A 66,179-nucleotide genomic window follows, 5' to 3' on the forward strand; every position below is an offset into this window, starting at 1 on the left:
TTCAACATAATTATGAAGAAAGTATAGATAAGTTTCTATGAAAATTTCTATCAAAGAAAAATAAGATTGAAGATGGTAAAAATCTTGAATTTTAATGTAAATTTTGTAAAATTTTATTTATTGATTTTTATACTAGAGTAAAAGTACATTTATTAAAGATTTCAGTAAAATGAATAAAATTTTATTCAAAAATTATATCATGAAAGCTTGAAGAATTTAAGAAACTTGATAGAAAAAGTACATTATTGGATGAAAGTAAAAGAGTCTAATTCAATTCTTCTTTCACCTTTATCTAATGCAAGTGAACCTGATTTAAGAAAAAGAAGTGCTACTGGACCTTTAGTGAATGATTTTAATATGAATGCAAGGGAGACTCTAAATTTATATATTGCTAGAATATTTTTTTTTATTTGCATTACTTTTCTATCTAACCATTGTGATGCTCAAAAGAAAGGACTCAAAGAGATGGTTATCAGCAGGAAATGGTTTTCATACAAAAAAGATAATATTGGCAAAATTTAGTTTGTTACAGAAAAAATTTTGAGTAAAAATTGGTGACAAAAAGTTAATTATATTCTTACTTTCACAAATTCTATTTATGATGTTCTAAGAAGTACAAACACGAATGCACTTATCTTCATTTGGTTCATGAGATGTGGGATTCAATAAAAAGAAAGTAAAAAATGCTATATGTCTCTATGAAAGAAAGAATGAAGAGTCATCATCCTTCTATAATGTTGTGCACTCAATATTAGTTTAAAGATAGATAAAAAGTAGCACATCCTTTCAATGTCCAACAAACACATTCATTAAACCCAAGGTAACCCTTTATATTTATAATTTATAATATCTTTTATTTATAAGTAAAGATAATTGAATTATCGCTAATTTTTTATTAACTATTAATTATATAGGTATTATAGCCACCAATGGTTGATAGAAGATCCTACACGAATTTTTTTTCATCAAGATATTAAAATCATTAATAAAATAATTAAATGCTTGAAGAGATATTTTCTAATGAAAAAGAGAGGAGAAAAATAAATATTGAATTTGCAAGCTTTTCTAATAGTAGAAGTATTTTTGATAATTATGACTCCTTAAATAATAAAGTCATAATTGATGTAAAATTATAGTGGCTAATTCATAGTGGTAAAGCAAAATTTTTTAACCAATTGCTCTTAGATTACTTAGGCAACTATCTTCATCTTCTTGTTGTGAAAGGAATTGAGTACTTATTCCTTTATTCATTTTCTTAAGCCTATGTTTGTCTGAAGGGAGATGGAAGGAAAGAAAAGGGAGAAAAGAAAATAGGAAGGATAATGATTATTTTTTATTGTTTGGTTGAGAAGGAAAATTAGAAAACAAAAAAAAGGGATGAAAAAATTAGTGGAACCCACCAATTTTTTTCTCTCCAATATTAAAAAAAAAGAAAGAAAAAAACTTATTTTCTTTCTATACTTTCAATATTACCCCTTCACTTTTTTTTAATATATTTTATAAACAAGAATAAAATTGTCTTTTTATAATATTTTTTTCCGTCTTATTTTTTTTCCATCCAAACACATCTAAGAAAATAAAAATGCACTCAATTTCTTTTCTTTCCTTTCTTTTCTTTCTATTTTCTTTCTCTCTATTTCTTTTCTTCCAACCAAAGATAACCTAAAAGAAACAAGTTGAAACTCAAACGTGTAGAAAATTTTGTAGTTGTTCACACTAATCTTCGTCTCCTTTTAAGAAAAACTCCACAATATAATGAAAGAGAAACTATGATATGGGATATTGCTGGAGATGAATTTTCACCAATTGATGAAGAAAATGGTGTTTTTAAAGTTGTCCACTTTTCTCTTGATAAACCGGAGTTGAAAAGAATAAATTTTTCTAATGATAAAGATATCAACCATATATGATAGAAAAATAATAGGATTTTAGATAATTTTTTTTTGTGTTTATATAATATACAAAATTCTTACTAACTCTACTAAGACATACTAATTTAAAATTTTATCTTTTAAATAACAATATATACATTTTAAAAAAAAATGCATAACATATGATTATTTTTGAAAATAATTATTAGTTTAATATTAATGAATATATACTATTTATATATGTGTGTTCCTGTATCAGACAAAATGTTAAAATTGGTGTGTCACGGAGTCGTATTGTGTCCGTGTTCGTATATATACTTCATAGGTTTGTATGGTTTTCAAAATTTATCGAATGCTTAAGATTTCAATTGTTATCCAAAAATTTTTTAAGTTTTTTCTCAACACATCTTCATAATGTCTTTGATTGATCTTCATATAGCCTTTGATTTATCATTGGAAACTCTTGTTATCGATTCTTATTAAAGCTTTAATCGTTGATCATGATCACATTTTTTTAAATAACAGAAATATATAAAATTTTTATGTCTTTGAAATAGAATAATTATAAAGACTATTTTTCTTGTTTGTAATCAAACCAATCATATTACATATCAAGTTTTTTGGTTAATTAAATCGAACAAAGTTGACCAATAATTTATTAGTAAAAAAATTTTGCTAACAAAATATATTAGTCTTGCTCACACTTTCACTTTTTATAATTCTTTGTCTTTTTTACCAAATTATTAAATTCTTCGCTTTCACATCTTCTCTCTTATCAATTTCACTCTCTAGCTCTTTTTAGATTCTTTTTCTTTTAATTTCTTGCTTTTTAACCCACAAACCCTAATATAAAATCTACAGACCCACTTTTATTATTACCTTCAATTTCATTATTTTTTCATCTTCTTTATTGTTATCACTCTCTTGATTTCTATTTTACTAGACATAAAAACTTTTTTTTATGAAGAGGTAGTTCAGTTATATTAGATTTCATGTTTTTTATTTTTATACATGTAATTAGTTTATGAATAAAGTATCTTTTTTGTCCCCAATGTTTGGGATAAGTCTTAAAATTGTCCCTAATATTTTAATCGTCCTATTTAAGTCTCTAACGTTTTAAAATTGGCTCAATGTTGTCCTGCACCGTTAGGGATCCGTTAAGAGAATTGACGGCGGAACAAAATTGAGACGATTTTGAAACGTTAGAGACTTAAATAGGACGAAAACGTTGGGGACAAAAACGATACATAAAAATAAATTTTAATTTAATTTTATTTTTCAATAATATCAATTTTTTACTATACATAATATTCAATTATTTTTTAATTACATCTAAGTAAATTACACTTAATCACGTTACTTTCATTTTAAATAAATTTATTTTTTTATAATTTTAAAGAATTTTGATACATTAGAGACAAAAGGTATAGTTTATATTTTATTGTATATATATTATTTTTTTCTTTTCCGCAAGTTTATATACTAGTCATTCTACAAACATTTCATGATAACTAAAAATCTTTAAGAGTAAATTATAAAAAAAATTTATTTATTTAGAATCAAAGTAATATGATTAAGTGTAATTTACTTAGATGTAATTAAAAAATAATTGAATACTATGTATATAGTAAAAAATTGATATTATTGAAGGATAAAATTAAAATTTATTTCTATTATTATTTTTGTCCCAACGTTTTCGTCCTATTTAAGTCCCTAACATTTCAAAATTGTTTCAATTTTGTCCCGCCATTAATTCCGTTAACGAATCCCTAACGACAGGACAACATTGAGGCAATTTTAAAACGTTAGGGACTTAAATAGGACGATTGAAACGTTATATATGAATAACTTTAGAACTTACCCCAAACGTTAGGGACAAAAACATATTTACTTTTAGTTTATTCTTAATTTTTTATTTGAATTTTTATTTTGATAGTAAATTCTACGTATTTAATATAGTCATTATAAAATCTTTCTTTTTTTTTTTTTTTTTGCATTGAAAAACATTACAATCTTTATCACATACTACTCACATCTTCGTATAAAAATTATAACGAAATTTAACAATACCAAAATAAATAAGACTAGAACGTGTAATTTTTTGCCAGACAAACACAAAAATTCCAACCAAAAAAATTATTAAATAAATATAACAAATAAACTACAACCATAGAAATTCAATTCAATATAAGTCCTAACTAAACTAAGCCCAAAATTATGACTCCAGTATCTTAAAATACATCCAAAGTTTCGGCACATATTGCTCATTTAACTCATAGCAAGAATATAAAACAAAATTTAAAACACAAAAATAAATAACAACAGAATACAAAAGTTTCAATTAGTCAAACACACAATTTTCAACAAAAGAAATTCTTAAATAGATATAACTTATAAGTCATATAACAAATACACAACAACAAATAGAAACTCATAACCTAACATAGAAAACAAGTTGTTTGTTTTAAAATTATACAAACTTAGAAATTAAAGAAACATCTAAAACTCAAATAAATAAGATTTGACTATGAGATTTGAAAAGAAATTTTAGTTACAAAACGAGTTGATCGGAATAGTAGATTTGAAAAAAGAGAACGTTGTGTAGTTCAGGTTTCTCGTTGTAAAAATAAGGGAGAAAAAAAAAATTAAAGGAGGAGTACAGTGTTAGTGAGTCAGCAGATTTTGTGATTTGTATTTATTAATTAACTATTATTAGTATTTTTAATGGTATGAGATTATGTTTAATGATATAAAATTATTTATTTTTTTTATTAATTAAATTCTAACTAAATTTTAATAAAAATACTAGCTCTTAGATTTTTTCAAATTAAGAAAATTGGTGAAATTATGGATTTCAAAAACTAGATGTGGAAGATACAGAGAAAGATAACCAAAGTGTGAGAGTGATTAATAGATACAAAACAACTTTCTGTTGTTTAAAAAAAGTGAAGGATATTGGTTGAATAAAACCAAAATATTAGAGACTTGATTACAAATTAAGTTTGGTCATCCAACATTTTATATAACTCAGTCAATTATTTTTATAATTTCCTTTAATTAATGTAAGACATCATGAAATAAGAGTATTTTGGGACAAGTTTTTAAAATAATATCATATATAAATAATTTAGAGTATTTTACATGATCAGTAAATATTATTATTTTTTATTAATATTTGATCAACAATAATTTGCATTTATATTTATGAATAACATTTTTAAAAGGATAAACATCATTTATCATTTTATCATTGGATTTCCTTTCAATTTGCGACAATTTCTAGCTGCTAGTATAGTAGATTTTAGAATGTGAACGAAGTGCAATTTTTTTTTTCTTAGTCATTAAGATATGATGAGTGCTCTTAAAAGGTGTTACCAAACCATACGTTGGACCATTACACAATTCACCTTTTTTTTTATTTAATTTCTATTTCCATGCCCCTAATAAGCCACAATGAAACACCATGCATAAAAGGAGGAAAAAAATAAAGAACATATAATGGCTAAAAAAGGCTTAGAAATCAGCATTATTAAAGATTAAAGATGTAATGTCACCTACCACTTAGAAATATACATAAGCAATGGTTATGTATGACAAAGAGTCCCTCCCCCAAAATAAGCAGAATTAAATTTTAGAATCAAAGAGGGTATGTTTGGAGTAGAAAGCAACTACAAAGCAATCTATTAGCCGCCAAATAATAAAAGTATATTTGAGTTTGAGAATGGGAACGTGGCTTTACATTAAAAGATAAGAGTAGTTTTATATATAGCTAATATTTAGTTAATAAAAATATTTTATATTAATTCTAAATTTTAAATTTTAAATATTAAATTTTAATAGTATAAAAATAAAATAATAATAGAAAATGTTGATTTTTATATATTTTTTAAATAAATAAAAGAAAGTATGGGTGAAAATGGCAATAGTTTGAGAGATTTTGCATAGTGTGCTAATGATTAACGCAGTGGAGAACGATAATGACATGAGGGCAACACATAAAACTATAAAAGGGACAGCTGTGAAGTGTGAACCTAGTTTAGGTGAGGAATGGCCAGCTATTATATCTATCCATACAAATACAATAATTACAATAATACACAACAAATTAAATAAAGCAAAGTGACAGCGTTTATTTGAACAGATAAAATAAGATATTGTTTGACAAATATTGACATGTTTAAATAAGAGAACATAGAAAAAACCTTAATGTTGATTTTTAGAGAAAGATATAAATAGGTCTGACTTTTTATTACGTAAATATTTAAGTCTTTAAAAATTAAAAAATATATTTATATTTTTTATTTTTTTAAAATTGGGAGATTTAGATTTTTTTATTCAATAGAATTTGTGAAATATAATAAAAATATCTGACATAAATTCTATTCTGATGTTTTTTATGGTTACTGATGTATCTTTAAGTTTAAGGAGAAGTGGAAGAAGAGGAAAACTAGAACAATCTGCTGCGAATTCGGACTTGTATGCATTACATGCAAGAGATGAGAAAGATGCAATGTCTCAAAGTGTTTTTGTGGAGTTTATGCAATCATGCTCATATCGAAGACTAACAAGAACCTTAACAGAGTTTATTTGGAGTGCCCATTCTATAAGGTAAATAAAGAAATTTGTTGAGTTTAAATTAGGATTCACTTGAAATACTATATGATTTTCGAACTATGGTATGTTGTGTAAGTAAGAGAACCGTATTGTAAGTTTTTTGTATAGCTTGATGAGTGCATTGCAAGACTTAGGAGCTCTGATATAAAGATTCTAGGAGAGAAGGATATTGAAAATGTTGAAAAGCATCACAGGACACATGAGGTGGAAAATAGAATCATTAGTTTGGAGATGAGGATTGTTGCTTTAGAGATGAAAAAATAAAATAAAATGGTGCATTCGTGTTATTGTAGTTGCTCTATGTGTTGCTGTTATAAAGTGTAGTAATTGAGCAATGTCTGAAATGAAAAAATATGGATGCAGAGTAATTTTTTTGCTAATATATGTGCTGTAATGATTAATGCCATTTAAGGTATTCATAGTTTCTGTAATTTGCAATGTCTGTGGAAAATGCAATGAAATTTCTAAAAATAATAGTTAATAAATTGTTCAAGAACTAAAATTATAGTTGTCAAATTAAACATCCAAGTCTAGAACAACGTCGTTTTAGGATTGTGGGACTTTTTTGTCCCTAAACCTTTCTACACATCCACGTAGGACACCGTAACGGCCTGAAAGAGTATTTTCGTCAGTTAGGAATTTTCACAAAATAATTCAGTTGCTAGTATAGTTCCAAACCAACTAACAACACTCAATCAAATTTTTAATATGGTTGTCACATGTACAAACCCCAATAAAAATAAACCGAGAGTATTTAAATCTCAGGTCATCTCATAAGGAATTGTAATAAAGTGATCAATTATTGGCTATGAAGGAACACGGGGGTTTGATTCGGTGGTTAACAATAAAATATAAAAGTAAGAAAGTAAATAAGCATGCAAGGAATTAAATGAAAATTAAATGGCAAAAGGAACTCTTGGCTAAGGCATGGAAGTTGAGATCATCATCCTTGTTTACAAACCATATATTGACAATTATGAGGGACCAACCTATAAAGTCTACTTCTATGCTTGAAGTAAGTCAAATAGGCTTGATCAACATCAACTTATAAGTCCCAACCTAACTACTAATTGACTTAGTAGTAGGCTAGCGTTAATGGGTATCGAATTGACCATTAAGGGATCTCTAATCACAAATTCAATGAGACCCAATGACTCAAGGTCACCCAGTTTCCTTAGCCTAAGCCAAGAGTGAAGAAAACTACACTATAACTAGTGAAAATATTTTATCATACACCTAGAGTGCAATAAAAGTAAATATCACAATGCAAGAATTAATAAAAACTATAACTAACATAAGCAAGGAATCAACAATAGCAATTAAGATAAACATAAAAAGACATGAAAACATGAAATTGCATTAAAAGGGAATTAAAATCTAACAAGGGTTCATCAACATAAAAGAGAGCAAAATAAAAAATTAACAAGAGAAGTAGATAAACCAAAATGCTAGAACAAATAAAAGTAAAGGAAAACTAAAATGAAACAAGAATTAAAACTTGGATCTAAGAAAATTTGACCTATACTACCTTAAATTCTAGAGAGAAGGGAGAGCTTCTCTCTCTAGAATTCTAACCTAAAATATGATAAAAACTAAACTATGACTACTTGGTTCATTCTCCCTTCAATCTCTGGTTCAATAGCATCAGAAATGGGTTAGATTGGGCCCAAAATGCTTCAGAAATCGCTGGTCACGTGTTGCTTTTAAATGAGTCACGTTGATCCTACGACACGCACGCATGGGCGATGTGTACGCGTCACCTAACTATAAAGCAACTATGGCATATTGCATATCATTTTGAAACCCCGGATGTTAGCTTTTCAATGCAACTAGATCCGCCTCATTCAGACCTCTATAGCTCAAGTTATGATCGATTTAGTACAAAGAGATCAGGATTGACAGCTTAGCAATTCCTTCATTTCTTCATGAGTTCTCCATTTTTACACGCTTTTTCTTCATTCCTTCAATCCAATATTTTTCTTCTAAACCTGAAATCACTTAACAAACATATCAAGGCATCGAATTGAATTGAAGTGAATTAAATTTATCAATTTTTTGGTCTAAAAAGCATGTTTTCACCCTTAAGCACAATTTAAGGAGAATTTACAAAACCATACTATTTTAGTGAATAAATGTGGAAAAAGTTGACAAAATCCTCTAAATTCAACACAAGATAAACCCTAAAAATGGGGTTTATCAACCTCCCCACACTTAAACAATAGCATGTCCTCATGCTAAACCAAGAAGGATAAGAAACTGTATGAACATTTATTCAAGGTAACTACCTATATTCAATCTATCTACATGCAATCTATCTAAGTGCATACAACTACTTAGTCAAAATAAATCAATTCCTAAGAATACATATACGAATACGAGGGCTAAGGCAATCATGATCAAATCAACTCCACAATTGAATTGAATTATTGAAAGGAATTTACAAACTTGCAAGAAAAGAAATAATAATAGGTGAAAACATAGAATTGAGCAATCGAACCTCACCGGATGTGTATCCGCTCTAGTCACTCAAGTATTTAGGGTTGATTCACTCAATTCTCCTCTAATCATACTTTCTAAGATTTGTTTTTTATCTAACAATCAACAATTATTCAATGCATGCATACATATATCATGAGGTCTTTTCATAGGTTGTAATAGGGCTAGGGTCAAGGTAAGGTTATATATGGCTAAGTGAGATTGAAATTTGAATCTTTGATTAATTTAAGCTCTCACCTAACCTACAACCTATACAATTCAAATACAAACCTAACTACCCATTCTTCACTTTTTCACACACTCATGCATTCTCTTTTTTATCACAACACATATGCATTGTTATTATTACTTTACTTTGGGGCATTTTTGTCCCCTTTTTATTACTTTCTTTTTCTTTTCTTTTCTTTTTCATTCATTTTCTTTATATGTATATTTTTTTCTTTTTCTTTTATTTTTTTTCAAACTAAAAGTATATACAAGAGCATCAATGCATATGGTTTAATATTTAATACATGAGTATGTACCCAATTCCCAAGATCTTTAATGAGAATACAAAACATACTTTTACCTCAACCAATGTCCCAAGTTTTTCCACACTTGAATGATACACACACTCACTAGCCTAAGATAATCAAAGATCCAAATTAAGGATATTTATTGTTTTTCGCTTTAAGGCTCGTAATGTGCTAAAATTAAGAACAAGAGGGGATTAAAATAAGCTCAAAATTGGCTAACAATGATTGATGAAAGGTAGACTATTTGGGTAAGTGAGCTAAATGAAATGATGGCCTCAATCATATAAATTCATGTATACATGGAATAATGGACATAAAGAATCAAACAAATCAAATATTACAATCATAAAAAGAGAATAATCACACACAAGAAGAAAAATAGTGGTTATATGATGTAACCACACAATTAGGCTCAAAACTCACAAAGTTGTGTGTTCTTAGCTCAAACACATGTTCCACAATGTATAATTCAAGCAAGTTCAATAAATTTTTTTTACTCAAATCAATTGGGATTCCAATGCCCTATTAAGAATGTTTTTCTTGGAGAATTTCATTATTTTAACGAAGCTTGTTATACATATATGCAAACCTAGAAATGCATCTAAAAATTCTAAAAGACCTAATAATAAAAGAAAAATAAAATGTGAAAGTGTTAGGATTAGAAATTTGTCACCCAAAAATGACCGTTTCGGTCGGACGACCTCCCCACACTTAAAAGTTTGCACCATCCTCGGTGCATTCAAAGATGAGTAAAGGGGATATGGTGACTTTTCGGATTGCCACCTTCAGCTAGTGGACCAACTAGTTGCTGCATGTTCTTTCTTCCGCTTTCCTTATTGCTTATGGTGCATCCTCCATGAAAAATAGAAAACTAGATAAGAAAACAAGTAAATGCTAAAGCAAGGATGCATATATTTTCGGAATAAGATAATAATCGCTAGAATGAAGTGAGTGACCCAATGTGTAACATGGATAAAAGTAAATGTATTCTAAGTTGCATGTGGTTTAGAACACACACACTAACATAAAAAGCTATATCACAGTTACACAAAAAGAACATGCACTTCACTCATTCTAGTGTGCTTGAGATGCTTCAAAGAAAATTTGTAAGTTAAGACCAACAAACAAGTCATAAAGAAGCAAGCATTCAAGAGATAATCAAATAATTGTGAAATGGAAGATGAGGGGACATTGGTTGATGTACAAGGAGACTTTAATGATAAAGGAACAATGAAAATCACACATCAACCAATGACACACTTTTGAATTTTAGTTTCCATCACCTAGTGAACATAAAATAGGACACATGGTTGCTATGAAAAGTAGTAAAAGAAACTAGAGGTGAAATTAATCATATAGCAAGCAAGGTCTATATAGCTTGACAATTTCAAAAAGATGTCACTATGTGAGCTTACAATCCAAATTCACAATTGGAGCATTATGCCAAAATGACCAGTTTCACGTATGTGTAGAGCATATAGTTAAACAATTGAGGGTCAACATGTCCTTAAGGCATAAGCATAACATATGGATGCATATGATCAAGCAACACAATGCATTGAGAAAAATGCACAACATCCAACATCAAGAAATTGCCTAGTCAAAGTAAAGAGTTCCAATCCCATGTTGACAAGCTACAACATGCAATTCAAAAGATTTAGAATGCTTCAAAGGCAATTCTCATGCACTTGGTATGCATAAAATTAAGCATGAAGAATTTAAAACTAAGTAACAAATTATAACCTCAATAAAGAATTCCAACAATGAATATTAACAACAATGATGCTAGGATAGCATCTCATGGGTAATCGACAGCAATTAACATCAAAATAAGCAAATTAAATCAATAATCCAACATTTAGCACTAAAATAGAAAATTGAAGTAACTAACTAACTAACTAACTAAATAAAGGAGAAGATGGTGGATGGTGAATGATAGTGGTGGGTGATGGTTGGAGGAGAGAAATAAAATAAAAGAAGAGAGAAGAAGAAAAGAAATGGAAAGAAGAGAAGAAAAGAAAGGTGTGTGAACAGGGCAGGGGGTCACACGTACACGTGATAGGGGAAAAATGGAGATGACGTGTACGCGTGGGTCATGCGTATGCATGGGATAGAATTTGTGCTAGACGCACAATTTTGGCACCCCACCAACACAACTCTCTGATTTTTGGCCCATGCAGTAGCAGCATCAGCACGAAGTGTGCGCGTTGGCCACGCGCACGCGTGGGCGTCACTTTTTTTTTTTACTCTTTCTTTTTAAAGAAAGCATAAAAACAGAATTAAATACTCTCCTATCCTATTTACACTCTAAACCAACCAAAATTTTAAACTTAACAAAAATCTTTTTAGTTTTTGAAATTTTTTTCAAAGATAATGCAAACAAAACATGCACTTCAAGCAAAGTGCAATTCAAAAACAACTATTCTAACCAAAACATGAATCTAACAAGCAACCTAGAAATCAAAGCAAGATATGCAAAAGTATGAAAAGAATAAAACTACCTAACAATGGCAACCCAATTCATTCATTGATTATATATACAAGAGAATGGAAAGAGTTTACCATGGTGGGGTGTCTCCCACCTAGCACTTTTATTTATTGTCCTTAAGTTAGACAATTGATGGGGTCCTTAGCTTCCTATGGTGGCTTATGCTTGAACTCTTCCTTGAATACCCACCAATTTTTGCATTTCCAATAGCCTCCGGGATCCTAAATTGTGCGCCTCACTCTTCTAAGAACTTTCAAGCAAGTAGTAAGGCCTCAAGATTGACGATTGTTGATGTGTATTTCGGAGTCCCATACTTTGTTTGTCAACACCCCTTCTTCTTGATCTACATGCTTCCAATTGGGTGACAAAATTCTTGAATTCTTCTTATGACTCATAATCCTCATCCTAACTCCATTGAATTGAGCTTTACTTCACATATGAATCCCAAAGTTTGAGTTTCCATCCACTATGCACCTTGATTCTTGTTGCCAACCAACATCCAACTCTTTTCTACTTTCTAGCCCACAAATAACTCTAAGTTAACCATCCGTTTCTAACAAAGCATATTCATATGGGCCAAGAAAATTAAAGGATGAGATGATTACCCATTCAATTTGTAACTTAGATGGTGACTTAACAAGAAGGGTATCCAATGGTTTTGACAATGTGAGCTTCACTCATTTTGACTCCTCCTTTATGACTTCTACCTCTTGACAACTTTCTTCAACTTCTACTTGTTTGTCAACTTCTTCTAACTCTTCCTCATCATTAATCAAATCAAATTTTGGAGGTTGTGTGAAGTCCACTTCAACACTTTGTAGCTTTTCTCCATTAACTTCCTCCAAGTTTTCTTCATCATCAATCACATCAAATTTTGGAGGTTGTGGAAAGTCCATTTCAACATCAATTTCACATCCAATGGAAGAAGCTTCAACAAGGTCACCAATGTCATTTGGTGTAGAGTTGTCTTCAATGATGGAACTTGCCTCTTGCTCAACCTCCCCTAGATCTTCAACTATTTCTTCATCTTCAAGAGTTTCTACTTCCTCTACTTGTTGCAAAATATAATCCGTCTCCTTGTTCTCAGGTTGAGATTCTAGAATCTCCTTCATGCTCCGTTCATCGGTTAATTTTCCACATTCATTCGTGGAAACACTTTGGTTGTGGCATGAATCTCATGAGTCCAAGTTAGCTTTAGTTTTGGCAAAGTTAGCCTCGTTAGTTTCGTGCATCTTTTGGGCTTCCTCGTGCTCCCTTTGAAGTATGATTACTTGAAGCCAATCCATTAATTCCTTGAGACGATCCCATGGCCCTTGTTCTGCTTGGTTGACATAATTAGGATCATGTTGCTCTTGGATTGGTGGATATGGATATTCTTCCATGGAAGGTTGTGGTTGGAAGGAGAGTTCTTCATGTGGTTGGAAGTTCTCATATATGGGAGGTGGTGGTTCAATAGGGTTATCGGGGTAATGATGTTGGAATGGTGGTGGTTCAACGGGTGCTCGTTCATAATGGTCACAAGGGTGTGCATAAGGGGATATGGATTTGGATTGTGTGGAGGTAATTGATGGAAATAAGATGTGGATTGAGAGTATGGTGGTTGAGGACTATGTTGAGAGTATAGTACATGGAATGATGGTGGTTGAGTGGCATAATCATGATAAGGGCCATCATATCCATTGGAATGATATGCATTATAGGGGGTTGCAATTATAGTAGCTTGGTTGAGGAGGTTGCCATGAGGATTGCTCATATGGACGTGGCTCCCTTCTCAAGAATTCTTTCCTCCCATAATGTGAGACATCATTAAAGTTTTCACTACCTACAACATAATCATAATCATACCCAAAATCACAAGAATGAGAATTCATATGAAAAAAAAAGAAAATCAAAACAAGAATGTCAAAAAGTAAAGAAAAAAGCAAACTCTTAACTACTAGCAAAACCAAGAAATAACCAAAAGATGAATATTCACAATATGGACATATTCACAATAGATAATAATATAACACCATTGCAATTTCCCGGCAACGGTGCCAAAAACTTGAAAGAGTATTTTCGTCGGTTAGGAATTTTCACAAAATAATTCCGTTGCTAGTATAGTTCCAAACCAACTAACAACACTCGATCAAAGTTTTAATATGGTTGTCACATGTACAAACCCCAATGAAAATAAACCGAGAGTATTTAAACCTCAGGTCGTCTCACAAAAAATTGCAATGAAGTGATCAATTATTGGCTATGAAGGAACACAAGGGGTTTGATTTGGTGGTTAACAAGAAAATATAAAAGCAAGAAAGTAAATAAGCATGCAAGGAATTAAATGAAAATTAAATGGCAAAAGGAACTCTTGGCTAAGGCATGGAAGTTGAGATCACCATTCTTATCTACAAACCATATATTGACAATTATGAGGGACCAACCCATCAAGTCTACTTCTATGCTTGAAGTAAGTCAAATAGGCTTGATCAACATCAATCCATAAGTCCCAACCTAGCTACTAATTGACTTAGTAGTAGGCTAGCATTAATGGGTATCGAATTGACCACTAAGAATTCTCAAATCACCAATTTAATGAGACTCAATGACTCAAGGTCACCCAATTTCTTTAGCCTAGGCCAAAAGTGAAGAAAACTACACTATAACTAGTGAAAATATTTTATCAAACACCTAGAGTTCAATAAAAGTAAACATCACAAAATGTAAGAATTAATAAAAGCTATACTAACATAAGCAATGAATCAACAATAGCAATTAAGATAAACATAAAAAGACATGAAAACATGAAATTGTATTAAAAGAGAATTAAAATCTAACAAGGGTTCATCGACATAAAAGATATCAAAATAAGAAATTAACAAGAGAAGTAGTTAAACCAAAATGCTAGAACAAATAAAAGTAAAGGAAAACTAAAATGAAATAAGAATTAAAACTTGGATCTAAGAACAAACTACCCTAAATTCTAGAGAGAATGGAGAGCTTCTCTTTCTAGAATTCTAACCTAAAACATGATAAAAACTAAATTATGACTACTTGGTTCATTCCCCCTTCAATACCTGGTTCAATAGCATTAGAAATGGGTTCGATTGGGCCCAAAATGTTTCAAAAATCACTGGTCACGTGTTGCCTTTAAGTGAGTTACGCTGATCCTGCGACACGCACGCATGGCGCCGCGTACGCGTTACCTAACTGCAAGACAACTATGGTAAATTGCATATCATTTTGAAGTCTCGAATGTTAGCTTTCCAACGCAACTATAACTGCCTCATTCAGACCGCTGTAGCTCAACTTATGATCGATTTAGTACGAAGAGGTCAGGATTGACAGCTTAGCAATTCCTTCATTTCTTCATGAGTTCTCCATTTTTACATGATTTTTCTTCATTCCTTCAATCCAATCTTTGCCTTCTAAACCTAAAATCACCTAACAAATATATCAAGGCATCGAATGAAATTAAAGTAAATTAAATTTATTAATTTTTGGGCCTAAAAAGTATGTTTTCACTCTTAAGCACAATTTAAGGAGAATTTACAAAACCATGCTATTTTAGTGAATAAATGTGGGAAAAGTTGATAAAATCCTCTAAATTTAACACAAGATAAACCCTAAAAATAGGGTTTATCACGGCCACGTCAGCAGAACAAAGTCTATATCAGATATCTCTGTTATGTTTCACAAACTCAGTTGAACGGAGGGATCTAAATATTCTGGTCTTAAGGAGGTTAGGGACGTAAATGTATTTTTCAATTCTCAGAAACTTAAATGTCTGCGTGACAATAGGTCAATGATTTATTTGCCCTTTTTTTATCTCTTCATAATTTTTGAAATAATTTTAATATTTATTTAAATTTGTAATATAATAATATGAAAGACATATTATGATAATGAATTTTTTCTTGTTTATACTTTTAAAAAATAAAAAACATAAAAGATGTGTCTCCGTTATTTGATTTGTTACAAGTTATAACTTTCATTTCGGCCTTTTTCTTCTTCTTCTTTTATATTTTTTTAGATAAGAATTTTTTTTTGGTAAATGAACGGGGCCTGGGCCCAAAAAATAAAAAACAGCACTACTACAACACTTTGTGGGATTGTGGCAATCCTTGAAACATCATCATTGACTAAGGAAGCTAAAGCTAAGGAAGAAACGTCTAAAAACTTGTAGCCGTCTTAAAGAAGAAGGCTACTCTTTGCCAGTCAATCAGCGCAAGTGTTGTCTTCTCTATTAATGTGATGGAAAGTTATCTCCCAAGACGTTTTGACCATATCCAGTATTTTTCTGATAAGTGGATTGGCAGCCTTATCCCCTTCATAGGCTTTTATGGTTCCTTTATAAGCTAAAAAAGAGTCAGTTTTGACTATCATTCTCCTCATACCAATTTGCCAGACTGTTCTTAAGTCATGAAGAATTGCTCATAATTCAGATTGGTATACATTAAAGCACCCAAGATTTGATATGTACCCACCAATCCACTCTCCTTCCATGTGTTCTAATGATGCCCCTACATCCAGCCTTCCCCTCCTCCTCTCTCACTGAGCCATTGGTGTTTAGTTATGTCCACCCAACAGGCGAAGCTCTCCACTTGGCATTTCTTGTAGATTGTCTCTTTGGATTCTTGATGAGAGTTTGCTTGGCAAAGAATTTCTTCATCTCCTTCACATATTCTTTATAAGCTCTACTGTATTTTCTGGCCTAGTCATTGTTGTTGTGAACCTCCTTATTTCTCCAACTCCAGATCTACCAGCAGACAACCATAAATAGGTCAATCCATTAGTGTTGTGAGGATCTGTCCAGGTTGTTATTTAAATTAATTTCCACCCACGTCTCAAGAGGAATAGCAAAGAAGAGAGCTATCATACAAGGGTGTATAATTTTTGTCCATATACAAGCTGCTTTTGGGTAATCTCTTATTGCATGAAGAAAGGGACTCCTCAGCCTGGGCAATGATGACAATGGAGATTGCTTCCTATGATTCTACATTTCCTTTGAGCCGTAAGAAGCTTGTTATGAGCTAAGAGTCAAAAGAACAATTTTATTCTCTTCGTTCATTTCCATTTTCAAATTATTTTTCATATTTTTTTTCTATTATTCCCATCATCAGTCAACACCCTATGAGTTGAAGAAACAAAAAATTCTCCATTAGTCTCATGTTTTCAAATTGTATTTGCTTCTCCAACACATATACTTCTATTGAAGTTATTTTGCATTGAATTTCAAATAGTGATTAAATCCTTCCATAAAGGAGAGTTCGTAGCTCTAGCTTGGCATCCTGGCATCTACTCATATAAGCTCCCATATTTATGGTGAATTATTTTGCACCATGGTGAGTTTTGGTCAGTGAGCAGCTTCCAAATCAACCTTAGGAGGAAAGCTTGGTTCATCATGTGTAACTTTTTGAAACCCATACCACCTTTTTGTTTCTCCATACAAAACGTGTCCCATTTCACCAAGTGATTTTTTTATTCTCTCTGTCACCCAATACAAACCCCTTTTGAGATTTTTCAATCTCTATACAGATTCTTGTTGGTATCCTACTGTGTTGCATTTCATAATAAGTCATTGGGGCTATTACTGCTTTAGCTAGCGTCATTCGACCCGTTAGTGATAAACACTATGATTTTCATCTCTTCAACTTGTCTTGGATTCTTTGAATAATGTGCTTGAACCTTTCTTTTCCTCTTCTTTGGTTGTGGAACATTGCTCCCAAGTATTTGCCAAGGCTTGCTTGCTCCTAGAAGTTGACTTTACCAACTATCTTTATTCTTGTTTTTTTTTCACATTATTAGAGAAGGTAATTGTGGTCTTGCTGGCGTTGGTTGATTTTCAGACCCGAGACTTAAGAGAAGCAATACATTGTGCTAGATATAATCTCCATCTAATCCATATTTGCTTTGACAAAGATCAAAAGATCATCGGCAAAAAGGAGGTGGGATATCTCCAGACCCTCTTTCCCAATTCTCATGGGCTTCCATTTCTCCTTGGTGACTTGCTCCTCAATCATATAAGACAAGCTGCTCATGGATATAACAAAAAGGTAAGGGGATATAGGGTCTCCTTGCCTTAGGCCTCTGGATGGAGAGAAGTTTTTAGTTTTTCCTCCGTTTCACAGGACGTTGTAGGTGACGGTTGTTACACACTCCATAATCAACTCTAGCATCTTCCTTGGAACCCCAAACTCCTCAAGACTATGTCTAATAAAGCTCCATTTTAAGTGGTCATATACTTTTTTAAAATCAAACTTGACCTCCATGAAACCTTTCTTCCCTTTGATTTTTTTCATGATGTGTGTGATCTCTTTTGCCATTAGGATATTATCTTGGATCTTTCTTCCTGGTATGAAGTTTGCTTGGTAGGGTGCAATTCGATTGCAAAGAGCTGGTTTAAGTCTTTCTATAATAATTTTGGTTATCCATTTGTAGCTGACGTTGCAAAGTACAATCATTCTGAGTTGGTAGATGAATTTTGGCACTTGCACTTTTGGTATGAGGGATATGAGGGTGTGGTTGTGATCTTTTATTTGTTTCGGGTCATTCCATATCTCCATGACATGCCTACACATATCTTCCTAAACAACATCCCAATGTTCCTTGTAAAAAAGTGCTGGGTAGCCATCAGGCCCCAGAGCTTTCAAGGAACCAATGTCAAATATTTTTTTTATTTCAGCCCTATTGAAATTGTTGATCATGCTTTGAATCAGGTTTTCTTGTAGAAGAATGTAGAGCCCATTAGTATTCAGCGTGCACATCCCTTGCTCTTCATCTCTAAACAAGCTAATAAAAAAATTGAGGGCATGGTTGGCCAAGTCCTTCGAGTCTTCCAGCCAGTCCCCTTGGCTATTCCTGAGCTTAAGAATTTTCTTTCTTCATCTTCTTATCACTAAACCAGCCATAACTCCCTAGATTTTTTCATCTAGAGAATTTCTTCTTTAATGAGGAGTTCTTCAAGCTCCTTGTTGAGGGTCCTTTCCAGCTCGTCCAAGAATGGATTTTTTCCATAACCTTGATCTCTTTGAATTCCCCCAATTCAATTTATCAATCTTCTCTTGAGCTTTCCTATATGCCCAAAAGTATTCTTGTTCCAACTGCCCAAATTTTGGGTCAGGGATTTGAGGGTAGGGGCTAGAGGGGACTTCTTCTCCCAGTTGAATTTTATGAAATCTTTGTATCCGGTATGGAGGTTCCATATAGCTTCATAGAGAAAAGGTCTCTCTCTTTTGTCAGGGTCCTGAGGATCACAACAGATTAGGAGAGGATGGTGGTCTGAATTGCTTCTAGGAAGAATTTACACCCTTGCTTCTGGAAATTTGATCTTCCACCTAGCATTTGAGAGGGATCTATCTAGGCGCTTGAGCACTCCATCAAGACCCTTCCATTGTGGTCCTCTTCAAGTGAATTCGGAGCCCGCATAACCCAAGTCAATTAAAGAGCAAGCATTTATCCAATGTTTTTTTGTATGCTAGTTGATCTGTTCTTCCTTCTACCTTATTCTCATTCGGTCCGATATTCTGAGCCATAGATTTTAACTCCCTCTAGAGAACCCTTCTATTAGTCTCCTGAGGACTAGAATAGATGGCAGTTAGCAGCCAGCTATCTTTGTTGTTTTGCTTTACCTTTATGTGTACAAACTGTTTGTGGGATTTGATGATGTTAATAGATAAGTTTGAATCTCTCCAGAAAATCCAAATACCTCCACTGAACCCCTCTGCCTCATCAATGTGGCTGAGGTGGTATCCCCACCTCCTAATGACTGATTGAGCTTGCATTCTACTACAGCATCCCTACAATTCCAAGAGAGGATAATAAGAAGAAACAGATAAGAAAAAACCCCATAGAGTGAAGCTGGATCAAACATCACAGTGCAACTTCTTTGCTGCCAGAGAGGACTCATCCTGGTTAGAATCTAATAGTTCTTAATTCTCAGGTGGTTTGTCTTCATTCTCGATAGGTTTCCAATAATTTCCTTCTTGAATCATCAGCCCTGTCTCAACTAAGAATGGATCTGGTGGCTCTGATTCTTGATAATGCTCCATTTCCTCATCCAAAAATAATGTTTCTGGAACCACATCATCCTCCAAGATTGTGTCTGGGTGGTAGCTTGTTCTCTGGGTTGTTCACAGGGCTGGCTATGTAACGACACAATTTTCAGCAGGTCCGAATCACTATTAGTCGTCAGGTGTTACTTTCCAGTAGCCCTATTGATGCGTAGGATTTATGGTCGGTCTAGAATTTTCATCAATAGAAAACCAATGTCATTGTCATAGTATAGTCCTAGACCAACATATAATCCTTTTGGTCAAATTTTGATTTGGTTGTCACAAAGTCAACCCCAATATAAAGTAATCGAGAGTATTGGTCTCGGGTCATCCTCAAGAGAATGGGCAAACATGTGCATCAATATTGGTTAGAATTCTGGGATTGGGAGTCATAAACAAGAATTTAAACTACTAAACTTACATGCAAGGAGTCTTAAAATGGAAGAAACTAAATCAAAGCAACTAAAGCCAAGTATAAGCAATTTCAATCTAGTAAGGGAACATATAAATCTACCTCTATTCTAGAACTAAGTAAACAACTAAACTAACTATAACAAGAATCAAGGAATTGGAATTTTTGGGTTTCAAATATGAATAATAAAAGGAACTCTTGGCTAGGCATAGGAATTGGGGTCACCATCCTTGTCTAATAACCATATCTTGATAATTATAAGGAACCAAGCTCATTAAGTCTACTTCTATGCCTGAAGTACGTACAATGTCTATTTTAACGCTTGAAGTACGTCAAATGGCTTGATCAATCTCAACTCATAAGTTCCAATCCAACTACTAATTGGCTTAGTAGTAGATTGGTGTCAATGGGTATCAATTTGACCACTAGGGTTCTCAAATCACCAAATCAATTAGACCCAATGACTCAAGATCACCCAATTTCCTTAGCCTAGGCCAAGAGTAAAGAAAACTACTCCATAATCAAAGGAAACATTTCATCAAACACATGGTGTGCATTAACAAAAGACATATTCGAATTGCAAATTAATTAGAAATTACAAGCACCCACTAATAATTATCAATAGAAAACAACTAAATTAACACTATCAATCATAGAAAACATCAATGCACTAGCAGAGATCCAAGATCCACAAAGTTCATAAAATGAGAAGAAAAAGGAAATAACAAGAAAATATAATTTCAACACAAGATCTACACAAAATTATAACTAGAAAACTCAAATTAAGTAACTAAAACTAAAATTAACAAGACCTAATTCAAAATTTCAACAAAGGAAGATCAAAAACAAACTAAATCTAGAGAGAAGTAAGAGTTTCTCTCTCTAGAAGATAAGAACCTAAAATTAGCTAAAATTATGTGTCTTGTGTGAATGATTGGATCCCCCCCCTTTCCTCCATCAATTCCTGGGTCTTTTCCATGCAGAATCAAGTTGGATTTGGGCCTGGAGCCTCTCAGAAATTGCCAGCCACGATTTCATTAATGATGTCACGTGCTGGGCGTCACGCTTGCGCGTCGGCCACGCGTGCGCGTCATCTGAGTTCTGCGAGCCTCGCGTGCGCATCAGCCACGCGTGCGTGTCGCCTCCAGTTCTCCAAAGCTTTATTCTTCATGTCCCTTTCACTTGTGCATACTTCCTTTTCATCTTCTAGACCATTCTTGCCTATAGATCCTGAATCCACTTAACAAATACATTACGGCATCGAATAGTAATAGAAGAGGATTAAAATATAGCATTTTTAAGGTGAAAAGCATGTTTTAAATCATGAAGCGAAATTAGGAAGGAAACACAAAACCATGCAATTATATGAATAAGTGCGGAAAATATTGATAAAACCTCCCAAATTCTACACAAGATAAACCACAAAATTGGGGTTTATCAAACCTCACCACACTTAAACCAAGCATGTCCTCATGCTAAAAATTAAAAGACCAAAGAATGTAGGAGAATGAGGTTTATGAAATGCAATTTACCTACATGGATGCAACTAATGCAAATGCTTTTATCTACTTGGTCGAAAGTAAGTCAACTTCCAAGAACGCATACATGAACGAGTAGGGATAAGGTAATATGATAAATCATGGACTCTACCAATTCAAATATCAAAATGGAGTGCAAACAACTTGCAAGAAGAAAGCTTGTGAAAGCAGGGAACAAGGAGTTGAGCATCAAACCCTCACCGGAAGTGTATCCGCTCTAGTCGCTCAAGTGTATAGGGTTGATCACTCAATTCTCCTCCAATCATGCTTTCCAAGATTTGTTTTTCATCTAACAATCGACAGTTATTCGGTGCATGCATACATTCATCATGAGGGCTTATCTTTAGGTTGTAATGGGGCTAGGGTACATGTAAGGATGCATATATGGCCAAGTGAGCTTGAAATTTGAATCCTTGATTAACCTAAGCTCTCACCTAACACACACAATAACCTATACAATTCTAATACACAACATAACTACCTACTCATTCACTTTTCACACACTCATACATTTTCTTTAAATTCATAACCTATATGCATTGGTTATTATTGGCTTCGCCTTGGGGCATTTTGTCCCTTTTTTATTGCTTTCTTTTTCTATATAGTTTTGTTTCTTTTATTTTTCTATTTCTTTTTCTACATTTTTTCTTTTTATTTTTATTTTGCTTTTCTCTTTTGATGAATTATATACAATGATGCCAATGCATATGGTTCAAACATTCAATACATGAGTATGCACCCAATTCCCAATATTTTCAATAAAAATTATAAAAATACACTTTTACTTCTATCAATGTTTCCAAGCTTCCCTCCCACATAAATGACATACACCCTCACTCGCCTAAACTAATCAAGGATCCAAATCAGAGGACCTTTATTATTTTTCACTTAGGGGTATTGATGTGCTAAATTAAAGAATAAAGGAGGGTTTAACATAGGCTCAAAATTGGTTAACAATGGTAGATAAAAGGGTTAAGGCTACTTTGGTAAGTGAGCTATTGAAATAACGGCCTCAATCATATAAATGCATTCATACACAAAATAGTGGACATATAGAATCAAACAAATACAAGATTGCAATCATAGAAAGAGAACAATGCACACAAGAATGGAAATAAGTGGTTATATGATGTAACCACGCAATCGGGCTCAAAACTCACATGCTTGTGTGTTCTTAGCTCAAAAACCTTTTCCAAAATTAATTCCTTCAAGCAAGTTCAACACAATTTTTTTTTTAAATTGGTAGGGTACCCTAAAAACAGTTTCTTGGAAAAGAAATTATCACACTAACCAAGTAGTCCTAGCAAAAAATAACTACCATGCAAAAAGTGTTTAAATACAAAATTAGCCATGCAATGCAAATTATCTTAATTGACAAAATAAAATTAAAATTTGGGTGTTGAAAAGAAGGTTTGTTACCAATGGAAGTCGGTAAATGACCTCCCCACACTTAAATATTTGCACGGTCCTCCATGCTATCAATGATAAACTGAGTGGGTCCGGGAGTGTTACTCGCAATGGCCATAGGATGGTGGGACAAGGACGTCTCCTTTTTCACCTCTTGATTACTTCTTTGCCATGATCCGAGGTGGACTCCAGATTGTCGGTTTCTGCCGTAGGTGGATTGGTGAATCTTGCGGGAACTTCCTTTCCTGCCTTATCAATGCGACTAGAGTTTTTTAATCTCTTAGAAAGTGGTTTTGGCCCTTAAGGAAGTTGCACCTTGACGATTGTTCTTTGAGTTGCTCTCTTTGTAGACGGCTTTTCGGAGGTCTTTTCCTTTCCTTTTCAGTGGCCATCCTAAAAAGAAAGAAAAGAGAAAAATATTAAGCTTAGAGAGACAAAAACCAGAATTACTACAATGCAAGTGAAGATTAATACCACAAAAGAGCGAAATGTCTTAAAAACATGGAAGCTACTACATGCAAGTAAGACGACAAAATGATCAAGGTGACACATTACTAGCATGAGATGCATGAGTGAAAGAGGCATGCAAATATAAAGCATGAGAAGAGTAAACTCAAGCATCAATAACAACAATGATAAGCACATGCAAGAAAGGTGGGGGTCATAGGAAAACCTTTCGCTGAACTAACTCCAAGACAATGAAGTCTAGAATGGAAGAATATGGGGTTAGAGAGCATTGAACCACTCATTCTCACATAACGCTACAAGCATAGCAAACCATAAACAATGAGTAATTGATGATGAAAAATCATGAAAATGACACTCAATGCTCATGTAGTGCAAGTGTTGCGGAAAAAGAGGCACCAAATTGAAAGAAAAAGGTCAACAAGAGCGGCAGCACTTCTCTATTTTACGATCTGATTTCGTCTATTGAAAATCGTCTTAAATCGTAGTTCCCCTGCCAAGTCTTGGGCGCTCTATCTGCATATCCCCTGGATGGCGATGCGACGATACTCACCTCAGCCTCTCTGGCTCTATATATAATCATTTTCCCTACCAGTCGCTCTCTCTTTGGCCAGCCATTAGATCAAGATAAGAAAGATCAGCTTTTGGCGGATCGCTTACTACTAGGTTGGATCGGATGTCAACCAGTGGAGGCACCTTTTATTACTATTGGACAAATTCCTCCTTTAGTTTTCTTCTCTGAGATTTGACTTTCTAGTAAAAAGGGGTTTACTAGATCGAAAGGATCCTGTAGCAAACGGGATTGATGAACAAAGATGACATTGGCTCCTTTTCACAAACACTTGGTGTGCAAAGTGTAAATAACAAGTAAGATTGATGGGTTCAAGGGGAATATGTCCCAAATTAGAATGTCATTCACCATAGCACAAACAAGCTAAGAGATATGAAATAATTCACCAATTCAAAAAGTAAATGAGATTCAACAACCATACAAGAAAATAAAAGGAAAGAAAAGAAATAAAAGTGAACAAACAAACACAAAATTAAAATGCAATCAAAACAGGGAGAGTAAAGTAATTAAATGCAATAGTAAAGAAAAATTTTAAAAAGAAACAAAAGAGAAAGAAGAGAAATAAGACCTTGAAAGAGAGAGAAAGTAAGGTTGAGTGTAAGTAAGAATAAGAGGAGAGAAAGAGAGAAGAGAGGAGAGAGAAATGTGGGACCACCGGAGGTGGTCGTCACCGGTGGTTGAAGTTGCCGGTGGTAGTGGGCGGAGAAGAGGTGGTAAGGAGAAGAAAGAAGAAAAGAAAGAAGAATGGAAGAAAGAGAAGGAGAAAAGAAAAAGAAAATAGAGAGAACAGGGCAGCGTGCCCTACTGGCTGCGTCAGGCATGCGACGCATGCGCCTCTTCCACGCGTACGCGTGGAAGAGAGAAAAAACGAGTGACGCGTGATCGTCCTCCACGCCTACACGTGGAGAGCAGAAATGGAAGGGGATGCATATGCATCATATGCGTGGAGTGAGATTGTGCTTCTCGCATAAAGGCAGCACCACTCCAGCGCAACTCTCTGGTTTTTGTACCAGGAGTTGCAACAACAGTAAACGACGCGTACGCGTCGCCTACGCTCACGCGTGGGTTTCCAAAAATGACCATTGACGCGTACGCATCGCCCACGCTCACGCGTGGGACGACTTTTTTTTTAACAACATGAGGGAGATTATTATAGCACAATCTTGGCATTCATTCAAGCTAGGCACTTCAAAAACACTTAGAATTTCAGGCAATACTCAAAATCAAGCATTTTTCTTCAAAATTGCCAATTTAACCAAACTAATATCAATGAAATCCTCTTGAAAACTCTAACAAGCTTAACAAAATTAGACAAAATCAGGCAAGCTTAAACAACTCAACAAAATCAAACAATCACAAAATCAAACAAAGACTCTAAAACTACATGCAAGAAACTATATACAAGGAGGATCATACCATGGTGGGGTGTCTCCTACCTAGCACTTTTCTTTAACGTTCTTAAGTTGGACGGTCATGAGCTTAAGATCATCTTTTTGGAACATCCTCAAGGACATCCATCTTGTCCTTCTTGTTGGCCTTGATGAGAGTGTCCTTCAAGGGGAGATGCTTCCACTTGTCAATTGAACCATGATTGGGTGCCTTGTTTCCTTGAGGATATGGAAGTTGTGGATCTTTCCCCTTTTCCTTGCTAAGTCCTCTTATCCCCAAGTTTCTATTGATACTTATCTCATCATCTCTCCCAAAGTGTTCTTCAATCACATCATCTTCAACAATGTCACAACCAAAAATTGAGTGGACCTCTAGGGGTTGCCTCATTGTTTCCTCTAATTTGAACTTCACCACCTTCCCTTTGGCTTAAAATGAGTAATCCCCCAAAAATGCATCTAATTTAAACCAGGATGTCTTCAAGAATGGCCTCCCAAGTAAGATGGAGGATAGCCTATCCGAATCAATGGGAGGTGTCTCTAGGATATGGAAATCCACTGGAAAGATTAGGTCCTGAATTCTCACCAATACATTCTCAGCAATATTCACAACTGAAATTATACTCTTGTCCGCAAGCACAAACCTAGCTCCGGATCGCCTTAACGATGCAAGGTTCAACTTCTCATAAATCGAGAGTGGCATAATGCTCACACATGACCCTAGGTCGCACATGCAATCCTTAAGTTGAATCTCACCAATCATACAAGATACCAAGCAAGGACCGGGATCACTATATTTTTCAGGAAAATCATCCATCACAAAAGAAACAGAATTGCCTAATAGATTCATCCCTAGTCCACCAATCTTCTCTTTATGAGTGCACACATCCTTAAGGAACTTAGCATATTTCGGAACTTGATGTATAGCATCAAAGAGAGGAATAGTTACCTCCATATTCTTGAAGATTTGGACTATGTTGGGATCAAGCTCCTCATGCTTCTTGGCTTTCTTGGATAACGTCGGGAAAGGTATAGGAATTGGTTACTCTAAGTTGCTCTTCCGCTTCGGTTCCTTGGCCCTCAATTGCTCTTCTTCTTCCTTTGCAAGTAATGGTTCTCTAAAAAAGTACAAGACCGCAGATGAAGCGTGGCAACTGATCAGCGACTTAGCTGAGTCCACTCGGAATCACAGGCACAGGAACAACCACTCAAAGGCTGTTGCAGAGGTTTCCTCTAGCATTGAGACTTCTGCTCTTACACAGAGTATATGTAAGATGACCAATGATAAACCACTATTTTATGGTTTATCTTGTGCTCAATTGAGTGGATTTTATCAATCTTTCATACACTTGTTCATACAAAATGCATGACTTTAATTCTCCTTCCTGATTCTGTGCTATGATTGAAAACATGTTTCTTTGGCCTTATATTTGCTAATATTAATTCCTCTTTATACTATTCGATGCCGTGATATGTGCGTTAAGTGATTTCAGGATTTAACCAACCTACTGAAGCAAATACAGCTAAATCAACAACAACCTCAGCTTCCTCCACCACAACAAAGTCAACAGTTAGTCCCTCAAAGAGTATGCAAAATATGTTCTGATTATAGTCATTACACTGATGAGTGTCCGCAGCTCCAACAAGAGGACAACACTGTAGCAGCCACACATAATTTCTATAACCGTCCAAATCAAGGGTACAATCAACAAGGCGGTAATTACAACTAAGGTGGAAACTACAACCAAGGTTGGCAAGACAACTCCAACCAGGGATGAAGAGACTATTCCAACCAGGGATGAAGGGATAATTTTAACCAAGGTTGGAGGGACAACTACAACAGAGGAGGCAGAGACAACAATAGAAATCAGAGGTAGAATAACAACAACAGACAGCAGAACCAAAACTAGCCCTACAAAGTACCTCACTTAAGGCAGTCCTAAGCACCTCAAAACAACCAACAGCAGACCCCTCAGATCACTTACCTTTCTTCTGCTTCTCATGATGAAATGCTTCAGTCTATTGAGCAAAGACAAAAGGCCATGGAGAACACACTTAGCTCCACCTTAAACAGTCTGACCTCTGCTGTACAAGCTCTTACCTCACAGATTGGATCAATGAATAGTTCCAATAATCAACCTTCAAGCTCCAATGGAATTCTTTCTCAACCCTTACCCAACCCCAAGGGTGGCATCAATGCCATCACTTTGAGGTCCAGAACCACACTGCAAGAGAGGAATCACGAGGAGCCAAGCCCGCAAGAACACGCCCCAGTTGAAGACATAGTTGAAGTGGAAGATTCTGAAGAGGAAGAGGAAGTACAAGACATGGTTGAAGAAGAAGAAGCACAGCCAAGGAATGGAGCGCCAAAGGATGCAGAAGCTGCAAGTGGCGCCATTCCTGTTCCATTTCCACACCTTGCAAGGAAGTCCAGGAAGCAGATGAAACTTGATCCCAAAATGGTAGAAATTTTCAAAAAGGTTGAGGTAACTGTTCCTCTTTTTGATGTTATTCAACAAGTACCGAAATATGCAAAGTTTCTGAAAGATTTATGCATACATAAGGATAAAATTAATGAATTAGAAACTATTCCTTTAGGTAGTTCTATATCTGCTTTAATGGGAGGTATACCTGAAAAATGTAGTGATCCAGGTCCATGCATGGTTAACTGTACCATTGGGGGTGTAATATTTTCTGACTGCATGTGTGATTTAGGAGCGTGCGTGAGTATTATGCCATTGTCTATATAAGATGCTCTGAGGCTCCCTCCCTTAAAAAGGTTGGCAGCTCATTTTGTTTTAGCAGATAAAAGCATCATCACAGTGGTTGAAATTGCTGAAGACGTGCTGGTGAGCATTAAGGGGCTCACATTTCCTATTAACTTCTATATCTTGGAAATGCTCCCTAATGACTCAGGAAGACCATCATCAATCCTGCTTGGAAAGCCATTCCTGAAGACTTCAAAGTTCAAGCTAGACGCCTTCTCAGGAACTTACTCCTTTGAGATAGATGGCAGAATAGTGAGTTTCAATTTGAATGAAGCTATGAAGCACCCTCCGGAAGATCATTCCATCTTCCAGTTTGACATCATTGATAAAACTGTAGCAGCAGTTCACTAAGAAGAAATAGAAGAGAGGCACATGGAGCAAGGTCCAAGTGTGGGGACACCCTCTGAGCACAATGAGGACATTGTGCCATTATCACTAACTCCAGATGATACAGAGCCCAGCCATGAGCAGATATTGGAATTAAAGTCCCTTTCACCCCACCTCAAATATGCCTATCTTGAGGATAATCAGAAGCTCCCAGTTATCATTGCAAGAAAACTCACTTCCCAACAAGAGGAGCAGCTGCTCAGTGTGCTGAGAAGACACAAGAAAGCAATTAGGTGGAGCTTGGTGGACATAGTAAGCATCAGCCCTCAAGTTTGTGAGCACAGAATATTCTTAGAAGAGGGAGCAAGACCTGTCCATCAACCCCAAAGAAGATTGAATCCCACCATCTTAGAAGTTGTCAAGAAAGAAGTGACCAGGCTACTTGAAGCAGATATCATCTACCCCATCTCAGACAGTAAATGGATCAGTCCAGTACAAGTAGTGCCCAAGAAGTCTGGAGTCACAACAGTAAAGAATGAGCATGGAGAACTCCTAACAACTAGAGTGCAGAATTCATGGAGAGTTTGCATTGATTACAGGCATCTCAACCAAGCCATTCGCAAGGATAATTATCCCTTGCCCTTTATTGATCAGATGCTTGATCGCCTGTCAGGTAAATCCCATTACTGTTTTTTAGATGGTTATACAAATTCATATAGCTCCTGAAGATCAGGAGAAGACTACTTTTACATGTCCCTTTGGAACGTATGCATACAAGAGGATGCCTTTTGGCTTATGTAATGCACCGACTACTTTCCAAAGATGCATGATGAGTATCTTCTCAGATCTTATTGAGAACTGTATGGAAGTTTTTATCGATGATTTTAGCGTATATGGCGATTTATTTAGCCTTTGCTTGGATAGTTTAGCTAGAGTATTAGACAGGTGTGTTAGTTCAAACCTTGTTTTAAATTTTGAAAAATGTCACTTTATGGTAAAACAAGGTATTATACTAGGACATGTTGTTTCTAATACTGGTATTTCTGTAGATCCAGCAAAGGTAGATGTCATTTCTAGTTTGCCTTACCCCTCCTTCGTGAGGGAAGTCCGTTCGTTCCTTGACCATGCAGGTTTCTACCGGAGATTTATCAAGGACTTCAGTAAGGTAGCATTGCCTTTATCCAGCTGCTGCAGAAAGATGTTGAATTCGAGTTCAGTGAGGATTGCATGCAATCATTTGATAAACTGAAAATCGCCTTGACTCAAGCTCCGGTTGTGAGAGGACCAGAATGGAGCCAGCCTTTTGAAATTATGTGTGATGCCTCCAACCATGCAGTAGGAGCGGTGCTGGCTCAGCGCGAAAGTAAGGATCCTTTCGTAATTACTTATGCTTCTAAGACCTTAGACGCTGCTTAGTCTAATTACACTACAACTGAAAAAGAGCTTCTAGCTATTGTTTTTGCTCTGGATAAATTCCGAGCCTATTTACTTGGTACTAAGGTAGTAGTGTACTCGGACCATGCAGCTCTAAAATATTTATTAGCTAAAAAAGAGTCCAAACCAAGGTTGATACGTTGGATACTGTTGCTGCAAGAATTTGATTTAGAAATTAAGGATAGGAGTGGTAACCAGAATTTAGTGGCAGACCACTTGAGTCGCCTTGAGCACATTAAGGATGACTCCACTCCCATCAATGATGCTTTTCCATTTGATAGCTTGCATGCAGTATCTGAAGTAGTTCCTTAGTATGCACCTGTAGCTAATTATCTAGTTAGCCATACTTTCCCTCCTAATTTTACTAAGCATCAAAGAGACAAGCTGAAAAGCGAGTCCAAATATTATATATGGGATGATCCATATTTATGGAGGTGTGGTGCTGACCAGGTAATTAGAAGGTGTGTACCCCAATCAGAATTCTAGTCCATCTTAGAGGCCTGCCACTCTTCTGAGAGTGGAGGACATTTTGGCCTTCAAAGAATAGCTAGAAAAAGTTTAGACTGTGGATTCTGGTGGCCCACTCTTTTTTAAAGATGCTGCTGCCTTTTGTAAATCTTGTTCCCCATGCCAAAGGTTTGGTAATATATCCAAGAGGGATGAGATGCCCCAACAGATTATGCTATTCTGTGAAATTTTTTATGTTTGGGGCATTGACTTCATGGGTCCATTTCTAAACTCTAGTGGTTACCTTTATATACTGTTAGCTGTAGATTATGTTTCTAAATGGGTGGAAGCAATTTCTACCCGTACTGATGATGCTAACACTGTTGTCTATTTTGTTAGAAACCATATTATATGTCGCTTTGGATCACCACGAGCAATCGTGAGTGATCAAGGCACTCACTTTTGTAGCAGGAGATTAACAGGATTACTGAAGAAGCATGGAATTGTTCACAAGGTAGCAACAGCTTACCATCCCCAAACCAATGGACAAGCAGAGGTGTCTAACAGAGAGATAAAGCGTATCCTGGAGAAGATAGTAAAGCCTCATAGGAAGAACTGGAGTGCCAGGCTATAAGATGCGCTCTGGGCGTATCGGACATCATATAAGACACCCATTGGGATGAGTCCCTTCCGCTTAGTGTACAGAAAGGCTTGCCACCTTCCAGTAGAGGTGGAACACAAGGCTTTCTGGGCTATGAGGGAGTGCAACATGGGATTTGAGGAAGCTGGCGCTGAAAGGAAGTTGCAACTAGCAGAATTAGAGAACCTGCGCCTAGAAGCATATGACAACTCCAGGCGATACAAAGAGAAGATGAAGGCTGTGCATGACATGCACATAAAAAGGAGAGAGTTCAGACCAGGGGAGTTAGTTCTCCTTTACAACTCCAGACAGAGGCTCATGCCAGGCAAGCTGAGATCCAGATGGAAAGGTCCCTACAGAGTAGAAAAGGCAGAGCCATACGGAGTCTTTCACCTGCGTCATCCTTCTAGCTCCAAATTCAGCAAGGTCAATGGACATCGCCTAAAGCTTTATCATGGTGAGAAGATGAAGGACCATAAAGATCTAGAGGTCTTCCTCTTGGAGGACCCACCAACAGAAGCAGAATGAGCCTGAAGACCGTCCAACTTAAAGACGTAAAAGCAAAGTGCTAGGTGGGAGACAACCCACCATGGTATGATCGTTCCGTTTCAGTCTTAGTTTTATTTTGTTTTATTATACTTTATTTTTCTTAGTGACTCATCTCATAATTTTTGCATATTCATCTGCATGCTGCATTTTGCATTCTGCATAAAAAAAAAAAGAAGCACATGACGCTTAAGCGTCGCTGACGCGTACGCGTCATATGTGCATTCGAAACAAAGAAGAAAAGAAATAGAGAGTTACGCGGGAGCATGGCTGGAGGCGTGCTTTAGGCACAAACACGCCCACGTGTACCCGTCCGCGTCAATTGCAAAATCAGCCTTCCACGCGTTACGCGTCACCCACGCGTACGCGTGACCCTACAAATCGGCGTAAAAATGTGTTTAGACAAAAAGTTGTGATGGTGTGGGGCTGGAATTGTGCTGGAAGCACAAGCCCTATCACGCGTACGCGTCCCTGACGCGTATGCATCATTTTCCCATCCAGCCCATCTACGCGTGCGCATCCCTCACGCGCATGCGTCGCCCCAAATTTTGGCAATGTGCGTATTGAAACAGAGAGTTGTGCGTGTGCGAGGCTGCCTCCGCGCCAATAGCACAATTCATGTCACGTGTACGCATCCTCCACGTGTACGCGTCACTTTAAAATAGCGCGATCCACGCGTCCGCGTGCTCCATGTGCACGCGTCGCATGCGACGCACAGTTTAACTAGATCTGTGCCAGAATTCTTATATTTTCTCCACCAATCCTAATTCTTTCTTCTCCCTTCTTAATTCTTCCTTCTTCCTTCTTTCTTCTTTATTCCTTCTTACTTTTTCCTTTCTTCTTTCCCTCTTCATCCTCTTCATCAAGGTTCTTTTCTTCTTCCCCTTTTACTTTTCCATTATTACTTTGATTTATATGCCCTTTTTCTTTTTCTTTTTAATTTCATTATCTATGTTTTCTTTGTCTTTCTTTTTCTTTTTACATCATTTTAATTGGTGTTAGAAATTTAATTGGGTGATTGCTTTCTTCTATATTTCGCTTGTGGATTATTAAGGAGTTGTTGACAATTATCACTAATTTTTTTGGGTTATTTGCATGTTCAAATTTACTACTTCCAATAACATATTTACCATGCATACTAAGTATTTGTGAAAAAGCCTGTATGGCATTATGTATTTTTAATTAATCATTCTACTCTAATGCTTATTTTTCACAAAACCCTTTAAATATTTTATTAATTGAATATAATTGTCAATACAAACGTGATGGCTAGTTTGTTACGAGTGATAATACATTTTAGTTGTTGATGCTTGATCTATGCTACTCATGCCTTTGCCGGCATGCCAATAAACATCTTGCATCTACTTGCCATACTATGCACTTGCTATATTTTCATGGATGAACTGATCACATGTAGTCACGACCATGTGTTAACGACATCCTTCTTTACCTTGGCATTGATTATCACTTGTACTGCCCCCTTCCTTGCTTTAACCCTTGGTTTTACATGTTACTTTCCTTTTTCCTTTTCAGGATGGCCACCAAGAAGGGTAAAGAGAAAGTTACTCCCAAACCACCGGTAAGGAGAGGAACAAAAAGAGCACTAGCTGCGGAACCATCCTCAACAGCAATCAAACCGACAACAAAGAGGGTCAAGAGGATCATTAAGGTCAATGAAACAGAGAAAGCCTTTCCAGCAATGGACACTACGCGGTTCACTAACCGCTACTGTGAGCAGATGTTCCCTATCTTGGCTGAGCGAAACTATAATAATGAGCACCTACTCATCCTCCCTACCCACATTGTTGATTTTGTAGAACCCCGGATTGAGCGCAGATAATGGAGATTCTTACGGAGACAGCCACGGCAGGTTAATCTCTCATGGATAGTTGAATTCTACTCTAATTTTCACATGCCAACTGATAAACCACTATTTTATGGTTTATAATGTGTTTAATTGTGTGGTTTTATCATGATCTTTACCCACTTATTCATATGATTAGCATGCATTTATATTCCCTTCCTAAAATTATTACATGATTAAAAACTTGCTTCCTAGAGACTTTTAATTATGTATTTTAATTCTCCTTTATTCCATTCGATGCCGTGATCCGTGTGTTAAGTGTTTCAGGCTTTATAGGGCATGAATGAATTGGAGATTGGAAAGGAAGCTTGCAAAAATAGAAGGAACACAAGAGATTGAGGAGATGACCAGCGAGAAATGACACGGCCGCATGGCTCATGCGACCGCGCGAAAGAGAGGAAATCGCAGTGACGCGGCCGCATGGTTCACGCGACCGCGTGGATTGGAATAGCACAAGTGACGCGGAGGCGTGGACGACGCGCTCGTGTGGCAGGGCAAAACGCCGAATGACGCGTTCGCATGAATGACGCGATCGCATGACGTGCGCGATCTGCGTAATCTGCAGAATTTGCTTGAGGCGGTTTTGGGCCCTGCTTTGACCCAGTTCTCGGCCCGGAAAAGCATACTAGAGCCAGAGAACATGCAGAAACTAACAACAACATTCATTCCACACAATTTTTAGTTTTGAGATCTAGTTTTACTCCTTCTCTAGGTTTTCTCTCTACACATTCATAGTTCTTAGGATTTTATTTCTATTGCTCTTTGCATTGGGATATTGAGAAGAGTTATTACCTCATCAAGACTTCGTCATTCTAGTTCATTTTCTTTACTTGGCTTTACTCTTCCATGTCCTTTAATTTACTCAATTTTACTATTGGATTATTTTAGAATTTATTAATACAAGAATTACTTTTATTTTTAATTGATTCCTTTGAGTTTTATTTATCATGTCTTTCTTTAATTCCCTTTCCTATGTTATGAGTTCTACATTCACGATGAGCGAGTAGTTCCCTAACTTGATGGGGAGTTGATTGAAAGGAACCCTTGAGTTAGGATGCTTAAAAGAAAAATTGTAATTGGGTTTATTGTTGGAATGCTCTCTAGTCACTGACACTAATCCTTTTCAATTGAGCGGATTGGAACTTGTGAATAGAAACAGCATTACAACTTGTTTGACTTTCCCTTACCTAGTAAGGGATAACTCAATAGAACAAACTTCAATTATCAATTAATCTTGAGAGTACTTCAACAAGAATAGGGCTTCCAACTAATCTACTCCCAGTCAAGGCTTTTATTTAAATTACTTAATTTCTCCAATTTAATTTTCTGTTTATTCAACTCAAACTCTTTTTTGAAAACATCTGATTAATAAAATAGCACACCTTTCTGCAACTTGTTGGGAGACGACCTGGGATTCATACTCCCAGTATTTTAATTTTAATTTTTGTGACAACCCTTCTAAATTGATAAGCGGATTTCTGGTTGGTTAAGAACTATACTTGCAACGCATATCTTATAACAATTCCTAATTCGCCAATTTCCGCCACGTCACCAACCATGCAGTCTGTTTATGTCCGTGAGAAGCAAGTCCCTATATCCGAAGGGGCCATTCAGCGAGCTTTAGATCTTCCCCCTACTCCAGAAGGATTGGACGCATACCAAAAAGTCTCTTTCAAGTGCCAGACATACCAATTTGACTGGGACGCCGTCCTCAGAATTATAGCACAACCTGGCAGCAGATGGATCTATGGATACCATCGATCCCGACCTAAGGGTATATTGGCTTCAGCACTCACCGTGGAAGCTCGAGTATGGGCACAGATTATGTCCCATTACGTTTTTTCTGAGCACTCACGAGTCCTCCTTCACTGCAAATATGGTTGTTCTCCTCTGGTGTATCCTTACAGACCAGCCGCTCAACTTACCAAGATACCTCTGGCACGCCATGGGACACGTACAGATTGCGGGCAACCTACCCTTTCCCGCCTTGGTTTCAGATCTAGTCTCAGCAGCTGGAGTCTCCTACAGAGCTGGGGACACCAAGGCCATACTTTCACGGGATGATCAGATTATTCCCAATGGGAAGTACATCAGACCTCCAGCAGCCACTACTAGCTGGCCTGCAGAACCGACCGGAGATATCCCTTCTCCTTCCACATCACAAGCACCTTCAATAAATCAACTGCTCCTTCAGATACTTGAGAGGTTGGACCGGCTTGACCTGCAGGCAAAGCGAAGAGAGCGCCGTAACAAGCGCCGATTTACATACCTCAAAGCGCTGATTGTTGGTAACCATCCACCTGAAGAAGACCCAGACACCCCGGACTCCACTTCATCCACCAGCACAGGGAGCTATGACAATCCCGAATGCGGAGATGCTGCTACCAGCCCCCCTTTGTTCCTGACTGATGGCTGGTGCACGAAATTGTGATCATCAATGGCGCCAATAACTTGGTACGCACAATTATAATCTCAACTCTTTATCATAACTCCGCACAACTAACCAGCAAGTGCACTGGGTCGATCCCACGGATTCAAATGGTTATGGAGAATTGATAATTAAAATATGAATAAAACATAAAATAAAGATAGAGATACTTATGTAATTCATTGGTGAGAATTTCAGATAAGCGTATGAAGATGCTTTGTTCCTCCTAAACTTCTGCTTTCCTATTGCCTTCATCCAATCATTCATACTCCTTTCCATGACAAGCTTTATGTTGGGCATCACCGTTGTCAATGGCTACTTCCCGTCCTCTTAGTGAAAATGGTCCAAATGCGCTGTCACCGCACGGCTAATCATCTGTCAGTTCTCGATCATGTTGGAATAGGATCTATTGATCCTTTTGCGTCTGTCACTATGCCCAACACTCGCGAGTTTGAAGCTCATCACAGTCATCCCTTCCCAGATCCTACTCGGAATACCACAGACAAGGTTTAGACTTTCCGGATCTCAGGAATGGCCGCCAATTGATTCTAGCCTATACCACAAAGGTTCCAATCTGAGATTAGAAACCCAAGAGAGTATACTCTAGCTATCGTCCAATGACTACGTTGAACATCATGTAGATCGCTTTGTGTTTGTCAGGCACGCGATCTTGGCTAAGCGAGTAACGAAGATTGGGTGATTATCACGGGTCACCCCTTCATTCTGACTTAACTGAATTAAGAACAAGAGTATATCTTGGAGAGGAAGTAGGCGTGAATTGCATAGAAAAATAATAGTACTTTGCATTAATTCATGAAGAACAGCAGAGCTCCACACCTTAATCTATGGTGTGTAGAAACTCCACCGTTGAAAATACATAAGAACAAAGGGTCCAGGCATGGCCGAATGGTCAGCCCCCAAACGTGATCAAGAGATCAAAAGTATGATCGGTTGTGTAAAAGTCTATGAAATACAACAGCAAAAGGTCCTATTTGTAGAAAACTAGTATCCTAGGGTTTACAGAAATGAGTAAATGATGCAGAATCTACTTTTCGGGCCCACTTGGTGTGTGCTTGGGCTGAGCATTAAAGCTTCCACATGTAGAGACTTTTTTTGGAGTTAAACGCAAGCTTTTGTGCCAGTTTGGGCGTTTAACTCCAGCTTTTCTGCCAGTTTTGGCGTTTTGACGCCAGAATTTCTATGCTGACTTGGAACACCGGTTTGGGCCATCAAATCTTGGGCAAAGTATGGACTATTATATATTGCTGGAAATTCCAGGATGTCTACTTTCCAACGCAATTAAGAGCGTACCAATTGGACTTCTGTAGCTCTAGAAAATCCACTTTGAGTGCAGGGAGGTCAGAATCCAATAGCATCTGCAATCCTTTTTCAGCCTCTGAATCATATTTTTGCTCAGGTCCCTCAATTTCAGCCAGAAAATATCTGAAATCACAGAAAAACATACAAACTCATTGTAAAGTCCAGAAATGTGATTTTTACTTAAAAACTAATAAAAACTAACTAAAATATACTAAAAACCTACTAAAAATAATGCCAAAAAGCGTATAAATTATCTGCTCATCATAACACCAAACTTAAATTGTTGCTTGTCCCCAAGCAACTGAAAATCAAATAGGATAAAAAGAATAGAATATACAATGAATTCCAAAAACATCTATGAAGATCAGTTTTAATTAGATGAGCGGGGCTATTAACTTTTTTGCTACCGAACAGTTTTGGCATCTCACTTTAACCTTTGAAGTTCAGAATGATTGGCATCTATAGGAACTCAGAATTCAAATAGTGTTATTGATTCTCCTAGTTCAGTATGTTGATTCTTGATCACAGCTACTTTATGAGTCTTGGCCGTGACCCTAAGCATTTTGTTTTCCAGTATTACCACCGGATACATAGATGCCACAGACACATAAGTGGGTGAACCTTTTCAGATTGTAACTCAGCTTTGCTAGAGTCCCCAATTAGAGGTGTCCAGAGCTCTTAAGCACACTCTTTTTGCTTTGGACCACGACTTTAACCGCTCAGTCTCAAGTTTTCACTTGACACCTTCACGCCACAAGCACATGATTAGGGACAGCTTGGTTTAGCCGCTTAGGCTAGGATTTTATTCCTGTGGGCCCTCCTATTCACTGATGCTCAAAGCCTTGGATCCTTTTTATTTTACCCTTGCCTTTTGGTTTAAAGGGCTATTGGCTTTTTTTGCTTGCTTTTTCTTTTTCTTTTTTTTTCTCCTTTTTTTTGCAAGCTTTTCACTGCTTTTTCTTGCTTCAAGAATCAATTTTATGATTTTTCATATTATCAAATAACATTTCTCCTTTTCTATTATTCTTTCAAGAGCCAACAATTTTAACATTCATGAACAACAAATTCAAAAATATGCACTGTTCAAGCATTCATTCAGAAGAACAAAGGGTATTGCCACCACATCAAAATAATTAAACTATTTTAAAATTCGAAATTCATGTACTTCTTTTTCTTTTTCAATTAAAAATATTTTTCATTTAAGAAAGGTGATGGATTCATATTCATGGCTTTAAGGCATAGACACTAGTGATCATGTAATAAGACACAAACATAAATAAACATAAAGCATCAAAATTCGAAAAACAGAAAATAAAGAACAAGAAAATTAAAGAACGGGTCCACCTTAGTGATGGCGGCTTGTTCTTCCTCTTGAAGATCTTATGGAGTGCTTGAGCTCCTCAATGTCTCTTCCTTGCCTTTGTTGCTCCTCTCTCATGACTCTTTGATCTTCTCTAATTTCATGAAGGAGTATGGGATGCTCTTGGTGCTCCACCCTTAGTTGTCCCATATTGGAACTTAATTCTCCTAGGGAGGTGTTAATTTGCTCCCAATAATTTTGTGGAGGAAAATGCATCCCTTGAGGTATCTCAGGGATTTCATGATGAGGAATTTCCTCATGCTCTTGTCCATGAGTGGGATCTCTTGTTTGCTCCATCCTTTTCTTAGTGATGGGCTTGTCCTTATTAATGAGGATGTCTTCCTCTATGTCAATTCCAGCTGAATTGCAGAGGTGACAAATGAGATGAGGGAAGGCTAATCTTGCCAAAGTAGAGGACTTGTCCGCCACCTTGTAGAGTTCTAGAGATATAACCTCATGAACTTCTACTTCCTCTCCAATCATGATGCTATGGACCATGATAGCCCGGTCTATAGTAACTTCAGACCGGTTGCTAGTGGGAATGATTGAGCGTTGGATAAACTCCAACCATCCCCTAGCCACGGGCTTGAGGTCATGCCTTCTTAGTTGAACTGGCTTTCCTCTTGAATCTCTCTTCCATTGAGCACCCTCTTCACAAATGTCTATGAGGACTTGGTCTAACCTTTGATCAAAGTTGACCCTTCTAGTGTAGGGGTGTGCATCTCCTTGCATCATTGGCAAGTTGAATACCAACCTTACATTTTCCGGACTAAAATCTAAGTATTTTCCCCGAACCATTGTAAGCCAATTCTTTGGGTCCGGGTTCACACTTTGATCATGGTTCTTGGTGATCCATGCATTGGTATAGAACTCTTGAATCATTAAGATTCCGACTTATTGAATGGGGTTGGTGAGAACTTCCCAACCTCTTTTTCGAATCTCATGTTGGATCTCTGGATATTCACCCTTTTTGAGCTTGAAAGGGACCTCGGGGATCACTTTCTTCTTGGCCACAACTTCATAGAAGTGGTCTTGATGCACCCTTGAGATGAATCTCTCAATCTCCCATGATTCGGAGGTGGAAGCTTTTGCCTTCCCTTTCCTCTTTCTAGAGGTTTCTCCGGCCTTTGGTGCCATAAATGGTTATGAAAAAACAAGAAGCAATGCTTTTACCACACCAAACTTAGAAGGTTTGCTCGTCCTCAAGCAAAAAAAGAATGAAGAGAGTAGCGGAAGAAGAAATAGAGGAGATTTGGGGGGGTTAGTATTTCGGCCAAGGGGTGAAGTAGTGTTTAAGATGTGTGAAAATGAAGGAGTGAAGATGGGTTTATATAGGAGTGGAGAGGGGGGTTTGGTTTGGCCATGTATGGGTGGGTTTGGGAGGGAAAGTGGTTTGAATTTGAATGGTGAGGTAGGTGGAGTTTATGATGAATGGATGTGGAATGGTGAAGGGTTTATGGAGAAGAGGGTAGTATTTGATAGGTGAGGGGTTTTTTGGGGAAGAGGTATTGAGTTGATTGGTGAAGGGTATTTGGGGAAGAGTATTATAAAAAGGTGTGAAGAAGAGAGAGAGTGAGTTGAGGTTGGTGGGGATCCTGTGGGGTCCACAGATCCTGAGGTGTCAAGGATTTCTCATCCCTGCACCAATTAGGCGTGCAAAATGCCCTCTGCTGCTAATCTTGGGGTTAAACGCCAGGTTGCTGCCCATTTCTGGCGTTTAACGCCAGCTTCTTGCCCTTTTCTGGCGTTAAACGCTAGTCTGGTGCCCACTTCTGGCGTTAAACGCCCAGAATGGTGCCAGACTGGGCGTTTAACGCCCATTCTACTGCCCTTACTGGCGTTTAAACGCCAGTAGGCTTCTCCTCCAGGGTGTGCTTGTTTTTCATTCTGTTTTTCAGTTTGTTTTTGCTTTTTCAATTATTTTTGTGACTTCACATGATCATCAACCTATAGAAAACATAAAATACAATGGAAAATAGAAATTTAACATAGATAAGTAAAATTGGGTTGCCTCCCAACAAGTGCTTCTTAATGTCAGTAGCTTGACAGTGGGCTCTCATGGAGCCTCACAGGTACTCAGAGCATGATGATGGCCTCTCAACACCTAACTTAGAGTTTGGTTGTGGCCTCCTAACACCCAACTTAGAGTTTGAATGTAGGGATTTTGTTTAACTCTGCATTGAGAGAAGCTTTTCATACTTCCTCTCCATGGTTACAGAGGGAGATCCTTGAGCTTTAAACGCAAGGGGGTCCTCATTCACTTGAAAGACCAATTCTCCTCTGTCAACATCAATCACAGCTTTTGCTGTGGCTAGGAAGGGTCTACCAAGGATGATGGATTTATCCATACACTTCCCAGTATCTAGGATTATGAAATCAGCAGGGATGTAGTGGCCTTCAACCTTTACTAAGATATCCTCTACAAGTCCATAAGCTTGTTTTCTTGAATTGTCTGCCATCTCTAGTGAGATTCTTGCAGCTTGCACCTCAAGGATTCCTAGCTTTTCCATTACAGAGAAAGGCATGGGGTTTATGCTTGACCCTAGGTCACACAGAGCCTTCTCAAAGGTCATGATGCCTATGGTACAAGGTATTGAGAACTTTCCAGGATCTTGTCTCTTCAGAGGTAATTTCTGCCTAGTCAAGTCATCTAGTTCTTTGGTGAGCAAGGGGGTTCATCCTCCCAAGTCTCATTACCAAATAGCTTGGCATTTAGCTTCATGATTGCTCCAAGGTACTTAGCAACTTGTTCTTCAGTAACATCTTCATCCTCTTCAGAGGATGAATATTCATCAGAGCTCATGAATGGCAAAAGTAAATTCAATGGAATCTCTATGGTCTCAGTGTGAGCCTCAGACTCCTATAGTTCCTCATTAGGGAACTCCTTTGAGGCCAGTGGACGTCCATTGAGGTCTTCCTCAGTGGAAATCACTGCCTCTTCCTCCTATCCAAGTTTGGCCGTGTGGGTTATGTTGATGGCCTTGCACTCTCCTTTTGGATTCTCTTCTGTATTGCTTGGAAGAGTACTAGGAGGGAGTTCAGTAACTTTCTTGCTCTGCTGACCCACTTGTGCCTCCAAATTTCTAATGGAGGACCTTGTTTCAGTCATGAAACTTTGAGTGGTTTTAATTAGATCAGAGACTATAGTTGCTAAGTCAGAGTGGCTCTGCTTAGAATTCTCTGTCTGTTGCTGAGAAGATGATGGAAAAGGCTTGCTATTGCTAAACCTATTTCTTCCACTATTATTGTTGAGGCCTCTGTTGATCATTCCATGAGAGGTTTGGATGATTTCTCCATGAAGGATTATAGGTGCTTCCATAGGGTTCTCCCCTGTAATTCACCTCTTCTATTGCTGGGTTCTCAGGATCATAAGCTTCTTCTTCAGATGAAGCTTCTTTGGTACTACCTGTTGCTGCTTGCATTCCAGACAGACTCTGAGAAATCATATTGACTTGTTGAGTCAATATTTTGTTCTGAGCCAATATGGCATTCAGAGTATCAATCTCAAGAACTCCTTTCTTCTGACTTATTCCATTATTCACAGGATTCCTTTCAGAGGTATACATGAATTGGTTATTTGCAACCATTTCAATGAGTTCCTGAGCTTCTGCAGGCGTCTTCTTCAGATGAAAAGATCCTCCAGCAGAACTGTCCAACGACATCTTGGACAGTTCAGACAGACCATCATAGAAGATACCTATGATGCTCTATTCTGAAAGCATGTCAGAAGGACACCTTCTGATTAATTGCTTGTATCTTTCCCAAGCTTCATAGAGGGATTCACCTTCCTTCTGTCTGAAGGTTTAGACTTCCACTCTAAGCTTGCTCAATTTTTGAGGTGGAAAGAACTTTGCCAAGAAGGCATTGACTAGCTTTTTCCAAGAGTTTAGGCTTTCTTTAGGTTGTGAATCCAACTATGTTCTAGCTCTGTCTCTTACAGCAAAGGGAAAGAGCATAAGCTTGTAGACCTCGGGATCAACCTCATTGGTCTTGACAGTGTCACAGATTTACAAGAATTCAGCTAAGAACTGATGAGGATCTTCCAATGGAAGTCCATGAAACTTGTAATTCTGTTGTATTAGAGAAACTAATTGAGGCTTAAGCTCAAAGTTGTTTGCTCCAATGGCAGGGATTGAGATGCTTCTCCCATAGAAGTCAGGAGTAGGTGCAGAAAAGTCACCAAGCACCTTCCTTGCATTGTTGTTGTTTTCGGCTGCCATGGCTTCTTCTTGTTTGAAAAGCTTTGTTAGGTCCTCTACAGAGAGTTGTACTTTAGCTTCTCTTAGCTTTCTCTTCAAGGTCCTTTCAGGTTCAGGATCAGCTTCAACAAGAATGCCTTTGTCCTTGCTCCTGCTCATATGAAAAGAGAGGAGAAGAAAATATAGAATTCTCTATGTCATAGTATAAAGATTCCTTGAGGTGTTAGAGGTAAAGAAGAATAGAAGGAGAAGGTAGAGAAGAAAGAATTCGAACTTATCAAGAGGGATAGAGTTCGAATTGTGCATTGAGGAGGAGTGTTAGTCCATAAATAGAAGGATGTGGGAAGAGGGGAAGAATTTTCGAAAATAAAGTAAAAAGATTTTGAAATAATTAAAAGAAATTTTGAAAATTTGGTGAATGATTTTCGAAAACTAAGATTGGGAAAGAAATTAAAAAGATTTTAAAATTAGAAATAAAAAAGATATGATTGAAACTTAATTTTAAAAAAGATGTGATTGAAAAGATATGATTGAGGAGATATGATTGAGAATAAAATTAAAAAGAAGAAAGTTTTTAAAATTAAAGTTGATTACTTGACCAACAAGAAATTAAAAGATATGATTCTAGAATTAAAACTTTTGATCCTTTCTTAATAGGCAAGTAACAACTTGAAAATTTTGAATTAAATCACTAATTGTAGCAAGGATTTACGAAAATAGTAATAAATAAAAAAAATTGAAAAGAAATTGATTTTGAAAAGATATGCTTGAAAAGATATGATTTGAAAAAAATTTGGTTTTGAAAAATTATGAAAATTTGAAAAAGATTTGAATTAAAACAAAATCTTCCCTCTAGTGTCCTCCTGGCATTAAACGCCCAGAATGGCATTCATTCTGGCGTTTAACACCCAAAATGCTACCTTTTTGGGCGTTTAACTCCCAGCCAGGTACCCTGGCTGGCGTTTAAACGCCAGTTTTCCTTCTTCACTGGGCATTTTGAACGCCCAGCTTTTTCCTGTAATTCCTCTGCTGCATGTTTCTGAATCTTCAATTCTCTATGTTATTGACTTGAAAAGACACAATTTAAAATTTTTTTGAATTTTTAATGATGAGAAACAATGAAAAATGCAACTAAATTCAAATAAACAATGCATGCAAGACACCAAACTCAGAAGTTTGTATACTAAGGACTATAACAATTTAAAAATGCATGTGAGAAACAATAAAAGACACAAAATAAGAGAAATTAAATATCAGAGCACTGGAATCATCAAGAACAACTTGAAGATCAATGAAGAACATATTGCATATATTCGACAAATGCAAGAAGAATAAAGACATGCAATTGACACCAAACTTAAAAATTGACACTTGACTCAAACAAGAAACATAAAATATTTTTGATTTTATAAATTTTATAATTTTTTTTGTGATTTTTCAAAAATTATATGGAAAAGGAAATAAAGATATTCAAAATTTTTAATAATAATTCCAGGAATCATGCAATGTTAGTCTAAAACTCCGGTCCAGGAATTAGACATGGCTTACTAGCCAGCCAAGCTTTCAGTGAAAGCTTCGGTCCAAAACACTAAACATGGCCAATGGCCAGCCAAGCTTTAGCAGATCATTACTTTCAACAGCAAGATTGATAGAAATCATCAAGCTCTTGTGATAATAAGTTGAAACCTCGGTCCAAAAGATTAGACATGGCTTCACAGCCAGCCAGACTTTAACAGATCATCATAAAACTCTAGAATTCATTCTTAGAAACTCTAAAGAACAGAATAGAAAATTTTTTTGTATTTTTGAAAATTTTTTTCGAAAATAAAAAGTAAAAAGCTTAAACATAAAATAAAATTACCTAATCTAAGCAACAAGATGAACCGCCAGTTGTCCAAACTCGAACAATCCCCGGCAACAGCGCCAACAACTTGGTACGCACAATTGTAATCTCAACTCTTTATCACAACTCCGCACAACTAACCAGCAAGATCACTGGGTCGTCCAAGTAATAAACCTTACGTGAGTAAGGGTCGATCCCACGGAGACTGTCGGCTTGAAGCAAGCTATGGTTATCTTGTAAATCTCAGTCAGGCGGATTCAAATGGTTATGGAGAATTGATAATTAAAATATGAATAAAACATAAAATAAAGATAGAGATACTTATGTAATTCATTGGTCAGAATTTCAGATAAGCGTATGAAGATGCTTTGTTCCTCCTAAACTTCTGCTTTCCTATTGCCTTCATCCAATCATTCATACTCCTTTCCATGGCAAGCTTTATGTTGGGCATCACCGTTGTCAATGGCTACTTCCCGTCCTCTCAGTGAAAGTGGTCCAAATGTGCTGTCACCGCACGGCTAATCATCTGTCGGCTAATCATTTTTGGCAGTTCTGAATCACTGCTAGTCGTCAGGTGTTACTTCTCAATAGCCCTATAAAACTCTAGACTCAGTAATATTTACTACATATGAGCCTTTCGTACTAACGGCATCGCGTATGTTAGCTTATTTTTATCATATGCTTTTCTTAACAAGCCCGTTAGGAAAAACATAAACATCTTCAGAGATATATAATATAAAATAAATACCACACTAATAGCAAAATCAAATGACAACAAGATTACAGAAAAAACTTTCATACATATATACGTCTTAAGTTAGTTCATACAAACTTGACACGCTTAGCTATATATAGATATACATATAAACTTATATACAACTGACAACTTTTCAGATACCTGGTTCATATAGAAAACCCCTAAGCTGGTATCCAGACAAACAAAGAAAAGAAAATATCAAGTTCTACCCCTCAAAATTGCTACAAAAGTGAGGAAAAGCAAAGTCTAGGGAATAAAGACCATTTATCCTACTTTCTTTTCACCGTTGAGGCACAAGTCTGCATAACTCATCTCAGGACTAGCATTGGGCATCTCCTGTAGGATTCAAAAAAATATGCTCCTCTGGTACCTCTCTGAATAGAACTCCAGTGGTGACAGACAAGTCAAAATCCTCCATCTGGGGGAAAAGGAAAAGGAAGGGGGTGAGAACCTATATGGTTCCCAGTAAGGTGACATCGTGAAAACACATTTCTCTCGTAAAACCTAGAGTTCTGACTCTATCGTAATAACTCACTTGCTAAGTCTCTCGGCCATTTTTGTATCGTAGGTTCTGACATAACTCTTCCTTGGCATCTTTCTTTGGGATCAATGTCGTTCCTATGCTATTTTCTATGACTATTATTCCTAACTTTACTATCTTGTTCTAAGTTTTGAGAAAGTTAAGTCATAATTTTAAAATACAAACAAGAATTAGAGAATAGAAGATTAACAAGAAGCAGATACCACATGGCAGAAAGAATGAATAGTGAACCATCACAATATCAAATGCGCAAACAATTTGTGATGCATGCCTATTCCTAGTGCCGACCATGAGCTCATGTGTCGGTTGTCTATCCGCAATCCGACGTTACTCGGGGTGAACCCTGAATATGGTCTCTTTACCATGTCAGTCAGGCACAATTATCATCATGGGTGAACCCATGTCAGTTAAGATATCTTAGCATCACGGTAAGAAACAGATTATAAGTTAAGCAAACATTCTCGCATTAGCAACCTCAGGCTATCAGTTAGGCGGGTACTTTCGCATTAGCAATTCGGCGCAAGGCCCATTCAACATACAGTTCTCATGAATCATTATCCATTCATGGTTTCTCATTTTTTTTTTCTTTTCATTATACCTCCACTTCACCAATTACATACACACACCTCCGCATCACCACATTATTAAGCGTACATCCGCATCACCATTTGATTACACATACTTTCGCATCACCATTTAACTAAGTTCATGTGATCTTACAAAAGAAAATTGGGCATAACCTTCCTTAAAACGGTACTAGGGCCACCCTTATGGGTTCCTTTAATCTCAACACTTTTAGACCCTCCTTAACAATTTATCATGTAGACATCCTTAATTGGTTATTATACTCTCTTCAATTCCCTTAGTTATTATAAAATCACTCGTTTAGAAAATAAAGCTTGGTTCTGGGAAAATTCGACCATAATTGAAACTTGTACAAATCTTTCAAAATTCTGCTTTTATTGTAGAAAAACAGCACGGAGCAGTAAACTCAATAAATTCATTAAAAATCCAATTTTCATTCATTGCCTTTCAAAATTGGTGACATCAAACAAGACTCATTTAGATTTCAAACAAAATAAATTATGAATCAATATCATGCCGTATGAAAAAGTTATTCAATCGGGAACGTTGCCCTGCTTTTTTTGAAAAGGGTTTTCAGAATTTAGGAAGTTAGCCACCTTCCCTGCATCATATCTAATTGGCTAAATGTGGTATCAATCTGAAATTTGAACTGGAGATTATAGACATATAAAAATTCAAATTGCCGCTAGTTTCAACTTAATCCCTTATTATAATTAAGAGTTAAGTGGGTTGGAAGTTGGTGCTTCTACAGTAAGAGGATAGAATTTTCTATAAAAACCATCAATCTTCAAAATTCATTTCTTCCAATCTGCTTATCAGTTAATTCTAAAATTTGTATGAGACATTTAAAACATATTAAAGTTTCATAAAAAATAATTTTATACACTATTTTGGTCTGGAATGCTCCTAGATATTCGTTTATTCTGCTGCCAATTATGCAAAAATTGTAGAAATTCTGCACAATACAATTCCAACAACCTCACATGCCAAATTCTACACCCTAGCTTATAACTCCCCTAAAATCACACTTTTATGTTTTCTTTGGTTATCTAAAGTTGTTACCAATCTCAACGCGGCCTCATAAACTCAAATTCAATCATTCACAATTCTTTAAGTACATATACACAATTGAACATATATTTTTCTGCATTATCTTAAACACAGTTTTTCATAGAGACTCATCATCAAGCATACCGATCATAAACCAGCAACCATCATCGTTCAAACATACATTAATTTATCAAACATACAACAATCCATCAATCCAAAACAACAAGCTCAGTAACAAAAGAAGCATTCTATCTATCCTATCACTTACCTTGTTTGTTGATCAAACGCACAAAACTTGCATCTGCTGTCTCTTTGCAACCGAACCCCTCTCTTGCTTGTGATGGTGGTTGTTTCAAAAATCGGGCAAACTAGAGAAATGGAGCAAAGAGATGGTCAGAGATTCAAATTAGAGAAGTAAGGGAAGAAGGTGAAATCACTAGTTCTCACTTTATAAAGAAGCTCGATGAATCAACTGGGTGAGTAGGATGAAGCTCCTGCTTTAGCTTGGTCATCCTCATCCTGCTCTCTATTCTTTTCCCGTCGCTGGCCCTTCCTCTCTTTTCTCTGCTTGATGTGTGTTTTGGGGAAGAAGAGAAATTTGAAGCTACCTACCTACATTTATCAGAAGGAAGGATGGGCTGAGCTGTTGATAAGGGATTCGTGCCTTCTCCTTCCTCCAACACCGCAGCAACGCATCTCTGAGGAGGTGAAACTATGGTTTATGTTGAGTTCCAAGCCGTGCTGAGAGAATAGATAACTAGGGTTGGGTTTATTTGGATGGGAGGTGGTTTAGTTGGACCAAAAGAAAAAAACCAATCCAGTTCAAGGTTTGGTTCATTAAAATAGTGTGGTTCAATGATTCATTTATCAACTCTTTTAAAAAATAATTAAAGAGATTATTAAAATCTTATGAAAGTAATTATTCCATAGAATAATTGAATCGGAAGGGTAATTTTTGAAATCACCGAGTCTTGTTACTAATTAAAACAGAGTAAAATAATATTGAAGTTTAGGACACGCGTTTATCTCTCACAGTATATCTATTCTTTTCACGTATCAAGTCTAAATCTGCCTTATTATTTTATGACAAGGTGATTCTCAGATATTTATCGAATTTTCTCATCACAGAATTTCTGAGAATAACCTTGTGGAGAATCAGAGTGTTATATGCTAGGGTGAGGTGGTGATTTGGGGATGGATCGACACTTTGTGGTTGGCTCAAAGTGAGTTTTTTGGTTCTTTTTTTTATACAGGTGTTTTGTGAAACGGGTTTGTTCAAGGGTTGTGGGTCATGTGTAGAGGTCTTAGTTGTTGGGATTGGGGTGTTGTGGCTTTGTGTGTCATGGTTTGGTCCGTTGTTTGTGTTATTTGGTTTTTGACTACTTCGGATGTTCCTATTGAACTGTTTGGTTTTTCTGGGCTTTTGGGTTATAATTCTTCTTACTGGATTTTGTTGTTGGGCTTGTTCCAATAGGGTTCCCTTTGGTTAATGTCTCTTTCTGACTTTCATTATCCACGCCCTGATTAGAGACATCATTTGTTTCTTTTTCTATTACCTCGTCCTCCACTACCTATAGTGAGGCATACCTCGTGCCTGTCATATTTGTCCCATTTTATATTTCTTTTTTGCTTCCTTATCCACTAGTCCCCCCACCAACCTTTCCAGTTTTTTTTCACCAACCTTTCCAGTTCTTTTTCCACAAGTTGCTCTCTGTACTACCATCCAAGGACCATATTGGTCATCATTCTCCTAAAGGACGTTTTTGCCCTTGTATTTTCCTGCAATTCCCATGCTGCCCTCGTATTTTTTGCCTTCTAACTATTCATTTTTCTTTGTCCCGCCATGTTTCTTCTGGTTGGCCTCCTCTTCTACTCTTTCCAGTTGCTTATTTTTCGGTATTTTTGTTGCAATTTGTTTTCTTATGTCCTACCATACTACAAGAGAAACAAATGTTATAAATCCCTTCATACTCCACTAGGTATTTAACTCCGTTAATGGCGTATTATGAGACCAAAGGCTCATTAAGATCAATTTCAATTTACAACCTAGCAAAATTTTCTCGATATTTGTTAGCTGTATTCGCGTCCATCTTGATTGTTCTTCCTATAATGTTTCCTATCCTCTTCAGCATTTCATCTTCATGGTATTCTATTGCTAGTCCTGGAAGTCTCACTCATGCCGCAATAGAGTTGATAATTGCTTCCTCCGGGTTGAAATTCGGATTCCATGGTCAAATTGTGAGGTAATAGTCTAGGATCTTCCATGGTCCTTCGATGAGGGCGAAATTTAAGTATTATTGAGAGTAAAATTTTACTACAAAGAAATCACTTCCTAGATCAATCACTTCAATAATGCTCTTCCTTCCCCACATAGTTTTTAGTCTCCTAGTGATTGCTGGACAGAAAATCTTCCTTCCGAGGAGTTTCACTATTAGGGTATCCCACTAGGGGTATCTAAGAGTCTTCACAGCTGCCTCGTTTAGGACGAAATTGAAAATCCCATCCATTCTCTCCACTCTAATTTTTGGGGTTTGACTGCTCATTTTTGTTGGCTCGGTAGTACCTCTATTTTTTTCCTCCTTGTCTCCTATCTCCATATCAGTGTCAAATTCTTCAGACTCTTCTCCCTCAGATGATGAGAAGCTGTCATCCTCCATGTCCATGGGGTTTGTCCTTCCTCTTACCGCATCTCTAGGTAGCGTTTGGTGGAGAGACAGAGACGTAAAGACTGAGACTGAGAGACAGAGACTAAGAGACAGATATTGAAATAAATCTCAGTATTCTGTTTGGTGCAAAATGGGAGACAGAAATTGAAACAAGAATGAAACTCTAATTTAATTTGCACAAAGGATAAAATTAGAATTAATTAATTGAAATGGGGGTATTTTAGGTATAAAATGTTATTAAAGTTTCAGTCTCCATCTCTAAAAATTTTAGTCCCCTGTCTCTCTACTTTTTGGAGGTACTGAAATACTGAAATTTTGGAGACAGAGACAAAAATTTTAGTACCAGTCTCTGAACCAACAAACATGATATTGAGTCACAGTCTCTCAATCTCTGTCTCAGTACCTCAAAACAAACGCTACGTAGGTAGCGTTTGGTGGAGAGACAGAGACAGAAAGACTGAGATTGAGAGACAGAGACTAAGAGACGGAGATTGAAATAAATCTCAGTATTCTGTTTGGTACAAAATGGGAGACAGAAATTGAAACAACAATGAAACTCTAATTTAATTTGCACAAAGGATAAAATTGAAATTAATTAATTGAAATAAAGGTATTTTAGGTATAAAATGTTATTAAAGTTTCAGTCTCCATCTTTAAAAATTTTAGTCCCCTATGTCCCTACTTTTTGGAGGTACTGAAATACTGAAATTTTGAAGACAGAGACAGAAAATTTAGTACCAATCTCTGAACTAACAAACATAATATTGAGTCACAGTCTCTCAGTCTCTGTCTTAGTACCTCAAAACAAACGCTATCTAAAAGACTTGGTTTTTTGGGTCTCCACTACCGGCTGGTGCATAGTCACTATATTTGGTTGTTGATTCTCTTCTAACATCCAATCCTCTTCTTTGGAAACGAGAGAGGTGTCTCTTATAAAGGTTTGGTCTTCCCCCACCTTGCATACTTTCGTTCCACTTCTTTCCATTATGTCTATCTTCTGCTCTGGTGGTTGTCGTGGCTCATGTGTCTTGGAGTGTCCTTCCTCCTTTAATGAGGTGGGGTTCAGCAGTGTTCACTGGGGTGTACGAAGAGAAAAATGAAGATCAAACCTTTTTAGATAAATAATTTTTTCACCGAAGTAGATTTTCTTGACTTCTTGGGCCTCAAAAGTTTGCTTGGACGGACAAACACCAACCTAGAAGAGCCCAATGTACATCTTAAGAGCCCTTTAAGCCTTTTAGACAAAAAGGTCAATGAGTCTTAACCCAATAAAAAACTCTTTGATAGTAACCAGTGTCTTTGGTTTCGTATGATGTGGTCACTTTACTCACTTGTCTACCCCCGTTGCCACGAAACAATTCACACTTTAGCCACGACGCCAGTAAGACAGAAAAGCCCATTGCTTAATCTAGACGGTAGAACAAATCAAATGGTTAAACTAACGGCTCAGATCGCATTATTATCCAACACCAACGGTTAACGACACAGAGGGTGCATCAAACGCCACGGACCTGCAACCACAACTCAATGCTCCGGTATATAAATCCACTACCTCTTTCCTTGCCCTACTTCATATTTTCCAAATTTCCAATTTCAGATTGTGTTGCTGAAGAAGAAAGAGAAGGCTTTACTCTCTGCGAATTTCTCACTCTCTCTCTCTCTCTCACTCACTCTCTCTCTTCAGGTACTTGCAGTGCTATCTGCAGTGTCGATTAGGGTTTAGAATCTGAAAAACCTAAGCCAGGTTTTGTCGTAGCTATTTATTAGAATTCAAATTTTGTACTAATTGATGATTATGTTTGCTCTGAATCCAAATGCTGTACCTAGAATTCTTGTTACTGTGAGTCTGTGATTTTGTGATGCGCTCTTTGTTGCACTCCTAGATTTTAGGAATTCTATTTAATTCAGCTCCAAGCCTTTGTAGAATGCGATGAATTATCTCTTTTTGTTTGTATGCTTGTATATATAATTTAGGGAAACTATGTTTGCATTTAGAGCAACACTGCATAGTGAGAACAACAATGAATTTCTTTAGTTTTGTCCTTCCATTTCTAACCTGCTAGTTAACTTTTTCTGTAGGATTATTACCGCGTTACTATTTGCTTGTTTGATTCATTAAGCTTTTGAAGGTGAAGGCTTGCTTATTCAACTATGGGAGATAGTGAAACAGTAGTTGCCGAAGCACCTGCAGCTGAGACACATGCTGCTGCTGGGTTTGGTGACTCTGCCTCAAACCCTACTCAGGAAGCAGCTTCTACTGTTGCTGAGCCTGCTGCAGAGGCTGTTACTCAAGCCAATTCAGCTTATGCCTTAGGTTATTCGAATACTGGCGACGGGAATGCTTATGCTGGGGATCCTAATGCTATGCAACCAGAAGCCCAAACCAATTCAATGGAGGATTCCAAGCAAGGTACTGAAGCTCCAAGTGGGCTTGGAAGTGCAGCTACAGGCTCAAGTCAAGTAAATGGTGGTCCAGTGGGTGCAATAGCAAATGCAACAGGACTTGAAAATGGGAATGCATTAGGGAACACTGATGGATCGGCTGATGAGAAACAGCTTGTGGATGGTTATGGTATGATATTTTCTGTTACCTATATGCAATGCAACCCAATTTTTGTGTCCGATTCATTTGTTTTATTATCATCTTTTATTTTGCTGCTTGCAGCTGCCATGTCTGCTGAAGAAGATCGACTGTGGAATATTGTAAGAGCTAATTCTTCAGATTTTACGGCTTGGACTTCCTTGATCGAAGAGACAGAGAAGGTGGCCGAGGTTTGTTTCCATAATACATAAGACTTGAATTAGTTGTTGGAACTTGGATGTGTTATTATTCTAGTATTAACGTTTTTATTTCGATGACTGGGAGGAAAGTGTTTTGCTCTGCTGTTTTCAGTGGCAGTGTCTGCTTCGAGCTTTATAATGTAATGTCTAGTTTGAGTATGTCTTGCATATAGAATATATGAGCTCTTTGATTCTTTTTTTTCCCTTTTTAATTGGAGTAGAGTTGTATGGATGCATGTTGTCGCTGGTTTGTGTCTATTCTCTGGTTATTCAGTCATTTCTTTCTTTCTTTTTTCGTTGTGGGGAATGTATTTTTACAATTCCAGCCAATTGCATGTGGTGTTTTCGCATTGAAGAAGTTTGAGATATTTTTAGACTTCTAATACTTCCTGAGAAAAAGATGAGGCAATGAAATGATATTTTAATGCATGATATTCTTGCAATTACAATTGTATGTATGTGTGTTCAAAGGCATTGAATTGAACCATCTACATTGTAAATTTAAAAATACATATCTGTGTTTTCCCCTAAAGAAAATTTAATTCAAAATAGTTTGTTGTAATTCTTTGTCTCTAAAAAATGCTTTTTCTGGTTGTAATTTTCACATGATTTTTTGTGGGCAATATATTTGATTTGGTTTTCCAAAAGGAGAATGAAGTGAGCACTGTTCTGCATTTTGTTACTCATTGGAATGCTTCTTAGAAATTGTGATATATCTGCCATATGAAAGTTCGTTTTTGTCTTCTATTGTCTTTCTAATCTCTGGATCTTTTTTTGATGGCAACATTGTTATTGTTTTTATTTCTGCTCTAAGTTCTAGTACTCACAAATGACAAAACCCATTCAATAAATTCATCATTGCAGGATAACATTCTGAAGATTCGAAGAGTTTATGATGCTTTTCTAGCTGAGTTTCCCTTATGTTATGGTTATTGGAAGAAATATGCTGATCATGAGGCACGGCTTGGCTCTGTCGATAAAGTTGTTGAAGTTTATGAACGTGCTGTTCAAGGTGTTACCTATTCAGTGGATATGTGGTTGCATTATTGCATATTTGCTATAGGCACGTATGGGGATCCAGACACTGTGCGTAGGTAATGGTTGCTTATTTTTTATTATTTTTTCCCCTTTTTGGCATTGGGAGGTTTTCATCAGATTTCTTATTCACTGGGCTGTGGTGTTTCTCGCCTGCTTTCTAACCGAATTTCAGAATGGGTGCAACAGTGATATCTTCCTTTTCTGGCGGAAAAGCTTTGATAGGATTGCATGTCAGAATGTTTTCCTTTCTGATGTGGAAATTTGGTTTTGAATCCACTATATGGAGTTGTTTGAAACTTTTAGGGCCATAATATACTTTTGCATTTGATTTTGAAGTCCAGAGTTATGTAGTTTGTTTTCTCCCCCCTTTTTGGAATGGTATCTGTCTTTAACTTTGACACTCTGAGGTGATCAATTTGCAAATTGCTGCTGGGAAGATCTCATCTGGTTAATGGCTAAGATGGCCTCTAAGACTGCTCCATTTCTCGGACATAGTATGATTTTTTGCAGGAAGGTAAATGCAGCGTTTGGATGTCTTATATGATGTTACGAGTGATTTGTTTGTCCCCTTGAACACTAGTGCTGCTGTCTCCCGTATATGGATGTGCATCAGTAAGTAGATGTTTGTACTCACCTATTAACCAGAACTGTGTGTCCATGTGTCAGGCTTTTTGAACGAGGATTAGCTTATGTTGGGACAGATTATCTTTCTTTTCCTCTTTGGGACAAGTACATTGAATATGAGTACATGCAGCAAGACTGGGCCCGTCTTGCCAATATCTACACTAGAATATTAGAGAATCCAAATCAGCAACTGGATCGATATTTCAACAGGTGATTATTTGTTTTTACATTATTTATCCATCTCTGTTAAGTTTGAAAATACATTGCTAATGGTTCTTGGTGGTTTTTGTCCTACTATTTTATTTGTGTAACGTTGCTTGCTGAAAATGATGTTGCAGCTTCAAGGAGTTAGCTGCAAATCGACCTCTTTCAGAGCTACAAACTGCTGATGAAGCTGCTGTAGTGGCAGGTGCTGCTTCAGAGGCTGCTGACCAAACTGTTGAGGGAGAGGTTCGTCCTGATGGTGCAGAAAATTCTCCTAAACCTGTAAGTGCTGGATTAACAGAAGCAGAAGAGTTGGAGAAGTATATCGCCATTAGAGAAGAGATGTATAAGAAAGCTAAAGAGTTCGATTCTAAGATCATTGGTTTTGAAACAGCTATCAGGAGGCCATACTTTCATGTACGGCCACTCAATGTTGGAGAGCTTGAAAATTGGCATAATTATCTGGATTTTATAGAGAGGGAAGGTGACTTAAGCAAGGTAACTGAGCTGGTTTCTAGTGTGCATTATTTCTATTCCTAGTTTTTCCTGACTTAGATTGACTTACAGTAAGTAAATCTGCTGTATATGTTTTACTGGATAATTCGTTGGATGAAGCAACTTTTTAATCGGGAAATTGAACTGAGACTAAAGCATGGGCCTTCAAATTGGTTTCTTGAGGCTAAGTACTTCAAACCCTAATTTGTCAGTGGACATTCTAGGTTCATCATGTGTTTGTGAAAGTTTATTCTTTTTAAAGTGCGAATGTTATGCATGCAGGTGTCCTCTAATCTTCCTAATCATCTGTCTCAGGCAAGGAGGGTCCCTCCTTTCATATTAGAGGGGCCTCTCTGTTCCGCTAAGGAGTATTTCTTAATGCTTCGCATTATCTTTTTACCATTTATATTATTGATTTTTGCTTATGTATCATCAGGAGCATCTTTTACAGAAGTTTATTTTCTTTCTTTCTATGAATTAGATTGTCAAGTTATATGAGCGGTGTGTCATTGCATGTGCCAATTACCCTGAGTACTGGATACGCTATATTTTGTGTATGGAAGCCAGTGGAAGTATGGATCTTGCAAATAATGTGCTTGCTCGGGCAACCCAAGTCTTTGTCAAGGTAGTTTCTGTTGCTTGTGCTCCACATTGCTGATTTTCTGTGAAGTTGTAATCATTAACTGTAGTGTTCAAGTAACTACTTTTGCTCCAAAAAGTTTGATGACCATGTTGTCAAATAATATATATTACAATTAAATTCATGTCATGTAGTATCTTGAATTTGATCATTGTTATTTGTAATGATGCAGAGGCAACCTGAAATACATCTTTTTTCTGCTCGGTTTAAGGAGCAGTCTGGAGATATAGCTGGTGCTAGAGCTGCCTATCAACTTGTTCATACTGAAATTTCTCCTGGTCTTCTTGAAGCGATAATCAAGCACGCGAATATGGAACATCGACTGGTATGAGGACTTCATAAATAGTGTCTCTTCCATGCCAATTCAAGTGTCCATTGCTTACATCTTTTCAATCCCTTTGGATGGCAGGGAAAGTTGGAGGATGCCTTCTCTTTGTATGAACAAGCCATTGCCATTGAAAAGGGAAAAGAACATTCCCAAACATTGCCGATGCTGTTTGCTCAATTTTCTCGATTCGTCTATTTGGTAAGTTTGGAAATTTATATGGTACAAATATCCTGAATATTTTTTCTCATTTGAAGCATCAATAAGATTAGACATGGATGTGCATTTTCATTTGTCCTTTGCTATGTTATATTATTATTATTATTATTATTATTATTATTATTATTATTATTATTAGCATAGGAACACGCCCCTATATTGTTAGTAAGACATCAATTTCTTAAGACTTTTTCAACTTTCCAAAATTCAAAATTATATTTTAAGGTTGTTATAATTTTTGGCTGTATGTCTTCTGATTTTCAAAAAAGTTATCTTTTAAGGTGCTTTTTGAGAAGTTAATATCTTACTTCTCAAGGGACACTTAATACAACGATAAACAAGCACTTCTACACTTTCTCTTCAATTGCAAAATAACTTGCTTTTAAATTACTTTCTAGAATTGTATTTTATGATGTTTAAGTACTTGTTTGGATGAATTTCTACGAAAATATCTTTTTTAAGTGATTTTTTTTATAAGATCTTTTAGAAAAGTAAAATAATTTTATGTTTGGATATCTCATGTAAAAATATCTTTTTATCTAACAATTATGTTTGGAAATAATACAAAAATACTTTTTTATTTATTATGTCAAAAACATCTTTTTTTAATGTGAAAAATATCTTTTAACAATAGATGTAAATTGTAGTTTCTAAAATTTTTTTTTTTCTGGTGCTTTTACTTTTACTACTAAAATTTTACCACACACACTAAAAATAAAAAAAAAAAGATAATTCTTTCAATGAAAAAAAATCTTTTTCTAACAACTTAATGGCACCAAACAAGGACTAAATACCAAAATGGGCCCATATTTTTATTAATAAGGTTTTGCTTAATGATTACTTTAAGCAAACTTTTTTAGGATGCAAACAAGGAATACTTTTATATAGATAACAATATTTAAAGCTTATTGTCATTAAATGCATCAAGAACATACAAAACCTTCCATTTTTTTGTTTTTGGTTGTTTTGGGGGGGGGGGGGGGGTTAAAGTGTGCCCTTGGGGCATTATTTATGGCTCCAATGATACATTATGAAGTATCTTTTATGTATTAGGTTAACCGTTTTTTAATTTTACTCAATAATTCTGGTTATATATCACTGGTTATATAGCTTCAGTCAGTGTTAATTGTATACTTATTGAATTTGTTCTTATCATTTCTGCCCAGGCTTCTGGGAATGCAGAAAAGGCAAGACAGATTCTAGTTGAAGGGGTTGAGAATGTTATGATGTCGAAACCGCTACTTGAGGTCTGTCCTACGTTTCCATTTCACTATAAATTATAAATTAATTTGTATAATGCAGTTGCGGAATTTTCATGTATTTCCTCAATTTTTGCAGATCTAATGAGTTCCTTCGCTTCTACATTACTTGCAGGCTTTATTGCATTTTGAGGCTATTCAGCCCCCACCAAAGCGAGTTGATATGAACTATTTGGAGTCATTGGTAGTCAAATTTATAATGCCTAACCCTGAGAGTCCTGGTGTTGTAAGTGCAGCTGAGCGGGAGGAACTTTCTAGCATTTTTTTGGAGGTAAACCATTTATGCGGAGTAGTGGGCCTTACCTGAATTTCATCTTTGCTCAATGGTTATTTGGTTGGAATGGTACATTCAGATGTCATTAGTTGGAGCTTCATTATGTATCCAGTGTCCAGTTCCTTATAGGTGCCTTCTTTTCTTAAAAAATATATTCTATATGGTCCATGGTTTGATTCTTCTTTCTTTTTTAAATGGTTATTTTAAGTGACATGAAATGGCCTCATGTGGATGTCTTTGTTGTTAACAAAATTTTTCTTTCTGCTTTTTTTCCCTCGTGTAATCTTGAAAATTGACGCCTTGTTAAAATATTTCACAAACTTTTTTGTTCATTTTCCAGTTTTTGAATCTCTTTGGAGATGTCCAATCTATCAAGAGGTGTGAGGATAGGCATGCCAAATTGTTCTTGCCACACAGGAGCATGTCAGAGTTAAAAAAACGTCATGCTGAGGACTTTTTAGCTTCAGATAAAGCAAAAATGGCAAGATCTTATTCTGTTCCATCAGCTGCTCAATCTGCAGTGGGTGCATATCCAAATGCACAGAATCAGTGGGCTAATTATGGTGTACAACCTCAAGCTTGGCCACCAGCCACACAGGCACAACAGTGGCCTGCTGGCTACACTCAGCCGGTATATCTATCATTTCTCTTTTACGTGCTTGTTTGCTCTGCATGAACAGGGTTTGTTTATATGTCCTACTTACTAGGGAGAAATAAAAGGTTAATTGCTTCTGTTATCATACTTCCATATAATTAGAAAGGATTAGGAACACATTAATCTGATGCACCACAGGCAATCAATCCACAGCAATAACAGCATTGGTTATAAAGGGTTGAATTAGCATTTGTGCAGCCTTTTCGATCATGCAACTGTGGGTTGATTGCTGACAGTTGTGTCCTTATTGCTTTTCATTTATGTTTTGATGGAGTTTGTCTTGTCAATTATAACATGGCATTGTTTTATCCACATGTAGTTGATACCATCTAAATATCTAACAGGACAAGTCTTGGTTGGTGACTGTAGTTGACTTGTGGTTTATATTCTTGAGATGTCATGTCTATTCTGCAGCTTGACAATTTTCTTAGTTCCATGTTTTTGGGGGTAGCAAGCGGTGGCTCTTTATGAGGTCTCTATCCTTGTTTTGAACTGATTGATTCTGATTTGATGCAGGCTTCATATGGGGCTTATGCTGGATATGGAGCTAACTATCCAAATTCTCAGGTGCCTGCATCAGTTCCACAAAATACTGCTTATGGAGCCTATCCAGCAGCATATCCGGTACAGGTACAATCCAGTTTCATGTCATGTTTTTGTGATTTTTTGGCCCTATATGATTTGTTTCCCTTACTGTTGTGTAAGATAAATTTGTGTACCTATTTTCTAGCGTTAATTGATTTCTCAGTCGTCCACATAAGGCTGCTACACCTTAATATGTCTATTGATTGTGTCATCTCTGGACACTCTGCTATGCTGAGATTGCTAGTCGATGTAACTACTCTCTTTTTTTTGTTTCCTCCAGCCAGCCGTTCCCCAGCAAAGTTATGCACAACCTGCAGCGGCTGTGGCTCCTGCAGCGGCTGTGGCTCCTGCACAGCAACCTGCTGCAGTTCCTCAAGCCTATTACGGGAGTTATTACTGAGCTGCCTAAATGAAATGGCTCCTGTTTCTTCGTGTATTTTGTTTTTCTCTTGGGTCTTCATATTATAGGTTAGATATTAGGGAGTTTGGAGCATAGTTGTAGTGAGCTCAAGTTTATACCCATTGAAGATAGTAGAATATGATTTTGATTAACCTGCAATTATTAGTCACGTTGATTCCATAAAAGATGTCTATTTTTTCCTCTAGATTGTCGTTTGTCATTTGATAATTGCATTTGTGCGATAAGTTAACAGTCATGGGTCGTTAACATGAATTTTCAAATTTCGTCGGGTAAAGTTGTTAAAAAAAAACTAGTGTTAGAAATGCCCTTTGTTGATCGTGAAAAAACTTAAATTAACATACGAGTGGTATGATAGGGTGCAGTGGATTACCACTCTGCTCTAAGTAAGTAAATATAGCACGTCAAAAGGAAATCGTATTTGAGTTATATTGGAGTATATATTTGGTCGAGAAAAAGAGTGTCTCTTCCATTTAGGATAAGTTTCAAATTTGTCTCAAAATATTTGGTCCGTTTAATTTACGTATCTAATGACTAATGCTGCTTTTCTTCCATTGATATGTTTTGGTCAAAAGTTTTTCTTTCCAATTTTCACATAATTCATCCTCGAGTTAAGTTTTAAAGTAGTCCCTGAAATTGTACTTGAGTGTCAAAATAATTTCTGAAATTAATAATTACCAAAATTTATTCTTGAAGTTATACTCCGGAACTCATAATAGTTTTCGAAGCATTTTCCGTTCACCGGAACTTTAAAACAATGTTGTTTAAAACAAAAGAGACGTAGAAAATCCTCTTTCCCCACCCCTCAACTCCCACCCAAAATTCCCAATCCATTTGTTCCCTTCCCCTTCCTCATCCCTTTTTCCTCCCCTAACATTCCCCTTCTCCATCTCCAACCCGTCCCCCTTTCCTTTTCCTTCTCCTCCTCCTTTTACTTTTTTAACTTGACGCCTTTTTTCTTTTTCTTCCTCTTCTGCTTCTCCAACTTGAGGTTCTTTCTCTTTCCCTTCTCAACCTGACACTCTCTCCCTCCTCAACTATACTTTCACACTCATGAGAGCTCTTCTCAACCTTTGCTGTCGTCGTCTCTCGCCGGCCTCCGTTTTAGTGCCCCCTACTCATTTCCACCTCAACGTAATCTCACACTCAAAACACAGTAGAGGCTGAGGCACAAAGCCTCAACCTTCTTTGTCATCGTTGTGCCGCTCGTCAGCCTTCGTCTTGTTGCCACGCCGCTCGCTAGCCTCCATCTCCGCTCTGTCTCCTTTTTCTCCCTTTTCTCTCCTCTGACACGGTTCTCTCTCAGCCATGATGATTTTTTTTTTAATTTTTTAGTTATTCAATCATTGTTCTTTAATGTTGTGGGTGATTATTGGTACTGATCCTGTTTCAATATAACAATAATAGTTAATTTTAGTTGTTTTCTATCCTGTAATTATTACTGATTTTTTTGAATTGTTGCTATTTTGTGTACTTGTTGCTATTTAGGTTGATTGATGCCTGCTATTTAAGTTGATTAATCTTTTTTTATTAATGCTGTTTTTTTTTTTGTGATATTTTGTGTTGTTAGTTTTTATTGTTATCTGTTTGAAGAAGAAGAAGAACAGAGTTGAGGAAAAAGAAGAACAAAGTTGAAGAGTTGAAGAAGAAGGGGATTGTTGTTTTTTTTTAGAATATAAAACAACAACAACAATCGGCTACATGAATCAAACGACGCCATTGTTCTCTGTCATGTATCATGTTTACAGAGAGACCGTTTACATATAGATCTCGTTTGACCACCTCATGGATGGTCTTCTTAGGTCTTCTACCTTTCACCCCTGGTTCATCTTCCATCTCATCCACCCTCCTAACTGGGTGTTCTGTCGGTCTTCTTCTCACATGTCCAAACCACCTGAGATGTGATTCAACCATCTTTTCCACAATGGGTGCTACTCCAACTCTCTCTTATATCTTTGTTCCTTATTTTATCCAATCGCGTATGACCACTTATCCATCTCAACATCTTCATCTCTGCCACACTCAGTTTATGTTCGTGCTCCCCTTTAGCCGCCTAACACTCGGTACCATAAAGCATAGCCGGTCTTATAGCAGTGCGATAAAATTTACCTTTAAGTTTTAAAAGCACTTTTTTGTCGCATATAAAACCAGATGTACTCCGCCATTTTGACCAACCTGCTTGGATCCTATGATTTACATCCTGTTCAATCTCTCAATTATCCTGTATGATGCACCCAAGATACTTAAAACTTTTAACTTTTGGTAGGATGTTTTCTCCAATCTTCACCTCTATATTAGGGTTTTTTCTTCTCAGACTGAACTTACATTCCATATATTCCGTCTTGCTACAGCTTATGCGCAGACCATACACTTCTAGAGTTTCTCTCCATAAGTTCAACTTCTTATTTAAGTCTTTCTTTGACTCTCCCATAAGGACAATATCATCGGCAAAAATCATGCACCATGACACAAGCTCTTGGATGTGCTCTATGAGTACTTCCAAGACTAATGTGAAAAGATATGCACTTAAGGATGATCCCTGGTGTAATCCTATACCAATAGAAAATTCCTCTGTCACACCACCTTGAGTCTTCACACTAGTTGTGGCCCTATCATATATGTCTTCAATTGCACGAATATATGTGATCATTACTCTTCTCTTTTCTAAAACCTTCTATAAGACCTCCCTTGGCACCTTATTATACGCTTTTTCCAAATCAATAAACAGCATATGTAGATCCCTTTTATTACTACGATACCTCTCCATCATCCTTCTTAACTGGTATATCGCTTCGGTGGTGGATCTGCCTAGCATAAATCCAAATTGGTTCTCTGTTATTTATGTCTCTTTTCTCAACCTCCGTTCTATCACCCTTTCCCATAACTTCATGGTATGGCTCATGAGCTTGATCCCTTTATAGTTTTTACAACTTTGTATATTCTCCTTTATAGGTACCAAGGTGCTTTTTCTCCACTCATCAGGCATCTTCTTTGACCTTAAAATCTCATTAAAAAGCTTGGTTAACCTGTTGATGCCTTTTCCTCCAAGGCCCTTCCAAACCTCAATCAGAATATTATCAGGTCCTATTGCCCTGCCATTTTTCATCTGCTTTAGAGCCTCTTTTACCTCGAAGTCTCGAATCCTTCGATAATAGTCAAAGTTTTTATCTTCTTCCCTTGTGCATAACCGACCAAGGCTTGGAAAAGTCTTCTGTCCTTCATTAAATAACTCGTAGAAGTAACTCTTCCACCTTTCATTAATCTTCTCCTCTTGAGCCAGCACCTCTCCATCCTTATCCTTTATGCACTTAACCTGATCCAAATCTCTCGTTCTTCTTTCACGACTCTTTGCGATTCTGTATATACCTTTTTCTCCTTCTTTCGTGCCCAAAGACTGGTAGAGACCCTCATATGCTCTTGTTCTTAATTTACTTACAGCTACTTTTGTCTCTTTCTTAGCCGCTTTATATTTTTTCCAATTATCTGCATTGTGGCATAAAGACCACTCTTTAAAGCACTCCATTTTTATCTTTATCTTTTCTTGTACACTCGCATTCCACCACCAAGACTCCTTGTCTCTTGGTCCTATTCCTTTATATTCACCAAAGCTTTCTTTTGCTATCCTTCTAATAACTTCTGCCATCTCCCTCCACATCTCTTCCGCGCTTCCATTCCCATCCCACGTTGCCTCTTCTCCTACTCGTCTTAGGAAGCTTCTTTGTTCGTCACCTTTCACCCGCCACCACCTCGTCCTTGGGTTCTTCGTATGATGTCTTTTTCTCAACTTTTGCTCAACGCGAAAATCCATGACGAGCACCCTATGTTGTGTTGTCAAACTCTCCCAGAATAATTTTACAATTAATGCAAAATTTTTGGTCGACACTCCTCAACAAGAAGAAGTCGATTTGAGAGCTTGTCATACCACTCTTATAGGTTATAAGATGTTCGTCTCTCTTTTTAAAACATGTATTTGCGATGAGAAGGTCAAAGGTTGAGGAAAAGTCCAAAATAGTTTTACCCTCGGCATTGATCACCCCAAAACCATGGCCTCCGTGAATACTTCCATACCAAGTCACCTCTCTTCCAATATGACCATTTAAATCTCCTCCTAAAAAAATCTTATCTGACGAAGGTATGTCTTGGACCAAACTCTCTAGATTCTCCCAAAATCTTATCTTGTGTTGTTCGTCCGAACCCACTTGCGGTGCATAGGCGCTAATCACATAAAAAGCACTTCCCTCCACCACAAATTTGATAGAGATGATCCGATCTCTCACCCTCTTGACATTCACTACGTCCTTCTTCCACTGCTTATCCACAATAATACCAACCCCATTCCTATTCTTTACCTTTCCTGTATACCAAAGTTTGAAACCAGAAGTATCCAACTCTCTAGCTTTCGCACCAATCCATTTTGTTTTTTGTAGGCACATAATGTTAATCTTCCTCCTTGTCATGGTGTCCACCACCTCCATGGACTTTCCTGTTAGAGTGTCTTTGTTCCATGTTCCAAATCTCAACCTTCTGTCGCTCCGACCTTTACCTTTTACTTTGTGAACTAGCTTATTTACCCTCGTCTGTTCACGAAAATGCGAGAACTATTTCTCATTTAACACTACATCCAGGCACCGATGCAGCGGCTCTTGCTCATTTGACACCGTACTCGAGTTATACAGTGCTTTGCTTCCGGACAATGACCTAGTTTTAGCGCAAAAATGTCTTTGATTCATGTCATAGGGATACGACTATGTTTTTATGTTGGTTGTCGAAGACCTAACACAACCCTCCTCCTTTAGCCGGGCTTGGGACCGACTATGTACCGCAAGTGTAACATAGGTAGAGTTTTTTAGAATATAAAATGAATGACGTTTTTCTAGGCTTCATTTTTTTTTCAAAACGACGTCGTTTCAAGGTTCTGATGAATGAAAAATACCTCAGAGACTATTGAGTCTTAGAGTGCAATTTCGAAGATAAATTTGGGTAATTATTAACTTTAGGAATTACTTTGAGTCTCGAGCGCAACTTTAAGAATACTTTGAGACTTAACTCTTCATCTTCTTACTCCTTTTTCATCTCCTTTTCTCCTCATTTCTCTTTCTCCACTTCTATTACCAAATCACCACCACTGCTGCCATGATGATGACACCACTTTTCCCATCATCAGTGTCTTCACCACATGAAACAACGATACAAGAGAAAGAGGGGTAGGTCAATTGAGGTGAAGAGAAGGAAGGAAAAAGGAGGATTATGTTATGGTGGCAGTGGCACCATATGGAGAAAAGGAAGACAGAAGAGGTTGAGGGTTGTGCCAGTGTGATGGTAGCAACTTATTATGATGGTCAAGGATAAAGAAGGATGAAAAGGAAAAGGGGGAGAGTGACCGTTCAGTGGCAGTTATGTTATGGTGGTTGTGAAGAAAAGATAAGTAGGAGAGGAATGGTGGTAGCGTTATTACGGTGGTAGATGAAGTTTTAAATTATATAGAATTTGTTAGAAAAAATAGTACCAACATTTTTTAATGTGACTCGAGAAATTTTTTATTTTAATTTTGAAAACTTTTAACTGAAATTTTTTTTATTCATTCTTTTTTTTGTTTGATTTTTTTGTTTTTGTTTTATTCTTTTTAGATGATGAAATAAGAAGAATTATAAGATTGTGACAAAAAAAATTATGAAAACAAGGTAGAGGGAAGGAAGAGGAAGAGTTATTTGGGAAAAATATAGCACAAAAGAATAATATCGAAATTTCTTAACCGTAACACAAAAATTTTTTTATTTTGAAATTAGAATTTCTTAACCATGACATATAAAATAAAATGCTACAGTTTATTATTTTTCTTTTGACTTCTTCTTTCTTTGTGCATAATTTATATATTTTTATTTATAAAGTTATATATTTTTTAAAAATTGTTGGGTTTGTTGTCAAAAGGGATAAACCAAAAAATAAAATAAAAAGTTGCATGATTTTTTCTTTTTATTTTTTTTTCGTTGCTTGATTTTTTTTCCTTTTTTTTTTTGTTTTTATTCATCGAAACACAAAGAATTATGAGTGTAAAATAAGAACTATGAAAAGCAAGACAAAGAAAAAGGAAG

At 36.6% G+C, this 66,179-nt stretch overlaps 1 protein-coding gene and 1 non-coding gene across 6 annotated transcripts; both read left to right on the forward strand.

The window, feature by feature from the left end:
- Window positions 1-42,645: 42,645 nt before the first annotated feature.
- On the forward strand, window positions 42,646-42,753 carry LOC148554923 (small nucleolar RNA R71). Its single transcript, XR_015886897.1, has one exon. It is a non-coding gene; the product is annotated as a small nucleolar RNA R71 (small nucleolar RNA).
- Window positions 42,754-51,474: 8,721 nt separating this feature from the next.
- Window positions 51,475-60,274, forward strand: PRP39 (Tetratricopeptide repeat (TPR)-like superfamily protein). Of its 5 annotated transcripts, none has more exons than XM_088490213.1 (14): window positions 51,475-52,105; window positions 52,255-53,142; window positions 53,236-53,342; window positions 54,216-54,445; window positions 55,056-55,223; window positions 55,352-55,715; window positions 56,194-56,337; window positions 56,525-56,677; window positions 56,762-56,878; window positions 58,063-58,143; window positions 58,271-58,426; window positions 58,770-59,060; window positions 59,601-59,714; window positions 59,950-60,274. In XM_088490213.1, exons 2-14 carry the CDS (start codon window positions 52,722-52,724, stop codon window positions 60,067-60,069), a joined length of 2,466 nt encoding a protein of 821 aa, XP_088346339.1. In that variant the 5' UTR covers window positions 51,475-52,105; window positions 52,255-52,721; the 3' UTR covers window positions 60,070-60,274. The 5 variants fall into 5 exon arrangements, with proteins under 5 accessions (XP_088346339.1, XP_020959936.1, XP_016207370.1 ...); XM_021104277.2 differs by having other exon boundaries at window positions 51,904-52,254; window positions 52,700-53,142; XM_016351884.3 differs by having other exon boundaries at window positions 52,076-52,254; window positions 52,650-53,142.
- The last annotated feature ends 5,905 nt before the right edge of the window (window positions 60,275-66,179 follow it).

Source organism: Arachis ipaensis, chromosome B6, assembly GCF_059453495.1.
Source record: "Arachis ipaensis isolate K30076 ecotype BB chromosome B6, ASM5945349v1, whole genome shotgun sequence".
Classification (NCBI taxonomy): Eukaryota; Viridiplantae; Streptophyta; class Magnoliopsida; order Fabales; family Fabaceae; genus Arachis; species Arachis ipaensis.

Coding starts and splice junctions, on each gene's coding strand:
- PRP39 (XM_088490213.1), top strand. CDS start 52,722: ATGGGAGATAGTGAAACAGTAGTTGCCGAAGCACCTGCAGCTGAGACA. Junction 54,446..55,055: donor GATCCAGACACTGTGCGTAG/GTAATGGTTGCT, acceptor TCCATGTGTCAG/GCTTTTTGAACGAGGATTAG. Junction 56,678..56,761: donor CGAATATGGAACATCGACTG/GTATGAGGACTT, acceptor TTTGGATGGCAG/GGAAAGTTGGAGGATGCCTT.